This window comes from Rhipicephalus microplus, chromosome 10, assembly GCF_043290135.1.
Source record: "Rhipicephalus microplus isolate Deutch F79 chromosome 10, USDA_Rmic, whole genome shotgun sequence".
In the NCBI taxonomy this organism is placed as follows: domain Eukaryota; kingdom Metazoa; phylum Arthropoda; class Arachnida; order Ixodida; family Ixodidae; genus Rhipicephalus; species Rhipicephalus microplus.
The window spans coordinates 5,850,270-5,914,889 of record NC_134709.1 but is presented as its reverse complement, the minus strand read 5'-3'; the positions used below and the strand labels follow the sequence as shown (position 1 = coordinate 5,914,889).

At 48.4% G+C, this 64,620-nt stretch overlaps 1 protein-coding gene across 5 annotated transcripts; it reads right to left on the bottom strand.

Moving 5' to 3' along the window:
- Positions 1-10,683: 10,683 nt before the first annotated feature.
- LOC119180912 (uncharacterized) lies at positions 10,684-56,795 on the bottom strand. 5 transcript variants are annotated; one of them, XM_075874924.1, is made up of 6 exons: positions 56,345-56,795; positions 55,250-55,354; positions 51,847-52,112; positions 48,546-49,319; positions 42,259-42,444; positions 12,407-18,852 (listed from the first exon to the last, which is right to left on the bottom strand). In XM_075874924.1, exons 3-6 carry the CDS (start codon positions 52,072-52,074, stop codon positions 18,433-18,435), a joined length of 1,608 nt encoding a protein of 535 aa, XP_075731039.1. In that variant the 5' UTR covers positions 52,075-52,112; positions 55,250-55,354; positions 56,345-56,795; the 3' UTR covers positions 12,407-18,432. The 5 variants fall into 5 exon arrangements, with proteins under 5 accessions (XP_075731040.1, XP_075731039.1, XP_037287946.2 ...); XM_075874925.1 differs by lacking the exons at positions 12,407-18,852; positions 56,345-56,795 and adding an exon at positions 10,684-10,970 and having other exon boundaries at positions 55,250-56,298; XM_037432049.2 differs by lacking the exon at positions 55,250-55,354 and having other exon boundaries at positions 56,345-56,794.
- Between the last annotated feature and the right edge of the window lie 7,825 nt (positions 56,796-64,620).

The window sequence follows — 64,620 nt, the reverse complement described above, 5'->3', positions numbered from 1 at the left end:
GTCTGCCTTGTGTGCCACAATGCTTACTTGTGAAGCATTGAGAAAGAGCCTTTTGTGACGAGACGTACCTGCATGTTTACCCTTGTGGGCCATGCTTTAGCCAGCTCTTTCATACTTGCTCGGATCATTCCTGAACTGAGCAACTTAGTTCGACACTAAAGTGAATGAAGGCTCTAGTATTACAAAAAGAGTGAATAAATTTAATTAAGATAAGTTGGTGGTGTACAAAGCTGACAAACAAATAAGGTGTTGGAAGTAATGTTTCCTGGGCTTATATGTCCCAGAATAGCTCAAATGTTGGTGAGTCCACGGAGAAGCTTTTACAAGGGTGAGTTTGACGACCCATTGATACTGGCCGTTACCGATCAAGGGTGCAACCAGCAGAATAGCACTTGCGCCCTTATCACAGATTTTCCCTTTAGCACCTTCTCTAGTCTCCCCTAAAAGGAAATGTAATTTTTCAAAACATTGCATAAGTTCACAGACTATGTGACCCTCTGAAGGAGCTTTATAACGGGTGCCCCTGATACAAATAAAATTCTCGTGGAACCCCTATATATTTCCATGTATATAGCCCTCTACATACAGGTATTTGTACCGGTATACCACTGTATATATCTTGCGTATTCATTGCGTAAAAGGGCTGTACAACTGTTTGGAACCAGCACAAGTTAATAGGTGTTTAAGGTCTACTTCAATGGCCTCGGCGAAGTTAATCTTGGCGATTGTGGGCGAAGTTTCTTTATTAATCAAGCAACCCTCTATGTGCCCCATTTACTGGTGTTTCTGGCAGAGCAGGTCCACATGAGTGTGGGATCGAAGCCACGAACAGCAAGCTTCCAAGCTAGAAATTTCCCAGGTGGTTTGGCTTCACCTCACCCCAAATAGAAAACAAGTAAGAAAACTTGAGGCCCTTATCAGCCGCGATCAAAGCGAACATTTGTCTGACGTGACACCTTGCGTTAATTGAATTAACTGCTTACTTGGTTCGCCTAATGCTCGGTACGATATATTTCCGATAAGCGTAAGGTATTTTTTTCCCGCCTCCGTACCCATAATGCAGCCCATTGCATTCAGCTGGCTTCCCCTCAACAAAGACCGTGGGGAAAATTTTTTGCCTGTTTCAAACATCTTTTGACGAAAAATGATCAAGATAGCGTCACGCATTTTAAATTTTCCGCTGACCTGTCCGCTCTTCCGAGATTTAACACAAGAGTTCATCAGGATAAGCGGCATTTAGATGTTTGTTTGAATAAAGGTGGTGTACTCATAACTTTCAAACATCAGAACTAATGCAGGCTCTACAGAATCAGGGCATCGAGGAACCCTACATCAACGTACTGGGAGGAATTTACACAGGATCCACAGTCACCATACATAGTTCTCCATAAAGAAAGGCAATATGACCGCGTACGCTGAAGGAGAGGTTAGCAAACAGGTGTTGACTAAACCCACGCCGCTCGTAGGTTACGGTCCTAGTGGCAGAAGGTACAAACTAGACGTGGGCGCTCGAGAAAGGCTGTCTGGGCAGGTCAGAAGATGAGTAGGTCGTGGCGGTGAACACATCGCTTCCGAGTTGAACGTTCTCCTGGTTGGCTGGCTTCTCCGCAACTGACTTGGAAAATGAATGGAAAAAGTTGATGCTGTTACAAGCCCCCATAAACCAAATCTTTTGTCTTTTAGCACACTTTCGTTGTTGGAGTTGACCGCTTACTTGGTTCGGCTTCTTGACGTGATAGGTGCCGGATGAGTGTGAGGTATTTTTGAATTTCGCGCCACCGCACCCATAATGCATTACACTGCAAGTGGTTGGCTTCTCCTCATAACAGACCGTGGGAAAATTTTTTTGCCCGTTTATGACCCCTTTGGACGAAAAATGAACAAAATAGCGTCGTGCAGTTTGAATTTAGCGCTTTAATGCCCGCTCTGCAAGATTTATACAGAAATGGAGTTACCCACGTACTTGGTTCCGTTTCTTGGTGCGAAAGGTGCTGGATAAGTGTGAGGTATATTTGAATTTCGCGCCACCGCACCCATAATGCATTACACTGCAAGTGGTTGGCTTCTCCTCATAACAGACCGTGGGAAAAATTTTTTGCCCGCGTATGACCCCTTTGGACGAAAAAAGAACAAGATAGCGCACTTGAAGTTTGAATTTCGCGCTTTCATGCCCACTGGGCTAGATTTGCACAGAAATGTTCATCAAGATAGGGGCCATGTAGAGGTTTGTTTCACTAAGAGTACTGTACTGATAATTGCATACTATAACAACGGCTAGGTGATTAACATACTCATTGTATATTCTTTGCGTACGCTTGCTGTACATTGGTTTGAATCCGGCACCACCCGGAGGTCGCTTTGTGAGGGCTATATATAGCCGATCGCAGGTATGTACCTTTCATCACCTTTCACTTTATGTATTAAAAGTGCCAAAAAACGGGTTAGGCTTAGCGTCAGAGGACGAACGAGTAAAAAAGTTAATCTTGCTTTTGGGTATATATATACCCCAGCCTAAGCGACCTCCCAGCGGCCCCGGTTGAGTCATTCACGGACGCACACTTTAGCAGTAAGGACAAGAGGTTTACCTTGACTGTTTCGGCATAGCTAATCTAAGCGACAATGAGCGTAGTACCTTAATGCAAACAGACCTCTGTGTGCCCCGTTTCCTGGTGTTTTTAAGAAAGTGAGTGCACCAAAGTGCGTGATCTATGTCATAAACACGACCTACTGAACTGCTGACCTGCCCAGATGGCGGAGTTCCAATGAGAGCGAGTGTCCCCGCCTTCGTTAGACCGCTCACCGTTTGTTGCGCCACCTAAAGCCACCAAGGGCCATAGGCATCACATTGATAGTACACAACTTTGTGGCTAGGTGACGTGAGCCGCCGCCCGAACTAAAAGGCACACTGGGTACATTCGTCGATCCTACTCTCTCTCTCTCTCTCTCTCTCTCTCTCTCTCTCTCTCTCTCTCTCTCTCGGGATTCGCTCGGAGGATTTCAAGCTGGACGGTTGTGCCCTCGCGATCTCCGACTTCAGCGTAGCTCCCGCCGACTGGTTCGCCCTCCGCGGTCTCCTGATGCCGTGCAGCTCTCGCATTGTGGCACCCCGCCCTTGGACTGCTTCGACCGGATCCCCACTTTCCTATCTCCTTCTTTTTTCCTCTCGTTGGCTGGCGGCTTCTTCTCCGTCTATTTTCCTTCTATTCTTTTTATCCCTCCTTCCTTCTCCCTATATCTTTTATTCCCCATATCCCATTCCTCTGCTGACCTGTTGAGGTGTCCTCGTAAGGAGAGACAGTTACGGGTCGGCACCTTCCTTTTCTTTTCTTCTGATATAACCACTTATATATCCTACCATCTCCGTCGGAGGCCCTATCTAGCGCCACCAACGGTGAACGGCGGAAAGAAAGCGGAAACACTCACTCCCATAAGAGCCCCGCTGTCCGGGCAGGTCCAAAGTACAGTAGGGCGTGTTTATGGCAACGATCACGAACTTTGGTCGGCTTATTTTGCCATAAACACCATGAAACGGGCACATAGAGGTTGGCTTGTTTTAAGGTACTACGCTCGTTATCGCATTGATTATCTACGCTGAAACTGTTGAGGTAAACCTTGTGTCCTTACTGCGTAAAATGTGTGTCCGGAAATGCCCCAACCGGGGCCGCTTGGAGATCGCTTAAGCAGAGGTATATATAGCCGAAAGCAAGTGTAACTCTTTTACTCGTTTGTCCTCTGACGCTAAGCCTAACGCGTTTTTAGCACTGTTAAAGCATAATGTGACAAGTCATAAAAGGTGTATGCTTGCGATCGGCTATATATAGCACTCACAAAGTGACCTCCGGGTGGTGCCAGTTTCATGCCATTGTATAGCAAGCTCACGCAAAGAATATACAAGGTGCATGTTAATAGGCTAGCCGTAATTACAATTTGCGATTATCAGCACAGTATCTTTAATCAAACTAACCTCTACATGGCCCCTATTTTGATGAAGAATTCTGTGTATATTTCTGCAGATGGGGCATGAAGCGGGGAATTCAAACTGCATGACGCTATCTCGTTCATTTTTTGTCCAGAGGGGTCAGAAACGGGCAAAAAAAATTTTCCCACGGTCTGTTATGAGGAGAAGCCGTCCACTTGCAGTGTAATGCATTGTGGGTACGGTAGCGCGAAATTCAAAAATACCTTGCACTTATCCGGCACGTATCGCACCAAGAAGCCCAACCAAGAACGCAGTTAGCTCCATCAACTAATAGTGTGCCATAAGACAAAACATTGGGCTTATCGGGGCTGATAAGAGCATCAACTTTTTCGATTTGTTTTCTACGTCTATTGCGGAGAAGCCAACCAATAATGGGCGTTTCCAGCGCAGAGCAAGAGAATCATGCCCTAAACCTACTCTACACCTGACCTGGCCAGATGGCGGAGTTCTTCCAAAAAGAGGGAGTGTGCTTTCGTTCAATGGCTCACCGTTTGTGGCGCTGCCTATAACATGTTCGTCTGCTTCACTATGGCGGTTTGGACCGCGGCAGAGTAAGAAAAGGTGCACTCTGTGATGAATGCCCTGGATATAGGTGACTATTTCTTCACGTAGATGACAGGTCAAGCTAGCTGTTCAGTGCAGACAATTATTATTTCGCGCTTATAGACCAACGTGGGAACCCATAGACCTATATAATGTAGGATAGCCTCTGCTATGTCCAGTTCATTCATACGCAAATAATTTCTAAATGACTTTTATATATTTATATCCAAAAATATTTATTTGTACATAATGATAACGCACTATGAGAACTTTGTTGGCCGAAATATGACCACGTACACTGAAGGAGAGGTCAGCAAACAGGTGTTGACTAGACCCACGCCGCTCGTAGGTTACGGTCCTAGTGGCAGAAGGTACAAGCTAGACGTGGGCGCTCGAGAAAGGCTGTCTGGGCAGGTCAGAAGATGAGTAGGTCGTGGCGGTGAACACATCGCTTCCGAGTTGAACGTTCTCCTGGTTGGCTGGCTTCTCCGCAACTGACTTGGAAAATGAATGGAAAAGGTTGATGCTGTTACAAGCCCCCATAAACCAAATCTTTTGTGTTTTAGCACACTTTCGTTGATGTAGTTGACCGCTTAATTGGTTCTGCTTCTTGGTGCGATAGGTGCCGGATGAGTGTGAGGTATTTTTGAATTTCGCGCCACCGCACCCATAATGCATTACACTGCAAGTGGTTGGCTTCTCCTCATAACAGACCGTGGGAAAAATTTTTTGCCTGCGTATGACCCCTTTGGACTAAAAATGAACAAGATGAACACTTGCAGTTTGAATTTCGCGCTTTCATGCCCGCTGGGCTAGATTTACACAGAAATGTTCAAGATGGGGGCCATGTAGAGGTTTGTTTCATTAAAGGTACTGTACTGATAATTGCATACTATAACAACAGCTAGGTCATTAACATACTCATTGTATATTCTTTGCGTACGCTTGCTGTACATTGGTTTGAATCCGGCACCACCCGGAGGTCGCTTTGTGAGGGCTATATATAGCCGATCGCAGGTATGCACCTTTTATCACCTTTCACTTTATGTATTAAAAGTGCCAAAAACGGGTTAGGCTTAGCGTCAGAGGACGAACGAGTAAAAAAGTTAATCTTGCTTTTGGGTATATATATATACCCCAGCCTAAGCGACCTCCCAGCGGCCCCGGTTGAGTCATTCACGGACGCACACTTTAGCAGTAAGGACAAGAGGTTTACCTTGACTGTTTCGGCGTAGCTAATCTAAGCGACAGTGAGCGTAGTACCTTAATGCAAACAAACCTCTGTGTGCCCCTTTTCCTGGTGTTTTTAAGAAAGTGAGTGCACCAAAGTGCGTGATCTATGTCATAAACACGACCTACTGAACTGCTGACCTGCCCAGATGGCGGAGTTCCAATGAGAGCGAGTGTCCCCGCCTTCGTTAGACCGCTCACCGTTTGTTGCGCCACCTAAAGCCACCAAGGGCCATAGGCATCACATTGATAGTACACAACTTTATGGCTAGGTGCCGTGAGCCGCCGCCCGAACTAAAAGGCACACTGGGTACATTCGTCGATCCTACCATCTCCGTCGGTGGCCCTATCTAGCGCCACCAACGGTGAACGGCGGAAAGAAAGCGGAAACACTCGCTCCCATAAGAGCCCCGCTGTCCGGGCAGGTCCAAAGTACAGTAGGGCGTGTTTATGGCAACGATCACGAACTTTGGTCGGCTTATTTTGCCATAAACACCATGAAACGGGCACATAGAGGTTCGCCTGTTTTAAGGTACTACGCTCATTATCGCATTGATTATCTACGCTGAAACTGTTGAGGTAAACCTTGTGTCCTTACTGCGTAAAATGTGTGTCCGGAAATGCCCCAACCGGGGCCGCTTGGAGATCGCTTAAGCAGGGGTATATATAGCCGAAAGCAAGTACAACTTTTTTACTCGTTTGTCCTCTGACGCTAAGCCTAACGCGTTTTTAGCACTGTTAAAGCATAATGTGACAAGTCATAAAAGGTGTATGCTTGCGATCGGCTATATATAGCCCTCTCAAAGTGACCTCCGGGTGGTGCCAGTTTCATGCCATTGCATAGCAAGCTCACGCAAAGAATATACAAGGTGCATGTTAATAGGCTAGCCGTAATTACAATTTGCGATTATCAGCACAGTATATTTAATCAAACTAACCTCTACATGGCCCCTATATTGATGAAGAATTCTGTGTATATCTCTGCAGAGGGGGCATGAAGCGGGGAATTCAAACTGCATGACGCTACCTCGTTCATTTTTTGCCCAGAGGGGTCAGAAACGGGGAAAAAAAATTTTTCCCATGGTCTGTTATGAGGAGAAGCCATCCACTTGCAGTGTAATGCATTGTGGGTACGGTGGCGCGAAATTCAAAAATACCTTGCACTTATCCGGCACGTATCGCACCAAGAAGCCCAACCAAGTACGCAGTTAGCTCCATCAACTAATAGTGTGCCATAAGACAAAACATTGGGCTTATCGGGGCTGATAAGAGCATCAACTTTTTCGATTTGTTTTCTACGTCTATTGCGGAGAAGCCAACCAACAATGGGAGTTTCCAGCGCAGAGAAAGAGGTTCATGCCCTCAACCTACTCTACACCTGACCTGGCCAGATGGCGGAGTTCTTCCAAAAAGAGGGAGTGTGCTTTCGTTCAATGGCTCACCTTTAGTGGCGCTGCCTATAACATGTTCGTCTGCTTCACTATGGCGGTTTGGACGGCGGCAGAGTAAGAACAGGTGCACTCTGTGATGAATGCCCTGGATATAGGTGACTATTTCTTCACGTAGATGACAGGTCAAGCTAGCTGTTCAGTGCAGGCAATTATTATTTCGCGCTTATAGACCAACGTGGAACCCATAGACCTATATAATGTAGGATAGCCTCTGCTATGTCTAGTTCATTCATACGCAAATAATTTCTAAATGACTTTTATATAATTATATCCAAAAATTTTTATTTGTCGATAATGATAACGCACTATGAGAACTCTGTTGGCCGAAATATGACCACGTACGCTGAAGGAGAGGTCAGCAAACAGGTGTTCACTAGACCCACACCACTCGTAGGTCACGGTCCTAGTGGCAGAAGGTACCAACTAGACGTGGGCGCTCGAGAAAGGCTGTCTGGGCAGGTCAGAAAATGAGTAGGTCGTGGCGGTGAACACATCGCTTCCGAGTTGAACGTTCTCCTGGTTGGCTGGCTTCTCCGCAACTGACTTGGAAAATGAATGGAAAAAGTTGATGCTGTTACAAGCCCCCATAAACCAAATCTTTTGCCTTATAGCACACTTTCGTTGATGGAGTTGACCGCTTACTTGGTTCGGCTTCTTGACGTGATAGGTGCCGGATAAGTGTGAGGTCCTTTTGAATTTCGCGCCACCACACCCATAATGCATTACACTGCAAGTGGTTGGCTTCTCCTCATAACAGACCGTGGGAAAATTTTTTTGCCCGTTTATGACCCCTTTGGACGAAAAATGAACAAAATAGCGTCGTGCAGTTTGAATTTAGCGCTTTAATGCCCACTCTGCTAGATTTATACAGAAATGGAGTTACCCACGTACTTGGTTCCGTTTCTTGGTGCGAAAGGTGCTTAATAAGTGTGAGGTATATTTGAATTTCGCGCCACCACACCCATAATGCATTACACTGCAAGTGGTTGGCTTCTCCTCATAACAGACCGTGGGAAAATGTTTTTGCCTGTTGATGACCCCGTTTGGACGAAAAATGAACAAGATAGCGTCGTGCAGTTTGAATTTAGCGCTTTAATGCCCGCTCTGCTAGATTTATACAGAAATGGAGTTACCCACGTACTTGGTTCCATTTCTTGGTGCGAAAGATGCTGGATAAGTGTGAGGTATATTTGAATTTCGCGCCACCGCACCCATAATGCATTACACTGCAAGTGGTTGGCTTCTCCTCATAACAGACCGTGGGAAAAATTTTTTGCCCGCGTATGACCCCTTTGGACGAAAAAAGAACAAGATAGCGCACTTGAAGTTTGAATTTCGCGCTTTCATGCCCGCTGGGCTAGATTTGCACAGAAATGTTCATCAAGATAGGGGCCATGTAGAGGTTTGTTTCACTAAGAGTACTGTACTGATAATTGCATACTATAACAGCGGCTAGTACATTAACATATTCATTGCATATTGTTTGCGTACGCTTGCTGTACATTGGTTTGAATCCGGCACCACCCGGAGGTCGCTTTGTGAGGGCTATATATAGCCGATCGCAGGTATGTACCTTTTATCACCTTTCACTTTATGTATTAAAAGTGCCAAAAAACGGGTTAGGCTTAGCGTCAGAGGACAAATGAGTAAAATAGTTGTACTTGCTTTCGGCTATATATACCCCTGCTTAAGCGATCTGCAAGCGGCCACGGTTGGGGCATTTCCGGACACACATTTTACGCAGTAAGGACAAGAGGTTTACCTTGACGGTATCCGCATAGCTAATCTGTGCGACAATCAGCGTAGTACCTTTAAGCAAACAAACCCCTGTGTGCCCCCTTCCCTGGCGTTTTTAACAAAGTGAGTGCACCAAAGTTCGTGATTTATGTCATAAACACGACCTACTGCACTGCTGACCTGCCCAGATGACGGAGTTCCAATGAGAGCGAGTGTCCCCGCCTTCGTTAGACCGCTAACCGTTTGTTGCGCCACCTAAAGCCACCAAGGGCCATAGGCATCACATTGATAGTACACAACTTTATGGCTAGGTGACGTGAGCCGCTGCCCGAACTAAAAGGCACACTGGGTGCATTCGTCGATCCTACCATCTCCGTCGGTGGCCCTATCTAGCGCCACCAACGGTGAACGGCGGAAAGAAAGCGGAAACACTCGCTCCCATAAGAGCCCCGCTGTCCGGGCAGGTCCAAAGTACAGTAGGGTGTGTTTATGGCAACGATCACGAACTTTGGTCGGCTCATTTTGCCATAAACACCATGAAACGGGCACATAGAGGTTTGCTTGCTTTAAGGTACTACGCTCGTTATCGCATTGATTAGCTACGCTGAAACTGTTGACGTAAACCTTGTGTCCTTACTGCGTAAAATGTGTGTCCGGAAATGCCCCAACCGGGGCCGCTTGGAGATCGCTTAAGCAGGGGTATATATAGCCGAAAGCAAGTATAACTTTTTTACTCGTTTGTCCTCTGACGCTAAGCCTAACGCGTTTTTAGCACTGTTAAAGCATAATGTGACAAGTCATAAAAGGTGTATGCTTGCGATCGGCTATATATAGCCCTCTCAAAGTGACCTCCGGGTGGTGCCAGTTTCATGCCATTGTATAGCAGGCTCACGCAAAGAATATACAAGGTGCATGTTAATAGGCTAGCCGTAATTACAATTTGCGATTATCAGCACAGTATCTTTAATCAAACTAACCTCTACATGGCCCCTATTTTGATGAAGAATTTTGTGTATATTTCTGCAGATGGGCCATGAAGCGGGGAATTCAAACTGCATGACGCTATCTCGTTCATTTTTTCTCCAGAGGGGTCAGAAACGAGCAAAAAAATTTTCCCACGGTCTGTTATGAGGAGAAGCCGTCCACTTGCAGTGTAATGCATTGTGTGTACGGTGGCGCGAAATTCAAGAGAACCTTGCACTTATCCGCGCGCATCGCACCAAGAAGCCCAACCAAGTACGCAGTTAGCTCCATCAACTAATAGTGTTCCATAAGACAAAAAAATGGGCTTATCCGGGCTGATAAGAGCATCAACTTTTTCGATTTGTTTTCTACGTCTGTTGTGGAGAAGCCAACCAACAATGGGAGTTTCCAGCGCAGAGAAAGAGGTTCATGCCCTCAACCTACTCTACACCTGACCTGGCCAGATGGCGGAGTTCTTCCAAAAAGAGGGAGTGTACTTTCGTTCAATGGCTCACCGTTAGTGGCGCTGCCTATAACATGTTCGTCTGCATTACTATGGTGGTTTGGACGGCGGCAGAGTCAGAACAGGTGCACTTTGTGATGATTGCCCTGGATATAGGTGACTATTTCTTCACGTAGATGACAGGTCAAGCTAGCTGTTCAGTGCAGGCAATTATTATTTCGCGCTAATAGACCAACGTGGGAACCCATAGACCTATATAATGTAGGATAGCCTCTGCTATGTCTAGTTCATTCACATGCAAATAATTTCTAAATGACTTTTATATATTTATATCCAAAAATATTTATTTGTACATAATGATAACGCACTATGAGAACTTTGTTGGCCGAAATATGACCACGTACACTGAAGGAGAGGTCAGCAAACAGGTGTTGACTAGACCCACGCCGCTCGTAGGTTACGGTCCTAGTGGCAGAAGGTACAAACTAGCGTGGGCGCTTGAGAAAGGCTGTCTGGGCAGGTCAGAAGATGAGTAGGTCGTGGCCGTGAACACATCGCTTCCGAGTTGAACGTTCTCCTGGTTGGCTGGCTTCTCCGCAACTGACTTGGAAAATGAATGGAAAAAGTTGATGCTGTTACAAGCCCCCATAAACCAAATCTTTTGTCTTTTAGCACACTTTCGTTGATGGAGTTGACCGCTTACTTGGTTAGGCTTCTTGGTGCGATAGGTGCCGGATGAGTGTGAGGTGTTTTTGAATTTCGCGCCACCGCACCCATAATGCATTACACTGCAAGTGGTTGGCTTCTCCTCATAACAGACCGTGGGAAAATTTTTTTGCCCGTTTATAACCCCTTTGGACGAAAAATGAACAAGAAATGAACAAGATGAACACTTGCAGTCTGAATTTCGCGCTTTCATGCCCGCTGGGCTAGACTTACACAGAAATGATCAAGATAGGGGCCATGTAGAGGTTTGTTTCATTAAAGGTACTGTACTGTTAATTGCATACTATAACAACGGCTAGGTCATTAACATACTCATTGTATATTCTTTGCGTACGCTTGCTGTACATTGGTTTGAATCCGGCACCACCCGGAGGTCGCTTTGTGAGGGCTATATATAGCCGATCGCAGGTATGTACCTTTCATCACCTTTCACTTTATGTATTAAAAGTGCCAAAAAACGGGTTAGGCTTAGCGTCAGAGGACGAACGAGTAAAAAAGTTAATCTTGCTTTTGGGTATATATACCCCTGCCTAAGCGACCTCCCAGAGGCCCTGGTTGAGTCATTCACGGACGCACACTTTAGCAGTAAGGACAAGAGGTTTACCTTCACGGTTTCGGCATAGCTAATCTATGCGACAATGGGCGTAGTACCCTAAATAAAAAAAAAACTCTGTTTGCCCTGTTTCTTGGTGTTTTTAACAAAGTCAGTGCACCAAAGCGCGTGATCTATGCCATAGAACAACCTACTGAACTGCTGACCAGTCCAGATAGCGGGGTTCCAATGAGAACGAGTGTCCCCGCCTTCGTTCAACCGCTCACCGTAGGTTGCGCCCCATATAGCCACCAACGGCCACAGGCATCATTGTGATAGTACTCAACTGTATGGCAAGGTGGCGCGTGCCGCCACTCGATCTAAAAGGCACACTGGGTACATTCGTCGATCCTACCGTCCCTAGCGCCACCAACGGTGAACGGTTGAAAGAAAGCGGGGACACCCGCTCCCATAAAAGCCCCGCTACCTGGGCAGGTCCAAAGTACTGTAGGAAGTGTTTATGACAACGATCACGAACTTTGGTGGGCTTATTTTGCCAGAAACACCAAGAAACTTGGCACATAGAGGTTTGCTTGATTAAAGATTCAAGGTACGGCACCAGGGTAAAAACAGCTGCACTCTGTGATGAACGGGCGACATATATATGACTATTCTTCCCTTAGGTGACAGGTCAAGTAAGCATTTCATTGTGGTAAATTATTTATTCCACACTTGTTGGCAAACGTGGGATCTCATAGACCTATATAGTGTAAGACAGCCCATGTGATTTCACATCCATTTATTGAAAATAATTACTGAATGACTTTTACATAATTATATCCGAATGATTTTGATTGCCCCGTGGTTGTGATCTGCGTACGCTGGTGTTCCAGAGGCGGGCGGCGGAACTGCTGTACTCTGCAAAGCCAGAACGGTTGCCCACTTGCGCTGATTCCTGTTCCTCTTCCTTCGAGGGTTCATGTGATTCGGGCACCTGTTGACCCTTCAGGAAAGCCACTGCAGGGTGAGGGAGCACGGTCTGGTGACTAGGCATTTCGTCCATCGTTTCTTCTGCATTTTCTTCAGTACCATTAACAGCAGACACGCGTGGAGGGCCTGTCGTCACAGCAGGGGAATTCACTTGGATCACTGCAGCCACACCCGTCGTAGAGCTGCTTGCAGAATTGTCGGTAGAGTCTTCAGTACGTGTATTGGGATTCAAAATACAGTCAAGAATTCGAGCTTTCGGTACTGGTCGAGCTCTCTGCCTAAGTGGGAGCGGAGACTAGGTTGCGCCGTGTGTCTGCTTCGTCATCGCTGCTGTCCTCAGGGCTAGGACGCTTCCGTGACGAGGACATGTCCATCACTTCTCCCGGCGAACGTTTCGGTAGTGGTGGAAGGGCGTGCTCGTCAGGAGTTGCACCGTTGCGAATGGTGGGTTGCTGTCTTGTGGTATGGCAGCTGTGGGAACACTGGTAGACTTGCGTGCGCCGCACGTGCCCTTCGACAAGCGTCGTACAGCGCCTTCGGCAGCAGTCCTCCGTACTGGCAATACCTTTTCTCTGGACTCCTGTGGAGTCCAAGATGGCAGGCTGTCTAGCTGGGCGGACGGAATGCCACCAAAGTTCGCGCCTCGTTCATGCTTGGGGTTACGCACATTCGGGCCTGCAGTACTACTGGCGATGGCATAGGGTCCACCATATGGTCCACTTTTCCTGGATTCGCCAACCATTCTCGAATGGAAAGGTGGACGGCATAGCACATCACTTGGTGGAAGGGCCGTGGTACCATCAGCACGCTCTTCAGCAGGCGCCAGGACTTGGTCCTGTCCCGCGATCGGTCGATGAAGGCGCAGACGCCCACCCAGCCCTGGTTCCTGCGTTGTGGGGCATGGTGTCTGCAGACGGCGTCGACCTTCCGGAACACTCTACAAAGCTCCAGTTGAGCTTTCCTAAGAACCTGACGTTCCACCCGCCTCGACGCTGCTCTCAAGGCTAGGTGCTGAATGTCTGGAACAGGCTGCCCTTGCTGTGACTATTACAGTTGCAGCCCGGGCACTGTTAGCCACGACCTGCATGAGGCTCTTGTCATCCGTATCTTGTCAGAACAGCTGGTGGTATACCCGCAAGGTGGTATACCCGCAGCTGGTGGTATACCCGCATGATACTCTCGGTCCCTGGGGCCTTGCCGCGGAAAGGGGTCAGCAGGATGGGCAGGCTGTCCGAACCCCAGGTGTCCGGCAACGGCGACCAGGAGTATTGACAACCGTCCGTGGCCACACTGAGTTCTATGGCTGTGCTGGTGGTGTTGGCTGCGCGACGAAGGTAGGTAGAAGCCCCGGTGGTCAGGATCACCAGGCCCACCTGCAAAAAGGTTTCACGCACCTTTCGGCTTCGTAGGTCAGTCTTGCAGCCACCCTAGGCTGGATGGTGGTAACTGACGTCACCGCAGAGCAGAAAGTCTTTCCCCGCAAGCAGAAAGTTTTTTCAGCGCAAGCTGCCGAAAACACTCGGGGTCCCAGGGTTCCTTGGTTCTGATGTCTACGCTGGCCACCTTGGTGTAGACGCCGTCCAGACTCGACACGGACGGCGCCCCACTCCAAGGGGCCTCCGACAAGGTTGGTCACGGATGCCTGAGCTTCAGAAACCTTCCGAGGTCGCGTCCTCGGAAGGTCTGTACCTAGCTGTCCTGGTTGTCAAAGGCCGTGAAGGGTAGCTGGCTGAGGTCTTTGGGTCGTGCACGCACGCACGCACGCACACACACACACACGCGCGCGCACACACACGCACATGCACACACGCACACACACACGCACACACACACACACACACTCACGCACACACACACACACACACTGGCGCGCGCGGGGGGGGGGGAAACACAAGTGCAGAGTTCTGGGAAAAACGCCAGGCCTGCGCAGTAGGCACAGCACAGTCACAGCGAAAGCTCGAAGAGCAGCCTTTCAGAGCCATTTCAAAACGCTCATGGGGTAACTACTGCAAGCACACTTGCTTGGTACCCACTAGGGCATCAAGAATGAACTTTTGAGTAGTAGGCCGGCATCGCTATACTATTTTTCTTCATTCTTACGAGAATCGTGGTATTCGCTAAACACTTGCAAGGAATTTTGTGCCAATTGTCTATGCAGTGGCTGACGACGATGAGGAATTATGGCTGTTGTGGGTATGCGACGACTCTGCTAAGCGTTTATGTACACAGTCTGTGGAACCAATAGAGAAGACAATGCATTTACAAAAACGACGGTTGAGAGGGAGATAGCCACAAGAAAGCGGTAGCTTCGGAGCAGGCTGGACAGTCATTGCCTGAAGAAAAGACTGAAAGGGTCTCGAAACATAGGGCCAGTTTTTAAAATTAGTAACTAAAGAAATAAACGTGTCTGGGGAGGAGTTTGTAACTTTACCCAGCCAGACAAATTGCAGTCAACAATCTTTACCTTTAAAACTTCTTTCATGTCCGAAACTGATGAGACAGCTGTCCTGGCATGGCAGTGGTTCTGCCTCACCATGCCAAAACCACGAAAGAACTTGGGGTTTCCAAAGCGCCCGAACAATGCACTGCGCACTTGGAAGTTGCCCGGACGTGGGCTGTGCGTCGTTTGGAGAGCGGCAAGAGAACTCCAAGCGTTTTGCCATGCTAAGGTAGCCTTACTGGCATCAACAATAGGCACAAGCCTGACGAGGGGTTAGGCACACCTCGTGATGGGTGTGTGGTTGTGCTACAAACAACTCCTTCGCTGGTTCGCAGACTTGGGTCGCACTCGTTTACTGTGTGTGCGCGCATGTATGTATGTTGCGAACTGGTTGTTGGAAAATATAGGTTAATTTACTGCGAAATTATTGCAAAAGCCGGGTAGGTTCATAATACAACAAGATTCATTCTAACAGAACAAAAAAAAAAACATATGCCAGCTCGACTACCGTGAACCATGAGTAAGCGTCTGGCTCGGACACCCAGTCACTTCCGTGCGTAGAGTTCCCACTGCTCTGTTTACCAAGGCGAGCTAATGTTTGATGCGAGCATGTATGATTTCCCCCACACAAGTAAAACATTTTTAGTTTAACAGGTTTAAATATTCGCTGTGTGACATGCGTGCTACTTTTTCCTGTGCTTTTTCAACTTCCATCAGGTTGTTTGAAGTATGGAGTTTCCTAAAATTAACTAGAGGGGACTCTGGCGCTGCGATCGTTCGGCGACCATGGGAATGATGGGTAGTACACACACTTGCCTAGTCTTCGTACTTGCGGGCGGCGAATCGTACTTGCGGCTTCGTTTATTGCTGTGTTTCGGTTTTGTTTTGAAAGAAAGATTCAAACCTTTTGAACATCGTGACCCAGTTTGGAAAGGTAAGTTGAAAAATATAGGGTGGTGAAGCGCAACCGCTGAACGTTTGCTGATTTTTATTTCGTGAGAAAACAGCTTCAAGCCACACGAACACACACAGAGCCAAAAGCAGACCAGAAGTACGAAGTTTAGACAAATGTATACTACCCATCATTCCCTCGCTCACTAGTGCCGTGCGTTGCAGCTCCCATAGACACTAGCCACACAGTTCCCTCTAGTGTATATTAGGAAACTCTATGGTTAGAACCCACATTCGATATAGTCAGCGACTCAGCCCGAGGCCAGTGCAGCGCCGACATAGAGAAAGGGGCATTAGCTCGCTGGGTGAGGTGGTGGCGCCCTGTCGTGGGACCCGCTAGAGTCAGTCCCATGTTTGCGAAATGTTTCAGCGATGATAAATTAAATATATTGGACACTGTTTGTTCACATTATTCCATGTTTGAGCACTCCTGGCTTTGCTATGAGCCTATGACCTTTAGTGAGCGCTTTACTGTGACCATGATCACGCCTCATGATATGTAAAAATTTCAAGCCGGCCCCTTTACAGCTATGCAATTACAATATAATGAAACTGCACAGATGCTTCGTAACCTATGCGGGTCGCATCCTTAGTATACACTGACACTGAATGAGCGGAGGTCAACGAGTCCCCTGCTTGACACATACGTCCCTGTAAATGTCCGATAGAGGGCCGCGGTAGGGGACCGTTTCCCTCTATTAGACATTTACAGGGACGTATGTGTCATGCAGGGGACTGGTCGACCTCCACTTATTCAGTATCAGTGCATACTGAAGATGCCCCCCATATAGGTGACAAAGAGTCTATGCAATTGTTGTATTTTTGTGGCATTAGGTCGGAGTGATTCTTTTTGAATTACTAACTTACTGTCATGAAAGTCAACCTAAAATATCACTCGTATGGTAAGGTAATCGAAAGTAAATCTTTCAAACACTATACAACGGTTGGTGAAGATCATCAGTAAGTAGAATACACAGAATGCTGCCGAACCTGTTTGGTGCGACGAAATATAACTACTCGTCCCTAAAATAGAAAGGGCTTTGAAGGACTACATTAGCGATCTAAAATAATTTCATTCATTCCCAGGACTTGGGGACATCTGTACGTCGCGCCCAATAATTCAGTGGAAAGAAAGCGGAAAATATATCTGACGAAAAAAAGCTAGTTCTCAAAAATGACTTTAGTTCTATGTAGGAGAGACGCATTGGAGCCTTCCGGAAAAATCGCAGTACCGCACTATAAAGCATGTGGCTTCCAAGGACAAATGAACACCACCCATTTGAAATATATGGGTCCCATTGTGAGATTCCATTCCCACTGTAAACACTATGGCAAGCCATGCAGTTTGTAGTGCCAGACTAACTTTACCAGAATGTTCCAGTGGGTCTTGAAGTCGCGTTTACCCGTGCGTACGTGTTCCGCATAGGGATGGCCGACACCGCCGACTGTGCACACTGCGGAGATGAAACAATTCGACATATCTTTTGTGACTGCCCAGAATACAACCTAGAAAGACAACACCTTCCTAATACACTAAACAGGTTAGGTGACCAGCCGCTGTCAGAAGAAAGTATACTGCGCCATCGTCATGACTCATCTTCACAGAAGAAAGCCGTGCAAGCGCTACTGGGCTTCTTGCGAACTATTGGGCTTCTTGCGAACTACTGGCCAGTCGGAACGCCTCTGAGTGGACTGATTTTGTGTATCCGTGTGTGTCGGTGTTTTTCTCTTATTTATTTTTTAACTCTCTCTTTCTGTTTCAACCCCCTATTCCCCAACCCCAGTGTAGAATAGCATACCGGATACTAGCATCTGGTTAACCTCCCTGCCTTCCTTTTTTCTCGCTTCTCTCTCTCCAGTGAGTCCTTGCTATGTAATCAGCTGATAATTAGCTTTATTTGTCAGATTTTGTCGTTTTTTTCTCAGCTATTTTCCATTTAGTTACGACAGGGCACCGCTGTTGACGACAAGAGCAGGCGCTACGTGCTCATATTCCGTAGAGTCACTGCTCCTGTGCATAGGTTCGGCTAGCAACCACAGCTATGTAGCGATGAAAGACTAAACGCCTCCTTTTGGATCTGTGCCATGGGAGTTAGAAAGCTGACTTCACAGCCTCAACAGTATATTTTTGGGGGTCACGCCTATTAAGGGTATACTGGTGGCTCAGAAGTAGCCCTCTTGTTAAATCGGTTCGCTGCAGGGGTGGCGCATCAGGTTCTTCACAGTGCACAGGAGCTAGCAGCGTTCAAAAAACAGATGCGCAACTCTGCTTCCTCGAGGTAACTCTAATATCCCCAAATCTAGCTCATGTTTGTTCTTTCAGTGTTCCCTTAACAATGGTTGATCACTTTCCGTGTAAGGCCACAGTGACGCGTGCACTTGAGTTTGGGGTTGTCCACCACAGTCATGGCGCCCTCGAAGCCAGCTTCAGATGGGCGAAAATGAACCACTGGACGAGAAGGAGAGCCTGTGCCCGGCAGCCGGGAAATGGAAGTCGCCCATGGAGCTCTGTGGCGACACCGGGAAGACGTCCCTGCTCCCGGACTCGTGCAACACAACTGTCTTGAACTGCTTGTCTGTTAGGGGTGCCCAGGGAAAGCCCAGGATTTGGGATACCTCCTGGCAGACTGCGTCGTACGACTGCGCCGTGTGTCGTAGCCAGCTGTAGAACTCATCGCTCCATTCCGGGTTTCGGGGCCAGTCGCACTTCTTGATGACGGCGTTGCCACGCACCACGAACCGACGCAGCGAGCGGCCGTGGTAGGCCAGAAGAAGCACGGTGGCAGTTGAGATGCGCTCGCGGATGACAAGAGTCTCCAGTCGGCGGCAAGACCGGCACAGCAACACCTGCAATTACGCTCATGACATAAGCTACAGCTCCGTGGACAACATTTTTATACTGTCAGATTCCCTTATACTGTACATAATCATCATTCTTACTACGCTTCTTTGCAGGGCCAAGGCCTCTCCCATGTTTATCCCATGCCTATCAACTCAGTCCTGTGCTTGCTGCTGCCACGGTATACCTGCAAACTACTTAATCTTATCTGCCCACCTAGCTTCCCATCTCCTTCTCATAAATTCTTCTCTTGGAATTAATTCAGACATTCCTGCCTACATTCTACGTGCCTTTTAACTATATATGATATCCTTAAACCCCGTTTCTCTCCTGACCCAATTTGCTCTCTTCCCGTCTCTTATTAAAGTTAAGAATCTAATTTTCCTTTATATAGCATGCGTCTGTGAAAGATGAGTAGGAGTAGGCAATGCGCCTGTGTTGGGCGCGGGTCTCGGACGCTGTGTGTGGTTGACGGTGGAGGGACGTGATGGCGCGAGTGTCGAGTGAACAGAAGGAGCGCGTGTGTGCGCATGGGAATACGCGGAAGGAGACAGGAGGGAGACGAAAGTGATGAGGTAACAAAAAAGAAGCCGGACATGTATGTGTGCCACGAAGAATAAAGGATGTGCAGAGTGTAGAGTGAAGTGTTGGTCGTAAACTAGGTGTAAAAATATACAGGTGCTGACACCCTCCTCGCAACGCGTGAAAAAGCGCCATCTTGGCGCGGCAAGATAATGTTCGGGCCGTTATCAGTTATCTGGCAGCTTCAGCAGTGCCTTTTTAGATGGCGCTACGACGAGCGGGGTCAGCCGTCTCGGCGACACGCTCGACAGAAACGCGCATGCTGCCGATCTTTTTGTTGGCACGCGTGACCACGCTGTTTTGACGCCATGTTTCTTTTTTTGTTCGCGTGTGTTGAATTTTATTTTGTCGATGAAAGTGACATCAAACCGCTGAGAGGTTCTTGCAATAGATAGAACGTGTTTTGTAATGAACTGCCGTTCTGGCATTTTTGATGGAGGCGAAAATGCTGAGGCCCTTATGTTCAGATTTAGGTGCAGTTTAAGAACCCTAGGTGGTCGAAATTTCCGGAGTCCTCCACTAGGGCGTCTCTCATAATCATATGATGGTTTTAGTACATTAAACTTCACATACTCATACTTTTGCAGAGGACGTGCCTCTCTTCAAAGTGTCATGTGAAAATGATTCTTGGCATAAATATATGAATTCTCGCACACATGTAGCCATGATGATATGTGAAGTTTAACATCCCAAAACAACCATATGATTATATATGAGACGCGCCGTAGTGAAGGGCTCCAGAAATTTCGACCACCTAGGGTCCTTTAACATGGACCAAAATATGAGCACACGGGCCTCAGCATTTTCGCCTCCGTCGAAAACGCAGCCGCCACATCAAGGATTCGATCCCACGACCTGCGAATCAGCGGCCGAGTACCTTATAGCTACTAGACCACCGCGGCGAGGCCACATGTAGCCATGAACAACCGCATTGCTTTAGTGTGCTGTTTATGAGATACTTGCGTGGTTCAAATATTTATATATTTCGCGCAACAACTCCATTGATCTTGTGTGCCTGATAACTGTGCGTTTTAAATATTTATTTATATCACGTTCATATGAAACAAGTGCTACTATGGTTAAACGGTTTCCTGTGTAAATGAAAGCAGCGATACGCATGAAATGCGTTTCTGGTGCATCAACTATCCTCTTTTGATTGAGGGGTCATAATTATTACTGGGGGATTGCGTGTCAAAACCACAATTTGATTACGAGGACGCCCTAGTCGAGAGCTCTTGAATAATTTTGACCACCCGGGGTTGTTCAGCCTAATTCAAAAGTTTCACGCCTCTGAGTGGATCAATAATGTGTGCGTGTTTATTTATTTACACTCTTATTTATTTACACTCTTATTTATTTTTAAACTCTCTCTCTTTCAACCCCCCATTTCCCAACCCTAGTATAGGATAGCATACTGAATACTAGCATCTGGCTAACCTCCCTGCCTTTGATTTTTAAGGACAAAGCTCCTTAAAGCGTGGGTTTGTCCTTTCTCTGTTGGTCTATGTAGCCACCTTGCAAACATCCCACTACACACCATCACCGATCCACCATTTAAGCGACCATAAAGCCCATACTGTTGAGAAGTTGCGAATATGCAATGCAAGATGGTCGTGTACTTATATCCAGGTGTGCGTTAAAGAACCACAGAGTTTCCCACTGTGTCCATCCCTTGTTTGTACGTGACCACCTATAGTTCCACCTTCGCAAACTGCCCACTATTTCGTCCTCACAAACATCCCGCTATGCCCCATCACCGATTCATCACTTGACCGTCCAAAAAGCCGTTATAGTAAAGGGGGAACGGAAGCGGCATATAGCTACCACTTATCAATAATAAAATTTCTTGTATAAATATATATAGTGTCTGTCACGTCTGCAGTGGGTGACATTCGCGGATGGTTCACAGTTTAGCGATGAAACCCTCCAGAGCTTCGCCTCACCCATTATCATTCACTCCGTCGATATACTGTGATTTTTTAATTGCGTTTTTCTGCATCAAGGAATGCTTTGAACAGACAAAACTACAAGCGCAGGTTATGCTGTCTACGCGCTACAAGCCCGGCCCATTTCCTCTTCTTTATTTCAACTATGATATCCTATACCCCATTTGTCCCCTAATCCACTCTGCTCTCTTCTTGTCTCTTAAGGTTACACCTACCATTTTTCTTTCCATTTCTCGCTGCGGCGTCCTCAATTTAAGCTGAACCCTCTTGGTAAGTCTCCAGGTGTCTGCTCCGTAGCTAAGTACCGGCAAGGTACAGCTGTTGTATACCTTCCTCTTGAGAGACAGTGGCAATCTACCTGTCATAATTTGAGAGTGCTTGCCGAATGTGCTCCACCCTATTCTTATTCTTCTAGTTATTTCAATCTCGTGGTTCGGCTCTGCGGTTATTACCTGCTCTAAGTAGACATAATCTTTTACAACTTGAGGTGCACTATTACCTATCTCGAAGCGCTGCTCTTTTCCGAGGTTATTGTACATTACTTTCGTTTTCTGCAGATTCATTTTAAGACCTACCTTTCTGCTCTCCTTGTCTAACTCCGTAATCATGAGTTGCAATTCGTCCCCTGAGTTACTCAGCAATGCAATGTCGTCGGCGAAGCGCAGGTTACTAAGGTACTCTCCATTAACTCTTATCCCTAACTGTTCCCATTCTAGGCTTCTGAAAACCTCCTGTAAGCACGCGGTAAATAGCACTGGGGAGATTGTGTCCCCCTGCCTTACACCATTCTTGATTGGTATTCTGCTGCTTTCTTTATGAAGCACTATGGTAGCAGTTGATCCCCTGTAGATTTCTTCCAGAATGTTTAAATATATTTCATCTACGCCCTGATTCCGCAGTGTCTGTATGACGGCTGATATTTTTACTGAATCAAACGCCTTCTCGTAATCTATGAAGGCTTGTTATATTCTGAACATTTCTCTATTACCTGATTGATAGTATCAATGTGGTCAATTGTTGAGTAGCCTGTTCGAAATCCTGCTTGTTCCTTTGGTTGATTTAATTCTAATGTTTTCTTTACTCTGTTAGCAATTACCTTTGTAAAGAGCTTGTATACTACAGAGAGCAAGCTGATCGGCCTGTAATTCTTCAAGTCCTTGTCATCTTTTTTTATATGTATTAAGATGATGTTAGCATTATGTATTGAGATGATGTTAGCTGGGAGGCCTCATACAAGGCTTCCCAGCACCGCCACAGCCGCAAGGATGTGAACGGCTCGACTTCGGTGAAACTGCCTGCCATCGCTGCAGAGGTGTCGTTCGCATTGCCCGCTGGCGCCTTTCTGGTCGGCGTAGCGCCCAACCCCGCTGCTACCTAATGCAACAGAATCGAACATATCCGCTCACAGTGCCTGGGAAATGGGAGACAGTAGGTGCTACTCCGGAAAGCACCTACGAGACAGTGCTGCGGGTAGTGGCATTGGCCGGCAACAAGGAGCCTCTCCTGAAAGTGCGGGCTGGGCAGAATGCATTCCTGGCCCTGCTAAATACAGGCTCAAGCGTGAGCTTGCTTGGAACACCAGCGGCAAGATTTGAAAAGAGCGCTAAACTCCGGACACAGAAACGAGCACTCGAACTGGCAACAGGTTGCTCGCGGTCAACCACATCCCTGAAGTGCAAGATACAATGGGCCCAAGCAGCCGCATACAATGTTTCCTGTGCGTGCCGGATTTGGGTTGCGACATTGTGCTTGGCAGGGACTTTTTGAATGCGACAGGCATATCTCTGCTTGTAGTGCTGGGTGGGTGGACTATTGGAACCGACCCACAGTGTATTGTGCCGTATGCTAGGCGTGACAGGTGTGTAACTGCTGCGCTCACGATAGGGGAAGACGGCAAGCCTTATTGCTTGCGGGGCTTCTTTGAAAAGGTGCTTTTGGTGCCAGGCGCAAGAAGCACTTTTTCAGCTGAGTATACAAACCATGAATAAAGTGCTCGATGACTTCCCTTATTTGTTTATTGCAATTCCTGGATGTACAGGAGGAAGACGAAGGAGTGTGTTTTGCATAAGTACTTCTGCTAACTCCGGCGTATTTCTGTGGCAATTAAAGTCGGTTGATCGGTCTGCACTGCTCCCTTGAAGGGGGTGGATATAGACCACCCCGGACGCCTGCCGGCATCAGCAGTGTCAGCGGCGGCCGCCTCCAGGAAGCAAATTGGACAAGCGAGCGGCAGCGACAGTGAAGATACTCATGCCTACTCTCTCAGCAGTGATGACTTTTCAGGTGACGGTTTACAACCTGTGCGGAGCCGCAAAGTGAAGAGGAGGAACATGAGGACATCCTCATCCTCAAGTATTTAAACTGTAAGTGAAACGCCAAAGTCGAGCACGTATACCATCCTGTTCTGCCTGCACTTCCTACCGTCAGCATGAAATGACCTGTGTCGAGGTCTCTGGACGCGCTCGTGCAAAATGAGATCACAGACATAAGAGTGAATGCCAGGACGAATATACTGGCTGTTGACGTCCTGCACGCAAGTGCTTTGGGCCTTCTGAGCAGTGCAACTGACTTACACGGCAATCAGGTGCGCTCTCATGTTCCCTAGGGATCTTATGTAGTAACCGGCGCAATCTACGACATAGATGTGGCTATTTCAAATAACGATTTACAAGTTCTTGTCAAGTCAACAACTGATACTCCAATTGTTGATGCCACCTGGCTGGGCAAGTCTCGCTGTGTGAAGATTGCGTTTAAGAGCACATCCCTCCCCTCTCATGTTAAGATGGGGTACTTCAAACATGAAGTGCGGCCTTTCATTCCAAAGCCTCTCCAGTGCCGTAAATGCATGAAACTTGGACATGTGAGCAGCGTCTGCGACAATTCGGCGGTATGTTACCGCTGCGCCGAGCCCCATGCAGCGGATAAGTGCGTCGTTTCTGTCAAGAAATGCTCGAATGGCAATAGATCCCATGAAGACACATCGAAGGACTGCCCACGCATTCAGAAGGAAATTGCCATCTTGAAGGAGATGGTGCGCGATCACTCATCTCATCGAGAAGCCGCAGCTAAAGTCAAAAGGCGTCGTTCACGTCGACGTCGGTCTTCAAGGACGCCCGCTACCTCTTCGATGCGTTCGCCAGCTCCCTCATCATTACCACCTCCTTTACCTCCCAGACTACATGATGTGAGAAAGACTGTAAAGGACAAGGCCAGGGAGCATACTTTAACTGCGACAGAGTGGCCTGCACTTCAAAAGGAAGCAGCATCAAGCGAACCGAAGGAGTTTCATGATGGCCAGCCCGAGATCCCGGTTCGAGATCTTTCCAACCAAGACAGGCAAGTGACTACAATTGTGCAATCATTAATTGCCACGATTCGCATGCTACTGAGCAGCATAGAATCTCCATCTGCTAAGAGTGCACTGCAAATACTGGATGCACTGAATCCAGTGCTTGCTAACATCGTATAAGCACAATGGCTCAACAAAATCTCTTTTTCCGCACTGAAGTTAAAAGTGCGTCGATTTTTCAATGGAATGCCAGAGACATGAAGTCCAGTATCTCGGACTTTCGCCGATTTAATTAATCAATTCCGTATACTTACATATGTGAAACAAACGTATCAACACCTTATAGATTGCCCGGTTATCAAGCTTTTTGTTCAGCTGCTTGCAAAGAACGAAGCAAAGTAATTGTTTACATCCGCACGGGCTTGACTTATGGTTCACACTCAATAAGTTCAAATGACGACAATCAGTATGTGTGTCTTCGCGTAAAGAAGAATGCTGTTTCGTTCACACTTATTGGTGGATATGTATTTCCGTTAGCGCGATTTGACTGCGACTGATTAAAAGACACCCTAATGAGGATCAATGGGCCTTGGATCATCGCCGGTGACTTCAACGCCCATCACATGCTTTGGGGGATCACTAGGATGAATGCCAGGGGCAGGAATATTGTTACATTCGCTTCTGACTACGACCTTTCCATCATGAACGATGGTACCCCAATATATTTGCGGGGTCTCACGTATGGCAGTTGCTTGACCTGACATTGGTGTCACGGTGCTTCGCTCGTGAAGTTAAATGGTTTTGCGATATTAAGACACATGGGAGTGATCACATACCCGCCTACGTGAAGATCGATGGAATCAGAAAAAAAATTATCTTCCGGTGTTGTAATTGGCACTGACTGGTCGATGTTTACATCACGTGTTCAAGACGCTTGCCAAGAAGGCCTTGCCTGCAACTTGGAAAATACCATGGCGGAAGCTATGCAAGCATCCAAATGGAAGTTATCATTCTCGTTTAATATAACACAGTTCGACGTAAACTGGAAAGATTACGAGCAATACGAAGGCATGCTGAACGACGATACAGACACAAAACATCAATTTACGACCTTAGGGAAGCAAGACGGCTCCAGAAAAAGAATCAACGACGCATTGACAAGCTGGAGAGCGAACGCTGGAAAGCCTTTTTCAAATCTCTAGACCCTCATAAACCGCTGTCATATACCTGGAGAACAGTTCGTGGTCTTCGCTGCTCTCCGAAATAACGGCACCCTTTTAAAGTTTTGGCACTCCACCATGGAAAGACAGAACTCGAGGTGGCTGAAGAATTTTGCGTGAGAGTTGCCGGGAATATTGTTACACGACATCGGCAACGAAAGAGCATCATAGACGACGAAGACGATGAAAGCGACCGTGCTCGTGTTGTTGCTGCTGTTGGGCCTCCATCTTGGCTGCAGCTGCCTCTGAGTCTCCCTGCTTATTTTGTAAATATATTTATTTCATTCATTCTCTCACCCCCGTGACATTTGGTGCTGGTGCGGGGTACAACACGATATAACGGAGCTCCGCAGTGGCCGACGCTTGGATTTTTCCACCATGGCAAACCAGGGACCCGCTCCCGCTGAGGCGACTGCAACAACAACTGTTGTCCTTCCGCAGCTAAAAGATCCTGGCACGTTCTGTGGCACGGATGATGTCAACATCGAAGAACGGTTGCCGTTGTACGAACGTACAAGTAAGAATTACCGCTGGGATGAAACTCTTATGTTAGCCAATATCCTGTTCTACTTGAAAGGAACAGCAAAAGTGTGGTTCGAGAACCATGAAGATGAAATTGGAAGCTGGGATGCGTGCAAAGAAAAGATGCGCGCCCTTTTCGGCAAGTCTGTGGGTAGCAAGGCAGCGGCCAAGAAGGGGTTGGCATCTCGTGCGCAAACGTCATCAGAGTCCTACGTGACTTACATACAAGACGTGCTTGCCCTTTGCCGAAAAGCAGACAACGGTATGGAAGAAACCGAAAAAGTAGCTCGCATATTAAAAGGCATTGCAGATGATGCATTCAACTTTCTCATATGCAAGGACTGCAACACGGTCGATGCCATCATCAAGGAATGCCAGCGTTTTGAGGCCGCGAAAAGTCGACGTATCACCCATAATTTCACTCGACTACCAAACACAGCAGCAACCTGGTCGTGCGAAGACGGACCTGCACAACAGACGCCGTTAACTGCAGAGCACGTGACCAAGATCATCAGACGTGAACTTGAAGCTTTGTCTCCTGCGTCCACGCGCTCCCATGCCTGTGACTCTAGCCCTCGGTTGGTGCCACTGGTACATGCCATTGTGCGACAAGAGCTTTCCAATGCTGGACTGGCCTCCGAGTGCACTACAGCTCCCTCTCAGCCGATCGACCGTCGTCGACCCCCTGTTTCGTATGCCCAAAGCCAAAACCTTCCAGCGCGCCCTCGCAATCCAGCCGAGTGGAGGACTGCTGACGATCGCCCGATTTATTTCAACTGGCACCGTATCAGACACGTGGCCCGCCATTGTAATACTCAGTGGTATTGGCATCAGGCATCCCATGGGTACACCCATCGGCCAGAGAGGGATCATGGACGCTTTCAAACTTACCGGGAGTCACCTCAGGCCAGCAGTGAAGACGTTCCTTCTATGCCACCATATCATCGTCGCTCTCCATCTCCGCATGCTCACCAGTCCCGTTCAACGCTCTCCCGTCGCCCGTCGTCTTGCTCGCCCCAATTTCGCCGACCAACGTCGCCGACTGACCACCTGCCGGGGGAAAACTAGATGATGCAGCTCTCGAAGGTGGTGCTGCATCGACCACTTACCCGCCAAATCCTCAGAGATGCTGCCGACTTGACACAACCTTATTGACGTTGAAGTAGATGACACACCCGTTGTTGCACTTGTGGACACAGGGGCTGACATATCAGTAATGAATTCAGAACTTCGTTGCCGCCTTAGGAAAGTTTTAACGCCACCCACAGTGCCACTCATCCAGGTCGCCGACGGCGGCACGTTTCCAGTGCTTGGAATGTGCTCCGCGCGTATAAGTGTGGCTGATCGCTCCACGACAGTGCTATTTGCTGTGCTCGAGAAATGTTCCCATTGTAGTGGAGCATACGCACTAACGCGTATGCGCCTTCCAAAGAGAACGAAAAACCCCGTGCTCTGATTGCACGAGAACCTGGGCCGCCTTTTCCAGACTTGTCGTACGGCCATTTTTCGTTGCGACATCGTTACGACTTCTCCGGTTCAATAAACGTCATCACATTTGGTGGAGGCTGCTGAGATCCCCAAGCAGACCTGGAGCTCCGCTCTCGCAAGTTGCCCGAGAGACCGCCGCGAAACATGACTGACGCAGTCACCAACCAGCCCATACCAGCCCAGCCAGTTCCACTGGCTGTCCCGTCTACCTGCTCCGGCGCTGCTCACCAACGGGACCCACCAATCTTTAGCGGCAGTAGTGAGCAAGACGTCGAAGACTGGCTCTCCTTGTACGAACGCGTAAGCGCCAGCAACAAGTGGGACAACGACTCTAAGCTCGCCTACGTTATCTTTTACTTGACAGACGTAGCTAAGCTTTGGTTTACCAACCGTGAAACCGCCATCGCCAACTGGTACTCCTTTAAGTCACTCGTGACTGAAGCATTCGGCCGACCAGAGGTCCGCAAGCTCCGCGCTGACCAGCGCCTGCGCCACCGAGCCCAGCAGCCTGGCGAGACGTTTACTAGTTACATATAGGACGTGCTCGACCTCTGCAGGCGTGTGAATCCATCTATGCCTGAAGAAGAGAAAATTCGACAGATTCTCAAGGGCATCGAGAATGGCACATTCCAGATGTTGCTAGCGAAAAGCCTGACCACGGTGGCAATCCTCGTAAGCCTCTACCAGAGCTTTGATGAATTGCGCCGTCAGCATTCCATCGCCCGACAGTGTGTCCCACCGCCGGATTCGATCTCGACCGTCGCACTCGCAAATGCCAACGTTCCCCAAGAAAGTCTGTCCAAGCAGATCAAAGACTTCATCAGGGAGGAAGTCACCCGACAGCTCTCCCTGCTGCCGCATAGCGACGCGCCCACCGCAAGCCTGCCTTCGACACTGCAGCAGGCCATATGCACTGAAATTTGCGATGTCCTCCCTACAGTGCACGCCCCTTACCCATGCACTTCAGTAGCACCCAATCTCTCAGCTGTCGGCTACGCACCACCTGCACCACCTTCACCTCTCAGTTACGCAGCTGTGGTCGCGCGGCCCCCACCGCATCTAGTCGCCTTATCGGCTCCACCTCCTCCGGCCTCACCTCCAGTTTACAGGCCCCCACCTCGCTTTTTCTGTCGATCTAATGAGTGGCGCACCCAAGGCAATCGTCCTATCTGCTTCGCCTGTGGCATCGCTGGCCAGATTGCACGCACGCTTCTGCCACCGTCGCCCCACGCCTGCAAACGCATACTTCGGAACTCCTACCTACGCGCCGCAGCAGGCCACCGCGTCTGCATATGAACAGAGGCACTCAGACTCGGATCGCCGCCCATCGTCTGCTCGTTTCCCATCACCTCGTCGCCCATCGCCTATGCGTCGTCGACCACCTTCTGAGAAGGGAAACTAATCAGTGCAGTTCCGGAGGCAAGAACTGCAATTTGTGCGCAATTCCCAAAGCCTCCGTTTTCGCCGCAAAATGTTGTTGATGTCGATGTTGAGGCAGTCGCCACATTAGCGTCAATTGATACCGGGGCCGCCGTTTCTGTGATGTACGCCAAATTTTGTCGGAAACTGAAGAAAGTGACCACATCTCTCTGTGGCATGGTGCTGTCCACGGCTAGCGCGCAACGCATTCAACCCTCGGCTGTGTGTACGGCGCGCGTCGTCATCCAAGACGTTTTCTACGTCGTACAGTTTTTTGTTCTGCCATCTTGCTCTCATGACCTTATCCTCGGTTGGGATTTCTTATCACGTCATGAAGCTATCATCGATTGTTCCCGTGCCGAAGTGTCCCTTGTGCCAACATGTGAATTTCCACCACCCGACCGGTCTCCTCGGCTCTGCAAACTCATTGCTGACGACGACATCACCTTGCCTCCGGAAGCTTTGGTCCCTATAAGCCTTTCATGTGTGGCGCAACCTGACGCCACGGTGGTGTTTACGCCATCTCTGTTTTTTTATTGAACGCAAGGGCATCGTTCTCCCATTTGCCGTTCTTACAATTGCGTCTGGTTTAACCGTAATGCTGGTTACCAACCACTGCAACTACCCCATTGGTTTACTTCGTGGTGAAACGTTGTGATATGTGCAACCTGTCGACCATATCGATGATATTATTCTTCCCGACGAAACGCCATGTCACATTGCCGCAATCACTCATGCGTCTGAGCCATCAAGTTTGTCAGCCTTCGACAATGCTATTGGCGCAGACCTTCCCCTCTCGCATCGCCACCAACTTGTTGCTCTCCTTAACAAGTTTCGCTCTTCTTTCGACTTTCAAGAACCTGCTTTGGGCCGCACCACGACTATCACTCATACTATTGACACCGGCTCACATTCGCCTCTGCGACAGCGTCCTCACCGCGTTTCCGCCGAAGAGCGCCGGGTCATTACGGAGCAAGTAGACGACATGCTTAAACGTGGAGTCATACAGCCTTCTCAAAGCGCTTGGTCATCACCTGTGGTTCTGGTGAAGAAAAAAGATGGCACCGTTCAATTTTGCGCAGACTATCGCCGCTTAAACAAGATTACGAAGAAAGATGTCTACCCGCTACCACGAATAGACGATGCTCTCGACTGTTTACAAGGCGCCGAGTACTTTACATCCTTGGATCTGCGTTCTGGGTATTGGCAGGTGCCAATGGCTGAATGTGATCACCCTAAAACAGCATTTGTAACGCCAGATGGCCTATATGAGTTCAAAGTCATGCCATTTGGGCTCTGCAACGCACCTGCCACATTTGAGCGCATGATCGATACCATCTTGCATGCCCATAAGTGGAAAACTTGCTTGTGTTACCTGGACGACATCGTAGTCTTTTCATCTGATTTCCCGACACATCTTGTTCGCTTCCACGAGATTCTGACGTGTCTAACTTCTGCAGGCCTACAACTTAACTCCAAGAAGTGCCACTTCGCAGCACGAAAACTAACCATCTTGGGACATGTCATCACAAGAGACGGTTATTTCCAGATCTCGATAAGCTTCGAGCTGTCGCTGACTTCCCGTTGCCCACATCACTGAAAGCCCTAAGAAGTTTCGTCGGTCTCTGCTCCTACTTTCGTCGCTTCGTGCGCAACTTCGCGTCCATCATCGCACCTCTCACGAGTCTGCTTTCCAACAGCAAAGGCATATCTGCATGGTCACCTGCATGTGACGACGCATTTCGACAGCTGCGCTGCCTGCTGACCTCAACACCTATTCTTCATCACTTCGACCCCGCTGCTGCCACAGAAATTCACACCGATGCAAGTGGCATCGGTCTTGGTGCAGTTTTGGCACAACGAAAAGGCACCCAAGCTGAATACGTAGTCGCCTATGCAAGTCGCGCTCTCAAGAAGTCTGAATTGAATTACTCCGTGACAGAGAAGGAGTGTTTGGCCATAATCTGGGCGTTGACGAAGTTTCGCCCGTACCTTTACGGCCGTCCTTTCGACGTGGTCACAGACCACCACGCTCTATGTTGGCTGTCCACATTGAAAGACCCGTCCGGACGACTGGGACGTTGGGCACTTCGCTTGCAAGAATACGACATCCGTGTAGTATATCGTTCCGGTCGCAAGCATGTGGATGCCGATGCACTTTCGCGATCGCCATCAACCCCAGATGTGGCTTCTCTGTCACCCCTTTTTACCACCTTGTCACCAATAGACACCACTGACATGCTTTCGGAGCAGCGTAAAGATCCATACCTTGCATTGTTACTCGACTACCTTACCGATCCGTCTGCTGTTCCTTTCACGAGAGCGCTACGCCGACAAGCAGCCCACTTTTCCGTGCGAGACATCATTCTGTATTGCCGCAGCTACATGCCTGGTGGTCGGAAGTGGCTCCTTGCTGTCTCAACTCATATACGCTCCGACATCTGCATGAATTTCCATGCAGACCCCCAAAGTGCTCACGCAGGTGTCCTGAAAACCTACGAAAGGCTGCGCCAATGATATTACTGGCGAGGAATGTATCGCTTTGTGCAGAAATACGTTCAGTCTTGCACCACTTGCCAACAGAACAAGACACCTCCGCGGCACCTTATTGGCATGTTACAGCCGTTCCTATGCCCGGCTCGCACATTCGACCGCGTGGGTATCGATCTATATGGCCCCCTCCCATATAGTCGCTCTGGAAACCGGTGGATTATTGTCGGCATCGATCATCTGACACGCTACACTGAGACTGCAGCTCTACCGGCAGCGACCGCCCATGAAGTTGCACTCTTCATTCTGCGCAGCTTCATTCTCCACCACGGGGCTCCACGGGAATTACTCAGTGATAGGGGTCGAGTGTTCCTGTCGGAGGTCATCCAAGCTATTCTCGCTGAATGCAACATCATCCACCGGAAATCTACGGCATACCATCCACAGACGAATGGTCTCATGGAACGGTTCAACCGCACACTTGGCGACATGCTGAGGATGTACACCTCCTCCGACCACACTAACTGGGACGCTGTATTACCTTTTCTTACCTTCGCTTACAACACAGCGACGCAAGCGACTACCGGTTTTTCCACGTTCTTTCTGTTGTACGGCCGCGAACCATCCCACCCACTCGACACCATACTCCCGTACCGCCCTGATGCATCGGAGTGCTCCCCGCTTTCGGAAGTCGCCAGATACGCTGAAGACTGCCGTCAGTTGGCTTGGTCTATGACAAGTGAGGCTCAAGGTCTACAAAAAACTCGACATGACGACGCTCATCACATAGCGCCTGCGTTTCGTACTGGCTCCCTCGTGTGGCTTTGGGTGCCACCGCACGTTCCTGACCTGTCTTCTAAACTTCTGGCCCGGTACCATGGTCCATACCGTGTCATTGACGCAACCTCGCCGGTGAATTACATCATCGAGCCCCTAACACAATCGCCAGATTTGCACCGTCGAGGACGCGAGACCGTACACGTCGACCGTCTCAAGCCCTACTACGACCCTCTGATTGTGCCTACTCCCTGAGTCACCAGGATGGCTACTCTTCACCCCGGGGGTATTGTAGTGGAGCATACGCATTAACGCGTATGCGCCTTCCAAAGAGAACGAAAAACCCCATGCTCTGATTGCACGAGAACCTGGGCCGCCTTTTCCAGACTTGTCGTACGGCCATTTTTTGTTGCGACAGTGTTGCGACTTCTCCGGTTCAATAAACGTCATCACACCATGAACTTATCCTCGGCATGGACTTTTTATCCGTCCACTCTGCCCTTATTGATTGTGGAACCGGCATGCTTCAACTTGATTTACCGTGTTACCATGACGACCCAACACCAGCTCAACCCCGTCTGTGTTCTGCAGATCACGTTCGCCTAGCACCTCAAGCCGTTACTTACGTGAACCTGAGATATTGCTCCCGATGGTGGCTACATGTTGACACCTATTGCTGACGTTCTGCTGGCCAAAGATGTTGCCGTGCCTCACACACTTTTGACAGTCATGGGAAATACAGCATCTCTTCTGATCCTAAACTTCAGCTGGTGCACTCAAGTTATACCAGATGGTATGACTTTGGCAAAAGTCATACCATCTGGTATGGTATGACTTTTGCCAACGGTATGGTATGACTTTTGCCATCTGGTATGGTATGACTTTTGACGGCCATGGGGTATGGTTCAGTGAAGACTTAACGTGGAATGTCCACGTTAATCATTTAGTTAGGCAACTTGCGGGAACGGTAGGATGCCTGTACAGAATTGGTTCCCTCATTCCTCAGTGGCTGAAGAAAAATTTGTACAATGCCCTATTCTATTCGAGACTCTGTTACGGCGTACTAGTATGGGGTACCACAACAGCGAAAAATTATAACAAACTTATAATGCTACAAAAGAAAATACTTCGCTGTTATGAAAATTACCAGGGTAGAATAGACCGTTTGAGCACTTCAGTGCTCTTTGATAAACATGAAATCTTAAAGGCAAACCAAATATATTATTTTAAACTGCTTCAAGAGGTACACAAAAATAAGTGGTATAAACAAAAAGAAAATGACCAACGTTATCCTGCAAGAAGAAACTTACAGCGTTTACCGAGAACCAGGACAAATTACGGAAAGCAAACACTGCATTACCAATCAACGCGAATAGTAAATGAATTCCAAAATGGCTTGCAGTTTGACGTCAGCCTAGGGACATTTAAAAAACAAGTTAAACAAATTTTGATCAAAAGAGAAATAACTTATCATCACTAATCTATATTGTGTAAAAAGAGTAGGTAGAATGTTAATGTTAAGAAAGTAAGTAGTTCATTATGGTATACGATGAATCCATTTTATGTTCCTGCATCTGTATTATGCTAAGTGTATTATATGTTGCTTGTTTTTTTTTTATTCCTGTATTTCTTTTGTTAACGCTCATGTGGTACATGACATGTTAGTTTTTGTTGCTTGTTTGTATCTGCAAAAAAAAAAAAAAAAAAAAGTGCATCTGTGACGAACTACAGGTGCAGAGGCCTTTGTCAGGCGTATGAAACGCCTTTTGCTTCTGTATCCTTTTTCTTGCCTTTCAAGAAATAAATAAAATTACTACTACTACTACTACTACTACTAAAGTTTCTTCTATAGATGCTGACATTTCGGCGTTCATTGCCGAATCTTTCTCGTCCTCTGTTCCGTTATCATCCTCGCAGAGCGCAGCGGATGCCACCATCGACAAGATTATCGCTCCGGACCTTCTTCCAGAACAGACAGCTGACATCCGGCACCTGCTGAAATCTTACCGTAACATCTTTGATTTTGATGACCGCCCTTTGGGTCAGACATCCTTTGCATAGGATTAACATAGGATTGCATAGGAATCGCATATGATTAACACTGGAGACGCCAGCCACATCCGACGACGTCCTTATCACGTGTCTAATGCTGAGCGACAAGTTATCCAGCACGAAATTGAAGAAATGATCACAAAAGACGTCATCAAACCTTCCTGCAGTCCATGGGCAGCGCCGGTCGTGCTAGTCAAGAAGAAGGATGGCAGCTGGCGCTTCTGCGTAGACTACCGTCACTTAAACGAAGTAACACGTAAGGACGTGTATCCACTGCCGCGGATTGACGATGCTCTCGACTGCCTACATGGGTCTGCCTACTTTTCATCTATCGACTTGCGATCAGGATACTGGCAGATTTCTGTCGATCATCGAGACCATGAGAAAACCGCATTCATCACACCGGATGGACTTTTCCAGTTCAAGGTTATGCCGTTCGAATTGTGTAATGCGCTAGCTACATTTGAAAGGATGATGGACTCTCTCCTGCGTGGATACAAATGGACCACATGCCTGTGCTATCTCGATGACGTCATCGTATTTTGATAATTGATTGATAAGTGGGGTTTAACGTCCCAAAACCACTATATGATTATGAGAGACGCCGTAGTGGAGGGCTCCGGAAATTTAGACCACCTGGGGCTCTTTAACGTGCACCCAAATCTGAGCACACGGGCGTCATCGTATTTTCACCTACATTCGAAAGCCACCTTAGCTGCCTAACGGCTGTTCTTTAGGTTTTGCGGACAGCAGGACTACAGTTCAACTCTTCCAAATGTCGCTTTGGCCGTCGGGAAACCACTGTGCTGGGCCACCTTGTCAGTGCTCGAGGCGTGCAACCTGATCCTGACAAAATTCGAGTTGTCAAAGATTTTCTCATACCACGTTCCGCAAAAGATGTACGGAGTTTTATCGGCCTTTGTTCTTACTTTCGACGTTTTGTGAAGAATTTTGCTGACATTGCCCGACCACTTACGGAGTTATTGAAGATGGACATGCCTTTTCATTGGCGTACTGACCAAGCAGCTGCCTTCAGCATCCTTACAACATTACTTGCTTCCCCACCCATCTTGGCCCGTTTCGACCCGTCAGCCCATACTGAAGTTCGTACCGATGCCAGCGGACATGGAATTGGTGCTGTTCTCGCCCAGTAGCAACGAGGACAGGATCACGTCATTGCTTATGCCAGTCACCTCCTTTCTCCTTCGGAGAGCAAGTTTTCCATTACAGAGCGCGAGTGCCTCGCACTAGTCTGGGCAGTCGGAAAATTACGACCGTACTTGTCCGGCCGCACCTTTTCCGTAATTACAGATCACCATGCCTTGTGCTGGCTGTTGTCCCTTAAATATCCAACTGAACGACTTGGCCGTTGGGCCTTGAAACTACAAGAATATAGCTTCAACGTGGCATACAAATCTGTCCTAATGCATTAGGATGCCGACTGTCTATCCCGTCACCCCATGGACCCACCTGACATTTCAGCACATGATTCTGACCCTTGTGTTTTCGCCATGTCGACATTCACCGACATACGCAAGGAACAGCTCAGCGATGTCCACTTGCGGTCTATCATGCAGAGTCTACGTTTGCCCCACGTACACCCGTTGCTACACTTGTTCGTTCTACGCGATGGCATTCTTTACCGACGCAAGACCAGCGCCGAGAGACCAGAGCTACTACTCGTAGTTTCTGCGACACTCCGTTCCGCTGTACTTGAACAGCTTCACGACGCCCCAACCGCGGGACATCTCGGGGTCACGCGCACGTACGATTTCGTGCGGCGTAGATTCTTCTGGCCAGGCCTTTACCGTTCTGTGCGCCGATACGTTGCTGCATGTGAGTCCTGCCAGTGCTCCAAACATTCCACCTTGCCACCAGCCGGTCCGCTCCAATCAATAGACGAACCCACCGTTCCCTTCTACTGCGTCGGTCTTGATCTCGTTGGTCCATTTCCTACTTCTCTCACTGGAAACAAGTGGATAGCCGTAGCCACTGATTGCACCACAAGATACGCTATCAGACGAGGGCTACCGACAAGCTGTGCCACTGACGTCGCAGACTTCTTGCTTCATGACGTAATTCTTCACCATGGCGCTCCTCGACAGCTGCTGACTGATCGTGGTCGCTCATTTCTTTCAAAAGTAGTAAGTGACATCATTCGCTCGTGTGCGACGCGTCACAAGCTCACTACGGCCTATCACCCACAAACAAATGGTTTTACCGGGCGCCTAAATAGAACATTGACCACAACGCTCTCTAGTACGTTTCCAAAGATCACTTTGATTGGGATAGTACTTTGCCTTATGTGACATTTGCGTACAATTCCTCACGCCACGACACCGCTGGCTTCTTTCCCTTCTTGTTCGGCCGCCATCCAGCGTTACCCTTCGAGACTCTTCTCCCATCAACTACGAATACGGTTACAGAGTACGCCCGGGAAGCCACTGCTCGGGCTCAAATGGCCCGCCAAATCGCATGGGAACGTCTTCTTGGCTCGCAGGTCTCTCAGAAGGCCCGCTACGATAGCCATCACAGAGTAGTTTCCTATTCTCCAGGTTCATTGGTCCTCCTCTGGACACCATGCCGCCACGTTGGTCTCTCTTCGAAGCTCCTGTCTCGCTACTCGGGGCCTTACAAGGTTTTACGCCGGCTTTCCGAGGTCGCATACAAGATTGCTCCGTTGGACAGTCAGTCGTCGTCGTCCGCACCCGCTACTGACGTCGTCCACGTGACCAACCTAAAACCCTACATATTCGCATATGATCCTACTCTCCTTTAGGCGCCGAGACGGCGCTGCCAGTGGCGGGGGGTTATATGTTACACGACATCGGCAACGAAAGAGCATCATAGACGACGAAGACGATGAAAGCGACCGTGCTCGTGTTGTTGCTGTTGGGCCTCCATCTTGGCTGCAGCTGCCTCCGACTCTCCCAGCATATTTTTTATTTATTTCATATATATTTATTTCATTCATTCTCTCACCCCCGTGACAACATTATGAACGAGAGCATCGATGCCGTGATCGTTCCTGAGACTCGGTTACCAGAAATGGACATTCCATTCACCATGGAAGAACTGGAAGGTGCGTTAGTCGCTTCTGAGCGCACGTCATCGCCAGGTCCTGATAGTATTACTTATAGTGCGTTGGGACATCTTGGACAAAAAGCCAGAAGAGAACATTTAACATGCTTCAACAACTCCTGGCTCAGCGGCAGTGTTCCCCGAGAATGGAAAATAAGTCGATTAATACCACTTCTGAAATCGGGAAAATCACCATTGGACTTGACAGCGTATCGCCCTATTGCCCTTGCAAGCTGCCTCGGAAAAGTGATGGAATGAATGGTTCTATTTAGTTTCGAGTGGTACTTGGAACGATACACAAACTATCCTTCCTGCACGACAGGCTTCCGTCGAGGCCGCTCATCCATTGACTGTGCCCTTGACTTATCGACATTTGTTCAGCAAGAAAAAAGTCACAAGCGTATATCAGTGGCACTCTTTCTTGACGTGAAGGGTAAATATGATATCTTAGCTCACGATGCCATCCTCACTTCTCTCGCAGCAATGGGCATTGGTGGACGAATGTTTCAATGGATAAAAGACTATATAACTGTCAGGTTTTGTGTGTGTGTGTGTGCAAACACATGAGGGTAAAAATGAACATTACACATACAACTGAGTACCTCAGGGAGGTGTTTTAAGCCCCACCTTGTTCAATGTTGCCCTCATTGGTCTGGCGGAGGTTCTGCCAAAGTCGGTGTGCCTATCCATATACGCCGATGATATTTGCCTCTGGAGTGCTGCAGTTACTCGCCCTCAGGTGCGTGGACGAATATCGCGGGCAGCAACCCTCACAACAACCTACCTTCAGAAACAAGGCCGGACTATATCAACTGTGAAGTGCGCGTTTATTGCGTTTACACGCAAACCAATGACGCCATACCATGTTTACATCAATGGAAAGAGTGTCAAATATGCACGGATTCATCATTTCCTGGGCATAATAATTGTCTTTCGTGGAGCCTGCATTGTGCGTACTTGAAGAAGAGACATCTATCTGTTGTGCATATAATGAAATTCATGAGCGGGAAAGCAAGGGAAGTTCTCTGGCCTCCATGCTACAGTTGTACAGGGCCCTATTTCTGGGTCTATTGCGCTACAGCTTGCCGGCACTGACATCATCATCCTCATCATCATCATCATCATCATCATCATCATCATCAGCCTGACTACGTCCACTGCAGGACAAAGGCCTCTCCCATGTTCCGCCAGTTAACCCGGTCCTGTGCTTGCTGCTGCCAATTTATACCCGCAAACTTCTTAATCTCGTCTGCCCACCTAACCTTCTGTCTCCCCCTAACCCGCTTTCCTTCTCTGGGAATCCAGTTAGTTACTCTTGTAGCGGCGAGAGAAGAGAGACGTGAGACGGCGTCGAAGGCGGCCGATGGGGCCGTGCCGATCTCGCCACTTTATTGCAGGCCTGAAGCGAAGCCACGTCGGCTACCAGCGTCCGCCACGCCAGGCGTGTCAGCTCGTTCTCATCCTCGCGCAGCTTGAGCTAGCATCAGCTGCGCGAGAGGCGCGGCGCGGTGATGAAGAAATGATGATGGTGATGATGGCGCTACACCCTTAACGACAAGCGGTTATCTTGTCTACGCGCTACATGCCCGGCCCATGTCCATTTCTTCTTCTTGATTTCAGCTATGATATCCTTAACCCCCGTTTGTTCCCTAATCCACTCTGCTCTCTTCTTGTCTCTTAAGGTTACACCTACCATATTTCTTTCCATTGCTCGCTGCGTCGTCCTCAATTTAAGCTGAACCCTCTTTGTAAGTCTCCAGGTTTCTGCTCCGTAGCTAAGTACCGGCAAGATGCAGCTGTTACATACCTTTCTCTTAAGGGATAGTGGCAATCTACCTGTCATAATTTTAGAGTGCTTGCGAAATGTGCTCCACCCCATTTTTATTCTTCTAGTTACTTCAATCTCGTGGTTCGGCTCCGCGGTTATTACCTGCCCTAAGTAGACATAATCTTTTACAACTTGAGGTGCACTATTACCTATCTCGAAGCGCTGCTCTTTTCCGAGGTTATTGTACATTACTTTCGTTTTCTGCAGATTCATTTTAAGACCTACCTTTCTGCTCTCCTTGTCTAACTCCGTAATCATGAGTTGCAAATCGTCCCCTGAGTTACTCAGCAATGCAATGTAGTCGGCGAAGTGCAGGTTACTAAGGTACTCTCCATTAACTCTTTTCCCTAACTGTTCCCATTCTAGGCTTCTGAAAACCTCCTGTAAGCACGCGGTAAATAGCATTGGAGAGATTGTGACCCCCTGCCTTACACCCTTCTTGATTGGTATTCTGTTGCTTTCTTTATGAAGCACTATGGTAGCAGTTGATCCCCTGTAGATTTCTTCCAGGATGTTTATATATACTTCATTGGCGCCCTGATTCCACAGTGTCTGCATGACGGCTGATATTTCTACTGTATCAAACGCCTTCTCGTAATCTATGAAGGCTATGTATAGTGGTTGGTTATATTCTGAGCATTTCTCTATTACCTGATTGATAGTATGAATGTGGTCGATTGTTGAGTAGCCTGTTTGAAATCCTGCTTGTTCCTTTGGTTGATTGAATTCTAATGTTTTCTTTACTCTGTTAGCAATTACTTTTGTAGATAGCTTGTATATTACAGAGAGCAAGTTAATCGGCCTGTAATTCTTCAAGTCCTTGTCATCTCCTTTCTTATGTATTAAGATGATGTTAGCGTTCTTCCAAGACTCTGGTACTCTTCCCGTCAGGAGACACCTCGTAAACAGGGTGGCTAGTTTTTTTAACACAATCTGTCCTCCATCTTTCAGCAGATCTGATGTTACCTGATCCTCACCAGCAGCTTTGCCTCTTTGCATGCTCTCCAAAGCTTTTCTGACTTCTTCTATCATTACTGGTGGGGTGTCATCTGGGTTACTGCTTATAGTAATAAAGTCGTGGTTGTGCTGGCTACTGTACAGATCTCCGTAAAACTCCTCCGCTAATTTTACTATCCTCTTCATATTGGTTGTTACTTTGCCTTCCTTGTCCCTTAAGGCATATATTTGATTTTTGCCTATCCCAAGTTTTCTCTTCACTGCTTTGACGCTTCCTCCGTTTTTCAGAGCGTGTTCAATTCTTTATGTTATACCTTCTTACGTCGGATACCTTACGCCTATTAATCAACTTCGAAAGCTCTGCCAGTTCTATTTTGTCTGTTGTACTTGAGGCTTTCATGATTTGACGCTTCTTAATGAGATTCTTCGCTTCCTGGGAAAGCTTGCCAGTGTCCTGTCTAACTACCTTGCCTCCAACTTCAACTGCACACTCCGTAATGATAGTCGTCAGATTGTTATTCATTGTATCTATGCTAAGGTTGGTTTCCTCACTAAAAGCCGAGTACCTGTTCTTAAGCGAGACTCTGAATTCCTGTACTTTCCCTCTCAGTGCTAGCTCATTGATTGGCTTCTTGTGTATCAGTTTCTGTCGTTCCTTTCTCAAGTCTAGGCGAATTCGAGACCGTACCATTCTATGGTCACTGCATCGTACCTTGCCAACCACTTCCACATCCTGCACGGTGCACACCCAGGCATCGTGCAGGATGTGGAAGTGGTTGGCAAGGTACGATGCAGTGACCATAGAATGGTATGGTCTCGAATTCGCCTAGACTTGAGAAAGGAACGACAGAAACTGATACACAAGAAGCCGGCACTGACGAACACTTGCAAATCAAATACTCATTCATTGGAGAGTTTGCAGGGTCAGGCGCTGCGTATCTGCCTAGGACTGCCTTGATGCGCTTCTACTAATGCCACAATCGTGCTTGCCAAAGACCATCCGGTCAGGACATATAGAGTTGTGGATTGCCTCAGAGCGCACATTAGACATGCTAGCCGTATCCCCGACCACCACTTGGGCCTTCTACTCTCCGAAAGACCACGTGCTACGTTTTCAGATGTCATAGTCAAGCACCTAAACAGCATTCCATCAGGATATGCGCCAGCTACGAGAATTGCAGGGGGCAAAGAAAATACGTCACCCGTGCCTCGAGACCTTGAGCACTTTTTCTTTTTTCCTCTTCTAATCCGTGGCTTTCTCATTGTGATCGCGCGCGCACATGTGGGCAAGTCGTGGCCTCCCGGGGCGATCTCTAACAACCGCGCACGCCATGTTCAAATCAGCCAATGGCTGATAAATGGGTTTGCTACGAGTGATTTTTGAGCGTCTTCTGTCATTTGTCGAGAGAAGAAAAAGCAATTTTTAGCTGACTGGTAATTTATTGCGAATTCCAGGCCGCGTGCTGCGCTATAATACTTCGCTCACGTGTTGCCGGGAGCCTATACTACAGATTGGCAGCGTTTTCTGACCATGCTCAAAAAGTGTTGCAGGGCCCCTTTAAAGCTTGTGAATATTTTTTAAAAGAAAACGTTGTGGGATTCTCGGGCTGTTTTAACAAATGTTGGCGTACTAGTCTAGGGCTAAATTGACAATGATGCTCTTGCTATTCAAAAACAATTCCAATAGTATTCGATTCGCTTCTTAAAATCCCATGGCACTTACTCCTATCCAAAACTTGGCGTCAGAAGTGGTTGACTCTTACCAGTGCAGAGTCCGGTCTGTCGACAAAGCGCTTCGCCATGTGGAATCTCGGCAACCCAAGAAAGGCATACGTCCTCAGGTCTTCGGGATAGTACGTGGCGGCCGTCAGTGCCGACTCCGGCCCCACCTGGTTGTAGGCCGTCTTGTAGATTATTGAGTGCACCGGCGCGCAGTCTTGCCATATTATCTGCATGGCAGAGAAATTCATCCCAAGTAGCTTGTGCAAATAGTAAAAGTGTGTTCGAAGCGAATAGTGATTTGGATCGAATAATTTCGAACCAAATTGCAATGATATGTATATATAACATAATAATATATCTTATAAATAAAAAGGAACATATTTGTCATGACCAAGCCAACCTGCACGATATTTTTTTAATTGAAAGAAAGACTGTACGAAGACCTTTTTTTTTTTGCATTAACGGAAGTGGTAACAACTTTGAATAGTAGAAGAATTTGCCTTTCGGTACAGTCTCAGAGAGAAACAGTAAAAGATGCTACGTTTTAAAATTTGCTATACTTAGGGCTTATAAGTTGGTATAACAAGCTTTTAAACTGACCAAAATATAAAGAGAAAAACAGAATGAATGTGAGGGTAATTCCTTAAAAACTTGATTTGGGGCTTCGGTGAAGTGCGTATTTCTCCTGAATACGTGTTTTGACTGTTTAGCACAACTTTACTGCAGTGAAACCATTTTTACATGCAAACTAATACGTTTGGACAGGTGCTTTTTGGTTTAGCATCCCTACACTGCAGTGAAACCATTTTTACATGCAAACTAATACGTTTGAATAGGTGCTTTCCGGTTTAGCATCCCTACACTGCAGTGAAACCATTTTTACAAAGCGTTACATGCGGGTTAATATGCGCCTATTCGTTCGTTTTGAATAATTCGACATTCTCAATATTTTAAATTACACTCGAAGCGAATTCAAATACTACATCATCTTTTGAATATTCGAAGGATTCGAATATTCGCACAAGCCTAGGAAGTGCGCTATACCGTGACGAGAAACTGGTGGTTTCACATTTGATTCGCCGCAAGCGCATGTGTGCGAAAAGCGCTTCGAAGAGAGTGACATCTTTCGCATTAACCTGTGGCTAATCGGAAGAGTAGTTGTGAAAACGCCACACGATGTTCTAAAACGTTTGCCAGACACAGTGCTGAGGATTTTTACGGCATCCCGGCGTATTTTTCTAGTTGAAAAAGTGCAAAGCTCGCCCATCTATGAAGCGTCTGCACCGACACTGTGCACGGGCCTCTGTGACACAGCTGCAGCAGATAATGATGCAAGGTGCGCATACTGACCGCTTCTTCTTCGTTGCGTGCCAGTAATACAGAAGTTCGATGAGTGAAGTGCCCGGCATTTTCTTTTAAACAGGCACTGAGACGACCAGAAGTGTAGAGGAGATATATCCTAACAGACGGAGCTACGTGCAGCTCCTCAAAATTCAAAGCACATATCCGGTCCTTTGAATGCACCAAAAAACTGTACAAAACTTGCGCAAGCTGTAAAAGCGTGAAACGTGAATTTCCGATATCAATTAGTCATGAGAACGAGAGGATAATTTTTTGCGTCACATGTTGACGCTGCCAGCGCGAGACGCATTCCATCGATTTTTACGTTTAATGAGGCATTTAAGGCTTTCGCCTTTACAGTAAAAACAATAAAGGTACTGAAAAACACAGCATGAGTAAGCAACACAGTGTAAATGAACGGGAAACTGCATCACATGACCAACCGAACTTCACATGCACTTCGGCACGATAGAGATAAATAAACGCAAAACAAAACATGAAAACCAGGCGAAAGCCGTAAGAAGTATTGCTTGATCGTCGTCAATTGCCAAATTCGAAGCATTGATTCATTCAGACTGGCTGTTGGTTTGATAAATATGGGGCTATTTTAAGATATCTTCGTATATAAACACCAAATGTATATGTAACCTAAAGGATTGAATATGTGCTGTCAAGAGTTGCAACCACTGCACTTTTGTGACGCGTTAAGATTCACCAGAATCCTTCAAGAACTGAGGGTTGTCCTCATATATTCAATAGATGCTTCATAAAAATAAAAAGAAGCATGCTTTTATCGTGGTATCATATCTCTCAGCAGAAGCAGCACACGTTTGTCGCCATAGAATTTCTAGCTTCAATTTTTTCTGTATTCGAGCTTCCCCAAATTTTCTTGAAGGTAACGTCGCTCTGAAGATGTAATCAAACCTCACGGGTACATTTAATCACGTTTCACAGTTCGAACATTGCAGCGCAGAGACCGCTCCGATGCCCCCCTGCGTGCCGGCGAGAGAGAGCCCCTGCTGGTCGCTCCTGTCCCTACATCACACTTTCGACGAAGCTTCACGACCAGTAAAGTATTTTTGAAAGACCCTGGTATTGCACAAAGCTTGAGAACTCCCGCTATTCCCGAAAGGGCTGTTTCAAACGCAGTTAGCCCAAGCGCAGTGACGACTGCTGTGAACATACGAACATATTGATGAGTATGCATAAGTCGGTGAACTCAGACTCAGACCTAGCCATGAGTCTGAGTGAGTCTGCGTGAGTAATATTTTGGCGAGTCTGAGTGCGAGCCCCTTTAAAGAAAATTTTTGTGAGTGTGAGTTTAAGTGAGTTTGACCCAGAAAAATTTCGCTCAGCCTGAGTCTGAAGCGCAAAATATATTTCTAGATTAAGTCTGAGTGAGTTTAACATTCTTTTGCCGACCTATGGTCATATATACTCATCTTTAGCATTACTATAAGCCTTAGATAGATTAACATTTACACTCATGTCTATTGACACGTATCCGAAAGCAGTGTCACTCATACACTATAATTTATTATTTGTCAGGGGCGTGAATTACGTAGGGGGCTGCTTTGGCGTGCCCCCTCCACCACCAAATCTTCTAGAGAAGCTCTTGATAAATATGTCTGATGTAGTCACCTCTTCCAAGAAAAATAACCTAACTGGTTTGCGAGCGCTAATATCTGGCATCCCAAAGTACTATATCAAAGAGCGCCAAGAAGAGCGTGAATTACTTGGGATATTGGTGTTAAAGAGCATTTACACCTTGGTCGACAAAGCTAATTCTAGGCGGACCGACTCATCAGTCAACTCATTTGGACTCATTCACACTCAGACCAAGCCACGAGACTGAATGAGCCTGGGTAAGTAATGTTTTGGCGAGTTTTGAGTCCGAGTGAGTAAGGTACAAGAAAATTTTCGCGAGTGTGAGTCCGACTGAGAAAAGGTTTGGCGAGTCTGAGTCCGAGTGAGTTTAGAGCGCTAAATGTATTTCTTGAGTGAGTACGAGGGAGTTTTGCCGACCTATGTATGATACATGCAATGTTATGGTGTTCCTTAATTTTTTTATTTCATGGCCATGAAGTGCAAAGGAGCAGCCGGCGCCATAGAGTTTTCTAAAATTAACTAGAGGGGACTGTAGTGCTGCGATCGTGCAGCGACCCAGGGAATGATGGGTAGTACACACATTTGTCTAGTTTTCGTACTTGCGGGTGGTGAATCGTACTGGCGGCTTCATTTATTGCGGGTTACGGTTTCGTTTTAAAGAAAAGAACGAACCCTTTTGAACTGTGTGACCTGATTTGAAAAGGTAAGCTTTGAAAAAATAAGGTGGTGAAGCACAACCACTGAACATTTTCTGATTTTTTGTTTCGTGAGAAAACAGCTCCAAGCCACCCGAACACACACGGAGCCAGAAGCAGGCCAGAAGTACGAAGATTAGACAAATGTGTGTACTACCCATCATTCCCATACTCACTGAGCGCCGTGTGTTGCAGCTCCCGTAGACACTAGCGCCAGAGTTCTCTCTAGTGTATAATAGGAAGCTCTAAGGCCAGCGCCGCGTAATGGCGACAACTCATTCGATATTTATTGCGATAGCAATTATATAGACACTTTCGGGTAGATTTCACCACGTCACACTCTCTCTCTCTCTCTCTCTCTCTCTCTCTCTCTGTCTGTCTGTCTGTCTGTCTGTCTGTCTGTCTGTCTGTCTGTCTGTGTGTGTGTGTGTGTGTGTGTGTGTGTGTGTGTGTGTGTGTGTGTGTGTGTGTGTGTGTGTGTGTGTGTGTGTGTGTGTGTGTGTGTGTGTGTGTGTGTGTGTGTGTGTGTGTGTGTGTGTGTGTGTGTGTGTGTGCGCGTGTGTGTGTGTGTGTGTGTGTGTGTGTGTGTGTGTGTGTGTGTGTGTGTGTGTGTGTGTGTGTGTGTGTGTGTGTGTGTGTGTGTGTGTGTGTGTGTGTGTGTAAAGAAAAAGAATCCAGAAAAAGACTACGGCGCACGGAATCGAACTTGAGACCTCTGAAACACGAGTTCGAGGCATTATAACTATTGAACCACGGAGAGGCATGCCCGTCAGCGTTCAAACGGCAAGCCATTTATATCTACCAATTAAAGCTGTTGACGGGCATCTCGAGGGGAACTATCGTGTTTTCAGAATTACCAGCAAGATGGCACAATCAGCACGCGTCACTACATCGTCACGACGCGGCGGCGCGCGCTCTCATCTCCCACGCGAACCTAGCCCCGCGGAGAGGATGGAAGCAGACGCTTGCTCGCGCGCCCTTATCTCACGGTGGCGAAGATCGTACGCCTTAAGGCTGGTGCACACCGGCGACTAGCAGAGGTCGCGCGACAATTTGCGACTGGTCGCAAACAGTCGCAAACGGTCGCAAAGCGACTGCTTTGGCTTGTCGCTTCGTGACCGATTTTTCATTCGCGTGACTGCAGTCGCAAAGCTGCTGGAACCAATCGGCAATGCTCAATTTTTGTTCTTTTGTTTTTCATTGCGCTGGCTTCCTGCCGCCAGATACAAACGAGTGCGTTCCTCTGGGTCTGTGGCACCATGGCCACCACGGAATACTTGGCTTGGAGATGGCGGGGCGCAGCAGCTCGAGTAAAGTGTCGAATTTACGTGGCGGTATTCGCAAGAAGGTAAACACCGTCAAAGTAAAGAGAAAATAAATTGTGCACTATCTTTTCCCCGTATTCAGAACCGTTTTATTGTCTTGAACTTGATTTGTCACCGCCTTCAATGAAGCGCGCTTGGAACGCGTTTGTGCTTCATGCCTTGGCAACGACTTAAGACACCACGTTCGAGACGAGTTTGTGCTGTATTGTAGGCTGTGGCAAGCCAATTTAAATTCAAGGATTGTTTCTGAATACGTACGACTGTCGGAGACGCTCCTCGTCGTCTCAGTGCAGCTCGGTAGGCATGGCTGGCCAATTCTCGCGATTGAAAGCACGGTCACACCCACCACCGGTTTTTTTTTTTTTCTTTGGAGGCATCTGTGATGCCAGCGCTGACACCATGGCACAGCGCATCAGCACCATGACAATGTCTTGTTCTTCGCTTGAATCGAACTTGACCCTGTTGGGAACGCTGCGCGAGAACGGACGAAAACAATAAATGCGACGCGCCCGGTTTGCTCCGCTCACTCAGCTGGTGGTGATCAGCTGATCGGCGCCGGTCTCTAGAGTTCTCGCTGATAACGAGATCCGGACGTGACTCTCCGCTTTTGCGACTTCCGGTCGCTCGCATGCAGCCCCTGCCGGAGTGAACAACAGTCGCTTTTTGGTCGGCAGTCGCAAATGGTCACGCGACCACTGCTAGTCGCCGGCGTGCACCAGTCTTTAGGTGGCCTTGGGATTTCACCAGAACGATTCTGTTTAGTTACCAGGCGCACAACGGTCAATGCCATCGTTTCACGGTCTCCGTTTGCGAAAAGGGCACGCTTTTCAGACACAGCAATGTAACAATTGAAACGCTTATTCGCGTTTATATGTACCTGTGAGTACGTTTCGTGCGTCATTTGTGCCTGAGAAACGCAGGGCACGTTTCGATCTGCTTGCCATTCAGCGTGTGACCTTCCAATTTGTTCACATCGCGTTCATTGTTTCGCTTTTGCGGCAAAGCTATGACTTTTTTATTAAAACGAAAAACGTTACTGCTGATTCATGAAGTGAATGCTGAACGTAACTAAGCTAGGTCCTAAGGTTCATAATGTCTGTTGAAGTCACCGACTAGTATAAATGACAGACACATAAATGGACGGAAGACGCATGCACGGACGGACGGTGGGACGAACAGAGTATGCGATCTATTTTTAAACCATATACACGGCATGAATGCTCTATGTATGGTGTCACCGTATATTTAATACCCTTGTTTCATTCCGACGGGAAGCTACGACAACCACAGCGCCAACGGACATCGTGCGGGCTTATGGAGCTTCGCTTCTGAAAAAGAGAGGGTCTCACGTGCGCTTACCTCCTTGTCTACTGTACCCTCAACGGAGAGGTGGACCCGGAGCCTGGGTGCCGCCCTCCGGCACTCCCTCCAAACGCGGGGCGACACGCGGAGTCCCATCTCCGTGTACGTCGTCTGGATCAGGTGCAGGTCTCGAAGAGATGTGTAGCTCAGCAGGGTCACCAGGTCATCGTCCAGGTGCTGCGGCGAGATGTAGAGCACGGTCAGGTTGAGGAACACTCCGGCGTGCAGGAACGGGTGTGGCTCCTTGGAACAGTTGACAAGCCTCAGCGTGCGCAGCGTCGTCATGCACGTCTCGGCAACATCGTCGAGGAGAAACTTCGCCTCGTGGGGCTCCAGAAGCAAGTCGGTGAGAGCCAGGTGACGCAGTCCCGTGAAGCAACACATAAGGCGCTTCAGCGACTCGAGTAGCTTGCCTCCTGTGCCGAATACGCTGTCCTGCTGCCTCTGGCCGTCCGAATTGTTGCCAAGCAGGTGACAGCCGAAGGTGAACTCGAACCGTCTCAAGTGTCCTAGCGCGTTGTTGCGCTCACCGAAGTAGGCCATGATGACCATGAACTCGTACAGGTTGAAGAAGTTGGACATGGCCGGAATGAGAAGGTGCCGGATGTGACGGCCGATCTTGTGCACGCAGACCTGTGTCCGGTAGTGGTCCAGCAGGTGCTGGTAGCCCATGTAGTAGTTGAACTTGCGTCGCGTCATGGTCCGATCGTCAAGCACAAACACTGACCAGACGCGAGGCGAATAGAAGATGCGGTACCAGTTCCGGCAGACCTGCACGTATAACGGTTCGTATTGTCCAGGCTTCGATGGAACACCGTCTGGTGAAAGGCTTACATTTCTTACGAACAAACGAACACTACGAGTGAAAATAAAACAATTCAAGCATTTTTTTCTACATAATCATGAACCAACCAGTTCAAATATGCACCGCTGCAAACGGACACAAGATAAGGTAGCAACAAAAAAGGAATGTATGACGTTTTTAGACCTCTACAGGTCTCTTGGCACCTTTGGGCCCCATACACTTAACGGGTGGTGTCACCGTACTTGTGACTTGCGTGTTCTTTGCTGCAAGCATTTCTTATAGCTCTGATAAACATGATACGCATATTAAGATAAATTATTCTTTCTAAATCTTTTAACATCTTATTTATGTGGACAATTATCGGTTTCGGTTTCTGAGCAGCGCAATAGCAGTGTAGGTGGTTTGGCCATGCGATCACACAAGGCTGTGACGCATGTCGTGCTAAGTATCATCTGCTTTCGCACACACGTGCCCCAAAAGCACCTGCAAAACAAACGTGCCAACAGTTGTCATGGCTAGCTGCAGCAGTCGCGATGCTTTGGCTGTACGTACGCGGCAGACGTCCAGAGGTCAGTCACCTGACAGATCTAGTGTGACATCACTGTAATATTGTGTGCGACCTATGGCAGCCCTGTGAACCACACTTGTAAGATGTCAGATACGATTCACGCGCTTTCGTCGGCTAATTAGGCCCAGCGTCGTGGTAAAACTCAAAAACAAAGTGATTCAGTTGGTTGTGCTGAGTGCGGTGACTACCGACGCTATTCAAACCACCATAGGTGTCCGCTTTTGACTTTCATTTTAGAAACACGGCTTTTTCTTTCTTAGAAACTGCGGCCGCTTGTCTCCGCCTCAGTGTACTTCGTCCGCCCATGAAAAGGGCGTTAGCTTTCACAACTATCCTAAGGACCCACAGCTGAAAAAGTGGATAATTAAGCTTAATGGGAAAGAGTCACATGTATTCAAGCACTTTACTAACAGTGACTTCTGCTCTGCTCCTCTTCGGTAAGCTTGTAACCGTGTTAGAATGCCTCGCCAGTACACCTGAGTCATTTATTGCATGCCGGCTATAAACATAGGCGATTTAGACCAGGTACGGTACCGTCCCAAATAAAGCCTGCCACGAAGGCTTCTAGACAGGGGCCTTTGTGGCGCACGGGAGCCCCGTCTTTTTCAAGGCATGCTTTTGAAAAAGAAGGGGACTTTGTCAAAATATCGGCTAAAGAACGCTATAGGCCTGCGCGGAAGGCGCAGTCACAGCGAAAGCTATAGAAAAGCGGCTTTTCAGAGCCTTTTCTAAACACTCATTAAGTAACTGCTGCAAGCACACTTGCTTGATACCCACTTCGGCATTAATAATAAAAAAATAGGATAGCAGGCCGGCATTTGCTATGCTATATTTTGTTATGAGACAATGTCCCACAAAAGCGGTTAGATAGGCTCGGAGAGAGACGACGTGATTTTGGTGTAGGGCCCCTTTTGTGGGTATGCGCCGGTAAGAAGGATCATCATCTTCAGCTCTTGTTCTCCATCTTGGCTTGCGCGTTGGCGTGGTGTAAATATATCTTGAAACGCCTACTATCGCGTGTACCTTCACGTAACAATATTTTTCTTCATTCCTTTGAAAGTGTTTCTTCATTCCTTCCTTGAAAGTGTTTTCTTCATTCCTTCCTTGAAAGTGTTTAGCGCGGTATCGCGCTAAACACTTTCAAGGAATTTTGTGCCAATTGTTCATGCAGTGGCTGACGACGATGAGGAATTATGCCTGAAGAGGGTATGCGCTACAGTTAATAGCTGAACAAAAACAAGCTTTATGATGGGTTGAAACATTGGATCACCCACTCGTTACGCTATTCGCATTGTGCAACGACTCCTTGTTCTTTGAAAACGCTTTATAAGGCGTATTAACGCGATTGCTATCCCGACATCAAGCCTGCCTAAGGCAAAGTTTTCCAACAAGTATCGAGCATCGGCGTGGCTCAGTGGTAGAACAGTGGGCTGGCACTCAGCGGACCCGGTTTCAAGCCCTACTGTGTCATTGGTACTAGGTTTTCTTTTTCTAATTTCAACGCGATGTGTTACGGACACCGGCGTGTGTGTGTGTGTGTGTGTGTGTGTGTGTGTGTGTGTGTGTGTGTGTGTGTGTGTGTGTGTGTGTGTGTGTGTGTGTGCGTGTGTGTGTGTGTGTGTGTGTGTGTGTGTGTGTGTGCGTGCGTGCGTGCGCACGGGGGGTGCTAAGGGGCAGGAGCCTTGCCTAGCCACCTGAGAGGTTGGGGGCGCAAAGTCAGGCCCCTACGTTGTGATAAGCAGGGAGGGGCGCTGTGAGGAACCTTTGACTCTCGCCTTTTCCGCAAGGGGAGCCTCGCGCAAGCCTATGATTGTATCGGTCTTTGCAGGCTGGGTCCGTCAATTTTCCAAGCTATACCAACAGGCTCAACATCACTTTCTTCTACAGCAGTACGAGTCCGAATAAATCACAACACGACCTCGCACCTGCGACATGGAGTACCGGTCGGCGATGGGCACCATGCTGTACACAGTCTCCAGGAGGACGTCCGGCAGCGACGCCCATGGCCCCTGCTCCGAGTCCGGCGCCTCGCTGTCGACCAGCGCCCGAGGCCAGAAGCCGATGAAGGCCCGCGAGTCGTCGTTCTCCCCTTCCTCGTCGGGGGGCCGCGGAGACCGCTCGCGCAGGTACTCGCCCTCTACGGCGTACTCCATAGAGACCCTTCTTTCGCTGAGCTCAACGCCTACTGCATCTGTGGTCGATCATTTATTTTCGCGTTATCAGTGATCTCATCCAGAACTCTTACTCGTCAGGCTGGTCTCATGGTTATGGTGATCAAGTGCTGCCGTGGCTGCATTTTCTGTCGAGACGTAAATGCTTGAGGCCCGTTTACTTGATTAAGGTGCACGTTAAAGGTCTGACCACATGCACCCGTTGCAGCGCACCGTATTTTGACGCGGCGCCGCGCCCTCTCCGTGCAAAGAGAGTGGGTGCGCAGTTTCGCGTAGCCTTATTCCCTCTTCCTAATAGGAAAGGACGTGGCCCCAAGTCAGAAGCTCTGCAACGGATGCGTGTGGTCAGGCCTTTAAATAATACCATGGGGTAAAAACTTTCGGAGCCCTCCACTACTGCGTTCCTAATAATTATACCGTAGTTTTGAGTCATTAAACCATCAAATATTTTGTATTTTCACGACCACAATCTACTTTGACGCATGTTGATTCATATTTCGTCACTTTTACTATGGATAACTCTAGTCTAATGTAATTTTCGGCGCATCGGGTGCGATCTCGACCTTTCATCCAGTGGCTAAGGTATTCGGCTCCTGACCCATTGTGGGATCGAAACCCGGCTACGGCGGCTGCATTTTCGATGGAGGCAAAAACGCCGTAGGCCCAGGTGCTCAGATTTGGGTGCAAGCTAAACAACCCCAGGTGATCGAAATTTCCGGAGCTTTCCAATACGACATCTCTCATAATCATATGGTGGTTTTGGGACGTTAAACCCCACAAATCAATCAATCAAGGAACATGTGCCGCCGACTATACAACCAGACAAAACATATATTGAAACCGATGACAAGAAGGGCAGTACTCCCTTTCAAAATAAGAGTTTTTCAAGCACAACCAAGTGCGGCTGCATTTCCGATGGAGGCGGAAATGTTGTAGGCCCGTGTACTCAGATTTGGGTGCACGTTAAAGAACCCCAGGTGGTCGAAATTTCCGGAGCCCTCCACTACGGCGTCTCTCGTAATCATATGGTGGTGTTGGGACGTTAAACCCCACAAATCAATCAGCACAACCAAGTGACTTGCCCACACGAATTCGTAAAAAAAAATTGGCCCCGTATCTGCATGTTAATCTGCAAATGTCGTCGAAAGACGATAATCTTCCATGTGGAGAGAGTGAACAAAACATTTATTTGATGTTCTGCGCAAGAAAATCGGTGAATGGCATTCTGGAGGCGCTGCGCTATAGTGCCTCGAGCGTGCAGTGGAGGCGAACGAGCGCCTCAAGTCACGGCACACGTGAGACATGAGCGCCATCTAGCAGTTTTCTTGGAAAACAAAACGCGTGGCTCTGAGACGGGTGTGCGCGCCCGTGTCAGAAAAGATTAAGTGCAGAACGCAAGGCGACGGGTAGGTGCCACTACCGTCTCGTTTTAGCAAAGCGTTGGAAACACTCGCCTTTTCGTGCAAGCGTTGCATGGTCAGCGCAGCGTGATAAGCGCTACGGTCCTTAAATATACTTATGTATGCTTTTTCTAGTAAAAAATGCACACGCAGAATATATACGTGTTGTTATGGTGCCCCAGACTTGCGTAATAATTGCTTATTAATTCACCATTGCACAAGTATGAACGCTAAATCTTGAGCAACATTGGTGGGCAAAGCGGATCGGGTCAGCCGTTGTATCCAATGCCGTTAATAGTGGACAAACAGACAAAAGTACAGACAGACAGACCAGAATTTTTCTGTCGAAGGTCCCCAGGAAAGACTATCGTCTTAAAAAAAAAACACTCGATTTCCAATCGAGCAACCAACCGACCTCTCGTGGTACGACTTGCGCTTATCAGTCAGCGATCACGGTTCGCTCTTGGTCGCGATAGTCGACATCGAACTGCTTTTTCTAATGTTTGGCCACTTTGTCTGTCGTGCGGCGTACGTTATCGCGCCTTTTTTTATAGTTGAAGGTCTATACGCCACGTGGTGTGAAAACTGGCGAACTAAAAACGATATCACGAATTCCTGGGTATGTGCAACGAGCAATTTTAATCGAAAGCGACTTGTGTTCAACCACACGAACGAGCTATGCCAGTTCGTGGCCGTCTCCGACGACGCGGCGGCCGTCTCCGATGTCTCTAACTCGTAGCTGTTAGACCCGCACGCTAGTCATATAGTTCTGGGCATCTATCGATTTATAGGCTTTAAGCTCATCCCTTGTTGCGAAGCTTATGCCGGCAACAAGGTAGTCTTCAAAGGTTGATGGATTGATATGTGGCGTTTAACGTCCCAAAACAGCGATACGATTATGAGAGACGCCGTAGTGGAGGGCTCCGGAAATTTCGACCACCTGGGGTTCTTTAACGTGCACCCAAATCTGAGCACGCGGGCCTACACCATTTCCGCCTCAATCGGAAATGCAGCCATCGCAGCCGGGATTTGATCCGGCGACCTGCGGGTCGGCAGCCAAGTACCTTAGCCACTAGACCACCACGACGGAGCAATGCCACCGCAAATGTTCGTAGCAAAGTTTCGTCGAACCTCAGAGGTCATGCGCGTAAGCACTCACTCGCATTTCATCACGTACGCACAGGCATGCACACAACCTCTCGTTGCCGCTTCAAAAAGGGCGCGCCCAGACCACTGACGTGCCGGTAGAAACCATAGAGTTTCCCAAAATTAACTAGAGGGCACTCTGGCGCTGCGATCGTTCAGCGACCATGGGAATGATGGGTAGTACACACATTTTGCCCAGTCTTCGTACTTGCGGACGGCGAATCGTACTTGCGGCTTCGTTTATTGCTGTGTTTAGGTTTTCTTTTGAGAGAAAGATTCAACCCATTTGAACTTCATGACCCGATTTTGAAAGGAAAGTCTAAAAAAATAGGATGCTGAAGCGCAACCGCTGAACATTTGCTAATATTTGTTTCGTGAAAAAACAACTTCAAGACACACGAACACACACGGAGCCAAAAGCAGGCCACAAGTACGAATATTAGACAAATGTGTGTACTACCCATCATTCCCATGCTCGCTGTAGCGCCGTGTGTTGCAGCTCCCATAGCGCCAGAATTCCCTCTAGTGTATATTAGGAAACTCTATGGTAGAGAAAAACGCCGCTAGCGCCCCAAGCGGATGACGTCACGTGCAACTCTCCTATAGCTTACAGAAAAGTCCACTTTCAGCAGTGCAGTTTTGGGTCTGCAGTAGTCTGCATAGTGCACACAAAGACTCGGGCGTGTGTGGGCAAGCCCAACTTTCGTGTGGATCAGCTGCGAGGGAAATAGAAGGAAAAAGAGGAGCAAAGAGTGACATAAAGAGCATGGCGGAGGAGGGTGGAGGCGAGGAGAATTGAATTAAAAACAATCAATCTTCGAGGCGGGAAGGGAAGCAGGATTCCGAATGTAAGTGTCGCAACCACTCGGCTATCTACGTGGTAGCGGAACGAGCATAACGCTTTTTGGGCGAGAGAGCGATAATATGATAAATAAAGAGAGGAGGAATAGCTGACCAGCCGAAAGCGCGACAAAACAGCATCCCGCAGCTATAGGTTGGCGGGACCGCAGCCGCAAAAGGGGCACATGTCCCGCCTTAATAGGGATGTCTACAGATTAGCAACATAATGAGCTGCTTTCAACAGCGCTTTAACCAATTTTGAGATACGCATGGAATAGAAAGGTTAAGCCATTATTTGTAGCTTAACTCGCAGATCCAGCACATATACGCGTAAACTTGGTCAAACCACGCGCAACTAATCTCCGGCCATCTTGGCTGAGGGCCAACTCAGCAAATTATTGCCGCCGTGGCTACTATAGATATCTTGCTGGTTTAGGGAGCAGTTAGTTGTACCGGAAAGCTTGATTTAAGACCTCTGGACGATGAATGTCTTTAGATTTTGCCTGGAGTTTCCAGTGCACCCTCAGACTACAACTGCCCTAGAAAAAATCAGAACCATCAAAGAGTAGTTCAGAAACGGAAGTCGCGTCAGCTGTGCTCAACCCCACTTCAAGGAAACGGACGCTCGCTTTTAATGCGCAGCGGAGGCCCGTAATTGTCACGAGGTATGCGTTGCGCCGTGTCCGCGCACGTACACACACGCGCACACACAACAGCTGACTACAGTCGACACCACTTCGAAGACGCAAAACGCCCGGATAGCTTAGCACACAGCATACGGCGTCGAAGTCGTGCACATACATGCTACCTTCCGGAGATTGGCAGGATCTTTAGCGAGAACTACGTAAGAGACAAAAGTTTCTCACCTCGAGACAGCAGCTGCAGAAATCAACCACGAGCCGGTGGAAGCCGCCATGTCTTCGGTTGCTCTCTCCGCTCGCCGGCGGCCTTTCCGAGAGCAGGCTACCGCGTGTGCCGGGGGCAAGGAGGAAAGGACGAGAGCCTTTCCCTTCAAGACTCTGCGAACCTTGGGTTTCCCCTCAAAGGCACCCAAAAATAACTGCGGCGACGAGCCGCGTGTTCTTTTGTGTCTTGTTTCTGCCACGCGGTACCCGCTGCACAGCGAGGCGCAGTTGTGCGAGCAAGGTGCCAAGCAGCACGGCAACAGAGTGTGCCCATCGACACTTTCGGACCACGGCGATTGCACGTGTGCGCAATCGGCTGCACTTTGCTTTATACTCCACCCTCACCACAGCAACCAGCCAAGTGCGGTCCACTTCCTGGGGTGCTATGCAGGATGATCCGAGGCAGGGGAAGGCACACCTATAGCACGTGCCCCCGCCCCCCGCCCCCCACGCCGAATGTTTTTTTCGCCATGGCATATATAGCGAAAAATTACCATCCTAAGGGGGTGCCCCTTCCAGAATCAAGGTGATGCCTCCCCCCTCCTCCAAAAAAAAAAAAATTCTGGCTACGCGCCTGATCTGAGAGGAGGAGGAAGGGAAGAAATGAAAGGCAGGGAGGTCAACCAGACGCACGTCCGGCTTGCTACCCTGCACTGGGGGAAGGGGTGAGGGGATTAAAGGAGAAGACAGAGAGAAGTGAAGGGCAACGTGTCCGTAGATGTGACCTTGTCCATTGCACGCTTATAAGCGGTCGCGTAGTCCGGTCGTCTTTAGAAAACTTAGCAATGCCCGCGTCGCTTTGCTGGCCTGCGACGCGTAGAGCTATGAACCAAGGATCTTCTCTTCGGAGAAAGGTCTACTGTCTAGTGTCTCTAACGTTTCGCGTAGCAAGTTGCGTTCGCTTGCAAAACGTTCACATGAACACAGTAGATGTTTTATTGTCTCGTCAGTGTCGCACGATTCACATCGGGAGCTATCCGCCATTCCTATGCGAAAGGAGTACGCCTTTGTAAAAGCTACTCCTAACCACAGGCGGCACAGTAAAGTTGCATCCTGGCGGGAGAGGTCCGATAGAACTTGAAGCTTTCTCGATGGGTCCAATTTGTGTACCTGATCTGAGCTTCCCAGGTAGACCAGTTTGCTCCGAGCTCGCTCTGCGGCGGCCATGGCATGAAGACAGTGCGGAGCGCGTTGACAAAAATGGCTGCATGAACGCGTGTAACGTCGGAAACGTATGTGGGACATTTGCAGCGGTTAATAAAGAAACACCGCGTGCGAACAGGTCAGCGCCGTCGCTTAGTCAACATTTTAACAGTGCAGCGACATCAGCGTGATTGTCGCGTTATCTTTTTGCCGACTCAACACGCGCCTCGTATACAGGCATGTTCGTGGGCGTTTGTCCTCTTTCGCTGAATAAAACTTGTTGTTGGGCTAGTTGGTTATTCGTCAAATTGAAAGATATATAGCGCAACCTTGACTCTCGCAAACACTCCCCCCCCCCCCTCCCGAGTAACACACACGGCACTCAGAGCTCACTACCAACTGTTCATTGCTCCTGAATGATTTTCTTATATACGTACAGATGAATGCGCAAAGACAATAACGAACAGAGCTGTGCATGTGGAAAGCATACAACGCGTGATGTATAAGCGCCACCACACAACAAGGAACAAGTAAAGAAAAAGGTAATACGAAAAGCAGATAAACCAGCTAGAATAACTAAATACTTGCCTCCAGAAAATATATCTCCCGTTGATGCAACACCAAAGACGACTCGCTGTTGGCTGTTAGCGCTGTTGACAAGAACGTTTAACCTGTTAAAAAAAAGTGCTGTGTGCGTTAAATCGAAATTCACCGCGTTCTGTCGGGAAGTAGGACTGCCTATGCTAGCTAGCACCCTATAGCAAGCAGCAAAACCTGTCCTTCCTCATTTATTCCTTAACCTGAACGTCTCTTTTTTTTTCGCCAAAAACCCACAAAGTGGACATGCATTTCAGAACCACCGTTAGTGAAAATGGTTCATGACAGGGCAACGTTAGTGAATTCCTTTTAAACAAACTAATGTTTTTTATGTCAGTGATCCTCTCCGCACCAAAAGCTCTAGTGATGTCGGTGATTTCATATAGACTAACCAGCAGATTTTGCTTTCATTGTAATAGCAATTACATGGACACCCTCGGCTGGATTTTGCCGTCGATGTCGGCGTCACTCAACGTACATGTATACGTATCTATAAATATGAAAATGCAAGAAAGGAAAAGAAAAAGCTCGGAAAAAGACTACGGCGCGCGTAATCGAACTTGGGTCCACTGAATCGTGAGTGCGCGGCGTTAACCACTGAGCCACCGAGGAGCACATCCTTCAACATTCAAACGGCAAGCTATTTATATCTACCATCTACCACTGCTGACGGGCTTCTCGGGAGAAACTATCGTGTTTTCAGCATTACCAGCAAGATAGCGCAATGAGCGCGCGTCGCCACATCGCGCGGTGGTGTGCGCTCTAATCTCCCACGTGTACTTTGCTCCGCTTAGAGGAGGGGAGCGGCGCACCATCGCGCACCCTTATCTCGCGGTGGGAAGGAGGGAAGGATCGTACGTCTTGGCTGGCCTCGGGCTTTACCTGGAACGATTCTGTTTAGTTACCGGGCGCACAGAGGTCGCTGCAATCATTGCAGTCTTCGTTCGCGAAAAGCGCACGCTTTCCAGATGGGGTTTAACGTCCCAAAACCACCATATGATTATGAGAGACGCCGTAGTGGAGGGCTCCGGAAATTTCGACCACCTGGGGTTCTTTAACGTGCGCCCAAATCTGAGCCACGGGCCTACAACATTTCCGCCTCCATCGGAGGTGCAGCCGGGATTCGAACCCGCGACCTGCGGGTCAGCAGCCGAGTACCTTAGCCACTAGACCACCGCGGCGGGGCACACACGCTTTTCAGACACAGCGAAGTAACAACTGACATGCCTCATTTGTGCGTGAGAAACGCGGGGCACGTTTCGATCTGCTTTCCATTCTGCGCGTGACCTTCCAATTTGTTGCTATCGCGTTCATTGCTTCGCCATTGCGGCAAAGCTGCGACTTATTTCAGTAGATGTTGAAGACTTGTTCTATTCTGTCTCTCACGATGAGCTTTTGACATCGGTCCGAAAGTGCATAGAAGATAATGGTGACGTTTTTATAAACAATGCGGGCGTGTCCGTTGAAGACTTTTTAGCGGTTTTAGAATTTTATCTTAAAGGAGCACTGACATCAAATTTTAGAATCTGAATGTGCCCTTCCTGCGATTGCTCGGTGTGCGTAGGTCATCTTGGTCAAATTTGAATGGAAACCGTCACGTGGAAGTTATTTTATTTCGGCGGCAAGCAGCACACGAGAGTTTGATAGAAATCGGAGTGCCCTGCCACATCGACAATAGTGCTACGTGTTCAGCGTGATACATTTCACAAATACCATCCTGAGGGACGATGCGCTGGTAGCGATGACGTGCACGATCAGAGTGTTCTTATCGTGGCGCCGAATTCTGTAAACGCACTTGCTCATCGCGTCTGATCTTCGTCACACCGTTTTGAATGATTTCATGAGATTACCAAGATTCAAACCACCTTTAAAAGAACAGCGAAAGAAAAGAGTATTATTAAACGTGTGCTTGTCGGTCAGCATGTCGGGGAATCGTTGCCGTCGTCTCCTTCGAAGCACGGAAAAAGCGCAATGAGGGTGTCTTTTCATATCACGTATGTGTTACACGCCAACGCGACATGAAAGTGGAACAGCGTATAGTCAGATTTCATCGCTAACAAGTAACACACAGGTATCGTTGAATTTTCGTCCATCTGTATACTTCGCGTACGCGTAATACCGTGTTACTACCGTCGCAACCGCGACACGCTGGATAGGTGGGGCCAACTGGAGGCGCAAAGAAGAACCTGGCAAGCCGGCAACGTATTCTATTCCTTCGCTGATGCTCATTTCCGATAGCGATAATCCATTGACCCCTCTGCGTATACCACGCAAAAACACACCAATTGTTCAGCGAACTGGGAGCGCGGGAGGCGCACGAAGCAAAGAGGAGGCACATAGCACAAGCGCTCATGCTGTGTGCCTCCTCTTTGCTTCGTGTGTGCGTTTTTCCCACGCTCCCAGCTCGCTGAACAATTATGAATTGCCCCGCCGCGGTGGTCAAGTGGCTAAGGTACTCGGCTGCTGACCCGCAGGTCGCGAGATCGAATCCCGGCTGCGGCGGCTGCCTTTCCGATGGAGGCGGAAATGTTGTAGGCCCGTGTGCCAGATTTGGGTGCACGTTAAAGAACCCCAGGTGGTCGAAATTTCCGGAGCCCTTCACTACGACATCTCTCATAATCATATGGTGGTTTTGGGACGTTAAACCCCACATATCACTCAGGAACTGGGGCGACACAGGATCCTATACAGATTATTTGTCCTTGTAGATAGGGCTTGTCGTCAAAAGTGATAAAAGTGACATTAAAGGTGCACTGACATAAAATTTACTCATGCCAAGATTTTTGCGTCAGCGAGTAGCTATAAACCCCGCGAAGGGGAGGGGGGGGGGGGGTCTGCAACTTGTAGTGAAGAAGATGAATGCTACTCAGAAGGGCAGGGGGTATGACTCAGTCGGTGAAGAAGACGACGTTTGGTTGGCTGGGGACTCAGGCTAGTTCCGCCATTACCACTTGACGTGTCGTGACCGCTCTCCTGTTTTATAAAAGAGTGCCACTCTAAAACGCCTCATTATAATTGGTGGAGGTGCTGGGTAACGCCTAATCCTGGAACTGCGAAACCGTACGTTGCCTCCAGTTGCTACGATGTCCACGGACGAAGATCAGCAGGCGGCCGCCTCGGCTCCAACTACTGCAGCTCCTGTCTGTCTTGGCTCCTTTCGGCAACGCGATCCACCTACCTTCAGTGGAACCGATGACAAAGACGTGGAAGACTGGCTCGACGAATACGACCGGGTGAGCAAGCACAACAAGTGGGAAGATGCGCACAAGCTTACTGTCGTCCAATTTTATTTGACCGACGTCGCCAGTCTGTGGTACCGCAATCACGAGAGAGACCTCCCCACCTGGTCGGCCTTCCGAACGGCGTTTGCGGACTTGTTTGGCCGTCCAGCGCTTCGCAAACTACGGGCCGAACAGCGCTTGCGTACCAGGGCTCAGCAGAATGGTGAGAATTACACAAGTTATATCGAAGATGTGGTCGACCTTTGCCGGCGCGTCAACTCGGACATGACAGAAGCCGAGAAGATCAAACACATCTTGAAAGGCGTGACTGACGACGCATTTCAGATGCTTGTCGCCAAAAGCCCGCAAACGGTAGCGGAAGTGATCCAACTGTGTCAGAGCTATGATGAGCTGTGGAAACAGCGTGACACCACTCGTCGTGCCACCGCGCCATGTGCAACAATCTCCGCTTTAACATCGGCTGGCTCTATAGATCACACCACTTTGCTTCTCGAGATCAAGCAATTTGTACGAGAGGAGGTCGCACGCCAGTTGTCCCTCGTGCCTTATACCTCCGAAGGTGCCCCATCTACTTTAGCGCCATCAATACAGCGAGTAGTCCAGGAGCAAGTGTCCGAGGCGCTACCAGCAGCTCACGCACCACCTGTGGCTGCTCCATTAACCTATGCCGAAGCACTGAACGGAACCCGACGTCCACCTGTCGCGAACGGCCACGTTTCTTTGTCGCGAACGCCTACGTCCACGCGTCCCTTTGTCGTACAGACTGAGCCTATGTACCAGGCTGCCCGTCCGTTCTCCCGACCACCACCTCCACGCTTTCAGAACCCTTGGCGCACTCAAGACAACCGCCCCATATGCTTCGCCTGTGGAATTGCGGGTCACGTGGCACGATTTTGTCGACGGCGTGAGTTTTTTCTGCGTGACGACATCAGGCCCAACAAATATGATTTACCCCCACGACCGGAGCCGGCTGTATATGGCGAGACTACCACCATGGACACATTTTCACCTCGCCGGAACTTCAACAGACACCGGTCGCCTTCACCTCAACGCCGTTCCCTTTCCCCTATGCTACGTCGACCTCGCCCTGTCCCTGAGGAAAACTAGGAGCCGCAGTTCCGGGGGCAAGAACTGCGGATCTTTCGAACTCCACAAGACCTTGTTTTTCGCCGTCCAACGTCGTTGCTGTCTCCGTTGAAGGTATACCTGTTTTTGCATTGGTCGATACTGGCGCCGCAGTGTCTGTAATGACTGAAAAACTTTGCCGTCGACTAAAAAAAGTTACAATGCCTCTACACGACTTCGTTTTAAGCACTGCGAGCGAGCAACGAATTCGCCCTTTTGCTGCATGCACAGCACGTGTCGTTATTGCTGACAATATTTATGTCGTCGAGTTTGTAGTGCTCCCGCAGTGTTCCCATGACATTATATTAGGCTGGGACTTTCTCTGCACTCATCATGCCGTCATCGACTGTGCTCGCGCGGAAGTGGAGTTCGCGCCGTTATGCGACGCTGCTTCACTCGACTCGTCCCTTTCACCTGCAAAAGTTTTCGTGGCCGCCGACACTTCGATACCCCCGTTCTCGTCCGCCCTAGTTCCGCTTTCCTGTGACGTCTATAGTGGCTCAACTGTTCTTTTTACGCCTTCTGAAACCGCTGTTCGCCGCAAGTGCTTCCTGATTCCTTTCGCCGTGCTGAATATTCACGATGGATCAAGTGCAATTTATGTATCAAATCCGTTTCCCTCGCCTTCCAAGTTACTATGCGGAGAGTGCCTGGGCTTTGCCGATGACATTGATCCCTCGAGTGCACGTGTAGCTCCTGACCACTCGACTACGCTACCTATTGACGGTGTTGATTGCTGCGCGTCATCCTCTTCCCCATCCTTCACCGACGCAAGTTCACGCTGCATCGGCACCAACCTTACGGCCCAGCAGCGCACCAACATCATCGCCTTCCTCGAGCACTTCCGCGCCAGCTTCGACCACCAGCAACTGACTTTGGGCCGTGCTTCCACAGTATCTCACAAAATCGACACTGGCCTTCACGCTCCTTTACGTCAGCGTCCATATCAGGTATCGGCATATGAGCGTCGCATAATCGCAAAACAAGTTGACGAGATGTTGAAGCGAGGTGTTATTGAGCCCTCTAACAGCCCGTGGGCCTCCCCAGTTGTTCTAGTCAAGAAAAAGGATGGCTCAATAAGATTCTGCGTCGACTACCGCCGGTTGAATAAGATCACGCGCAAAGATGTTTACCCGCTACCTCGCATAGACGATGCCCTTGACTGCTTACAAGGCGCGGAGTTCTTCTCATCACTAGATCTGCGTCCAGGTTATTGGCAGGTTCCCATGGCTGAGGCTGATCGCCCCAAGACGGCTTTTGTTACCCCTGATGGCTTATATGAATTTAACGTCATGCCATTTGGGCTCTGCAATGCGCCTGCCACTTTCGAGCGCATGATCGACAACATCCTCCGTGGCCTGAAATGGCAGACATGTCTGTGCTATTTAGACGATGTCGTAATATTTTCAAGCGACTTCTCAACGCCTCATTATAAACTAAACTTCGCCTCCCCCCCACCTGAAGGAGAGTCCTGCGCACACGCCAATATTGCCGGAACCACACACGTAGGCTTTTTGTCGGCGATAAGTCATACTGGCGCGCTTTTCAATAGTCACCACACCGCTTTCGTCCTTTGCCAATAATTGTGAATAAAAAAAAGGGGCACCGCAAAAATCGGGCAGAAGTCGGAATAATTGATCGGCCGATTTCATGCTTTTGCACATAGAGTTTCTTATATATACACTCGAGGGAACTCTGGCGCTAGTGTCTATGGAAGCTTCAACGCATGGCACTTCAGCGAGCATGGGAATGTTGGGTAATACTCGGATTTGCCTAGTCTGCGTACTTTACGTTCGTTCTGGCTTCGCGTGGCTTGAAGCTGCTTTGTCACAAAACAACCATCGGCAAATGTTCGGCAGTCACGTTTCACCCCCTTAATCTTTAGGCTTACCACTTTAAATCGGGTCACTAAGTGAAAAACCGCTTGTTCTGCGAAACAAAACCGAAACGACACAATAAACGAAGCCACAAGTGTGTCACCGGCAAGCTCGAAGACTAGGCAAATCCATGCCATACCCATAATTCCCATCGTTGCTGAACGATCACAGCGCCAGTATCCCCTCTAGTTAATTTGAGGAAACTCTATGCTTTTGCAGCAGCGCAAGTAGAAGATCGCGACAATCACGTAAT

Excerpts from the sequence above, each read along its gene's own strand:
- LOC119180912 (XM_075874923.1), bottom strand. The coding sequence starts at position 55,406 with ATGCTCTTTATGTCACTCTTTGCTCCTCTTTTTCCTTCTATTTCCCTC. Across the intron at positions 49,320-51,846 it reads ACCGGTACTCCATGTCGCAG|GTCTGCCGGAACTGGTACCG; the intron begins GTGCGAGGTCGT and ends TTATACGTGCAG. Across the intron at positions 18,853-42,258 it reads ACAGACCGGACTCTGCACTG|GTGTTGCTGTGCCGGTCTTG; the intron begins GTAAGAGTCAAC and ends GCGTAATTGCAG.